At 36.4% G+C, this 72089-nt stretch overlaps 1 long non-coding RNA gene across 4 annotated transcripts; it reads left to right on the plus strand.

Moving 5' to 3' along the window:
- Positions 1–29675: 29675 nt before the first annotated feature.
- On the plus strand, positions 29676–47162 carry LOC127011663 (uncharacterized). 4 transcript variants are annotated; one of them, XR_007764864.1, is made up of 2 exons: positions 29676–30236; positions 46061–47162. It is a non-coding gene; the product is annotated as an uncharacterized LOC127011663 (long non-coding RNA). The 4 variants fall into 4 exon arrangements; XR_007764862.1 differs by lacking the exon at positions 29676–30236 and adding an exon at positions 34790–35459; XR_007764863.1 differs by lacking the exon at positions 29676–30236 and adding an exon at positions 40116–40801.
- Positions 47163–72089: the final 24927 nt, after the last annotated feature.

Consider the following 72089-nt stretch of genomic DNA (forward strand, 5'->3'; position numbering starts at 1 on the left):
CCAGATGGACTTCCTGGATGTGTGCTTAAGTTGTGTGCGTCAACAATTTGTAAACCGATTTTTAAACTTTTTAATTTGTCTATTTCATCATCAGTTTTTCCTTCTATCTGGAAGGACTCTTTTATTATTCCACTCCATAAAAAAGGTGCGAAGGCAGATGTCCAAAATTAAAGAGGTATTTCTAAATTGTCGGCAATTCCTAAAGTATGTGAACATATTATCACTTCTCATTTGCAACATTTATGTTCCTCGCTTATATCACCGTGTCAGCATGGTTTTGTTAAGCAAAGAATGACCACCACCAACCTTCTTGAATTATCATCTATTGTATTAAATGGGTTTAAGAAAACAATGCAGACTGACATTGTATATACAGATTTTAGTAAAGCCTTTGACTCCGTTAACCACTCACTTCTTTTATTTAAATTAGATCAGCTTGGGTTTCCTGGTAATCTATTATCTTGGATTTCATGTTACTTGAATGGTAGGACTCAGAGGGTTATACTGAAGAATGCTGTTTCAAAATTGATCTACGTGACATCTGGAGTGCCCCAGGGTAGACATTTGGGCCCTTTGCTGTTTACTTTGTTTATTAACGATCTTCCCTCAATCATAACACATTCTCGTGTACTAATTTATGCTGATGATGTTAAGCTTTGTTTATCATATAATGATATAGCGTCGGGATTTAGCTTAGAGTCGGGTATTGATTGTTTTCACAGATGGTGTGAGTACAACCTTTTAAATTTAAACTGCCTTAAATGCAACGTTAAGACTTTTTATACGGATACTCCTATGTTTATCAGTTACTTTCTTAAAAATACGCCACTTGACCGTATATATTCAGTTAACGATTTAGGTGTTCCTCTTGACCCTAAACTTAAATTTGACTGTCACATTATGTCCACTGTTAACAAAGCCATGAGTGTTTTTGGGTATATAATGACTTGGTCAAAAGAATTTGATGACCCTTATACGACCAAATTATTATTTACCTCCCTTGTCCGTCCTATTTTGGAATATTGTTCGTCGGTTTGGAGTCCACAATATCAAGTGCGCATCGACCGTATTGAGTCGGTAAAAAAATGCTCTTATTTGCCCTGCGTAGTTTGAACTGGGATCAAAACGTAAAGCTACCTTCCTATCAGGGTAGATTACAATTGCTTAATTTAACTACACTTGTAAATCGTAGAACAATGCTTGGTAATATTTTTATACAAAATCTTATAAGAGGTGACATTGATTCTGCAGATCTTTTAAACCGCCTAACATTCAATGTTCCTGTTAGACTAACACGAAATTATTATCCTCTAAATTTGCCACGATGTACATTACATTTTTGTCTGCATGAGCCCTTTTGCGTTCTATGTTATAACTATAATAAACTTTATCATTTAATTTGCATTTCAACATCTATCCCGGTATCAAAAACTAATATTTGAACTCATTTGCTTCATTCTTAGTTGTGCCTTTTATTTTCATTTGTGTCCCGTTCCTATTTGTTTTATGTATGTATCTTCCTCGCGAACTTACATTTTTTTCCAAATTGATGAAAGGGCCCCGCGCGCAACAAGCGTGTGCTTGGTGTCGTTGGGCCACTTGTTTGTACTGTTCGAAGTGCATCAACGTCCATATATGTTAATTATAATTTTTTTGCCATTTAGTTTCATGTAATTAAAAATTTGCTTTATTTGGTAGGTATATGAGAAAAGGAAAAACTTACCTAGTTCTTGTATGATTTTCAGGCCACACGCTAATTGGTCAACTGTGTGTCGCTGTAGTTTGATTTTTTCTTTCACTTAATACATTTTTATATGTTCAAGTTCGGCATGTAGTTTTACCGAATTGTTCCAATCTAATTTACTTCTGCTATTTAGTAGCTTCAGTAATTAAGCCCTTCTGGCTTTTAATCTTTTACCACACCACTGCGTTTAGCACACATCAGACTTTACTTACTGCGATTCCTTATTTTTCGTTGTCTGCTGCTAATACAATTGGGAATATAATTTTTGTCAATTTAAACAATTTTCAATTAAAAGTAATAAAAATGGGACGACTCTAACATATAGCTGTCAAAGAAACGGTCAGAGAAATAAATAAATTTTTTTTTTAATATGATTGGAGCCGGCAACAATCCTTAAAATTTTCACATGGTGTTACTAACTTTGATTATTTCTTATAAGTGCAAGGGTATACAAACTCCGGCTTGCCGCAGTTAGCTTCCTTTTTGTTTGGAATCTTTTTTCCAACTTTTTTTCGTCAACAGCATATTCCACGTTGGTTAAAAATTTGACTGTTATATTTTGTAGAGACTTGGATGGCCAACAATTTTTTAAATTAAAATTTGTTGTTATTTTTAAGAAATTAAAAAATTTTATTTAAAAAGAAGAGTTCTTAGAGGACATGAAATTAATCGAATAAAATAATTTTTTTTTTATTACACATGCATTTTATTTATTGGATCTTCTCTGAATTGAGACCAATAAGTATATAAAACTAAAAAGCTATCTGAAAGTCAAGATGACTGACCTGAGATTTAAGTACGGGTACGGTATGAAAGCCTGGCTAGGCTTTTGGCAAACTGGTTCGGATGAGAAGTTAGCTTGGTGTGGTAGGACGCTTTTTGTTTTGAGTGCCAAGATCTCTGTGGATGTTGTTGTTCCGAACATACCAAGGTGCCCCAGTGATAGTTCTCAGGATTTTTGATTGTGCTCCCTGGATTATTTTCTTAGCTTCGATATGTATCCGCCATGTAAGTCTTCTGTCTAGGTGAACGCCAAGGTACGTTACATCGTCAGCTTGTGGAAGTGGCGTGTAATACATAGCTAGCGGGGGACACTTTTGTCTGTTAAGAGTAAACGTTATGTGTTTACACTTTTGCGCATTTATTTTTATACGCCAGTCTGATGACGACTACCACGAGATGATCAGCTAGTAGTGCTGATGCCTGAATTGGGCATTTGGACCGACATATGATCGCGGTATCGTCTGCGAATGTAGAAGTAGGTAGCCGCTCGTTCGTGGGAATATCTGCGGTGTAAAGGATAAATAGAGTTGGACCAAGGGCGCTTTCTTGGAGAACTCCAGCCTCTTTAGTGTAATCGTCAGATGTTGTAGTGTTGCATCTCACGGCGAATTCGCTGTTGTACAGGTACGATTCAAGTACCCTGTGAGTGTTTTTCGGCAGAATATTTCTGATTTTATGCATAAGGCCATCAGGCCAGCCCGATCGAAAGCCTGTGCACTGACAAAGAATACCGCACTGCAGTATTCCCAATATTTGAATTCAGACCGTATTTCTGTTGTTGATCTGTTGACTTGCTCTATTGTTCCATGGCTTTCTCGAAAGCCAAATTGATGTGCCGGAATAAAATTGTGCTCTTTCAGATATGGGATTATGCGCGTCATAAAGCATTTTTTGAGCAGCTTAGACAGACATGAGAGTAAACTTATAGGTCATTATGAAGCTGGTATTTTTTTTTGGGAAGTAGCCAAGTCGTGTAATCCCGTTAAAGAGTTTACAAATGAATTCAACTGCACAGTTTGGGAGTTCAATTAGCATTTTGGTAGTTATTAGATCACCGCCTGGGTCCTTTTTTGATTTCAATTGCTCGCTGATGCCTTTTTCAACTTCGGATGGTTGAAACAGAATTGGCTCCGTCTTAGTTTCAATTCGAATTGACGGCGACGGTAGTGCGAATGAATTTGTTGCAGGGTTTGGCTGAAAGACATTTCGAAGGTGTAAAGCATTTAGATTTGGGTGGGCCCTTGCCAGGGGATGCTGATGCTGGTGTGTGAAAGTTTCTAAATTTACTGGCGTTGTGCTTTTACTTTTTCGTGCATTTCGAAGGTGTAAAGCAAATGTACAAGCTCTGTCTTTGTCGCTTCTGGCCCAGCTGCCTAAAAGTCTCTTATGGGAATTACTGTTTCGGCCGGCACACTTCGATTTGGGTGGGCCCTCCACAAGGGATGCTCGGTGATGGTGGGTGAAAGTTTTCGCGTTATGCCTTTACTTCTTCGTGTCTTAGGGCCCTGGTAAGACTGCGACCAGCTTCCTTAAGACTTTGTTTTGAGGATGGCGATCTGCTGTTCGATTTCAAGGTTAGTTTTGTGTTGGTGTATGTGCCCATCCCTCCTTTGCGGTGTAAAGACTTTGGCTGCTGCGATGAGTACAGACTCCAGTGCTTTGGCATAGCAGTCGATGTCCTCCTTGATGTTGAGCTGTGGAGTTAGTTCAACGTGGGAACTTACGTTCTTACTTCAGCAAGTTGGTTCGATGCAACGTCAGCCTGCACGGGTGCTCGATTAATTCCGAGCTTTGAAGAAGAGTTGTAAGCAATGATGAGTGGTCCGATGATAGATCCAAAAGCGATTTTGCAGTTATTAGATTGCGAGAAGTATTTTTTGTCAAAATCAATTAAATCAGGTAGTTTTCTAGGATCTGTAGGCCAGTATGTAGGGCTGCCTGGTGAAACGTAATCCAGTTTGTTGCTTATTTTGATGAGTGCATTATATAGTTGCATTCCTTTGGGGGTCTCAATGCGGGATTCCCAGTGTGTGAGCTTGGCGTTGTAATCTCCTGCTGCTATGAATCGCTCTCCAAGTGAATGGTAGAAGTCCATGAATTGGCCTTCGGAGACTGTAAAACAGGGTGGGTAATGAACAGCGGCAATGGCAAGATTGCAGTTGCCCAACTGTAATTTTTTCGATGTAGCTGGCAAATAATTTTTTGTAAGCCTTTGGTGAAAGTGGTATTTGATGCGGTATCTTATTAAGATGTCGGTTCCACCATGTGCTTTACCATCTGGATGACCGGTGCTGTAGAACGTGTATCCCCGCATTTAAAAGTTTTATTTGCTGGTGAGATGCGTTTCTGCCAGCAACATAACGTCGATGTAGTTTTCGTTTAAAAATTGAGTTATTTCAGATTTATGCCGTGAAACACCGTTGGCGTTCTACAGAGTTATTCGAAAACTAGGCATAGTTTATTTGGACTGCTGAGCTGCAAGCATTTGTAACAAGATGTTTTGGTTTTGTATAAGGGTTTGCATGGTGGTTGTGTTGTTGCTCGATTGTTGCGATTGAAATCTAGACCTAGACGAAGAACGTTCAGCTTAATGGCGGTCTCTCGGCCGAGTACTAAGTACCAATTATTTCATTAAATTGTTCAGAAGCATATCCTCGAAATTGTTTCTGTGAATGTGATGTAACGTTGAAGACTGTTGTAGGCTCTTTTTTAATCCTTGTCCAATCCGGTTGATTAATAAGGTAGTATTTTGATCTAGAGTCAATAATTAGAGCAATTTCGTGACCCCCATTTGGCAGCTTATGAGTTCTTCTACTTCGTCTTAGAACAATTCGCACATTCCTTCTTCCGTTTGGGATCAGTGCTCTCATCTTCCACACATCGAATATAATTTCGGCGTCTCTTCATATTTTCGTGTTTCGATTGAGCATATTGTTTTGTTCGGCATTGTCGTGCAAAATGACCTATCTTGGACCAATTTTTACATTTAGCTGCAAGGGCCGGACAAGAGGAATCGCTATTTGCATTGCCCATTCGAACACATCTCAAACACTCCAAAGTCGGCTTTGTTTACCGAGCAGTAATTTTATTAATTGAATCGCTAGTGGTAGTCTTCGTCAGCACGGCTTCGAGGAACAAATAAATAAACATTATTTGTTCCTCGACCTGCCAAGCTTCAATAACATCGCCCAAGGAGTATTCCTTACTTAAAAGTTTCTTCTTTAGTTTTAGTGGCGCCCACGAAGATAGGCCGAAGGAAAATGTATAAATTTGTTGTCTTAGTCGTAAAATAAACTTAAAGACTCCAGAGGTGGTATACGTCGAAATATATGCCTTCCAAACAAAGAACTTTGTTTCGGTGAAACGTAGGCATTTAGTTTCTCGACCAAAACAGTAAAGACGTCAATTTCCTGGTCTTTGTTATCTTTTACCAGTGCACCCGGTAACGAGAACGCGATAACATGCAATTGTACCCCACCAGCATGTGCTCGTTAAGCGCGGGGCCCTTTTATCACTTTGGGCAAAAAGCAAATAGAGACGGGACATTAATGAAAATAAAAGGCACAACTAAGAATGAAGCAAATGAGTTAAAATATTAGTTTTTATTACTGGAATAGATGCTGAAATGCAAATTAATTGATAAAGTTTATTATAGTTATTACATAGAACGCAAAAGGGCTCATGCAGACAAAAATTTGATTTACATCGTGGCAAATTTAGAGGATAATAATTTCGTGTTAGTCTAACAGGAACATTGAATGTTAGGCGGTTTAAAAGATCTGCAGAATCAATGTCACCTCTTATAAGATTTTGTATAAAAATATTACCAAGCATTGTTCTACGATTTACAAGTGTAGTTAAATTAAGCAATTGTAATCTACCCTGATAGGAAGGTAGCTTTACGTTTGATCCCAGCTCAAACTACGCAGGGCAAATAAGAGCATTTTTTTACCGACTCAATACGGTCGATGTGCACTTGATATTGTGGACTTCAAACCGACGAACAATATTCCAAAATAGGACGGACAAGGGATAAATAATAATTTGGTCGTATAAGGGTCATCAAATTCCTTTGACCAACGCTTTTCAAACCCAAGAACACTCATGGCTTTGTTAACAGTGGACATAATGCGGCAGTCAAATTTAAGTTTAGGGTCAAGAAGAACACCTAAATCGTTAACTGAATATATACGGACCAGTGGCGTATTTTTAAGAAAGTAACTGATAACGCTGCATTTAAGGGAGTTCAAATTTAAAAGTTTGTACTCACACCATCCATGAAAACAATCAATGTCCGACTGTAAGTTAAATCCCGTCTCTGTATCATTATATGATAAACAAAGCTCAACATCATCGGCATACATTAGTACTCGAGAATGTGTTATGATTGATGGAAGATCGTTTATAAACAAAGTAAACAGCAAGGGGCCCAAATGACTACCCTGAGGCACTCCAGATGTCACGTAGATCAATTTTTAAAGAGCAATTTTGAATATAACCCTCTGAGTCCTACCATTCAAGTAACATGAAATCCAAGATAATAAATTACCAGGAAACCCAAGCTTATCTAATTTAAATAAAAGAAGTGAGTGGTTAACGGAGTCAAAGGCTTTACTAAAATCTGTATATACAATGTCAGTCTGCATTTATTTCTTAAACCCATTTATTACAATAGATGAAAATTTAAGAAGGTTGGTGGTGGTCGATCTTCGCTTAACAAAACCATGCTGACACGGTGATATAAGCGAGGAACATAAATGTTGCAAATGAGAAGTGATAATACGTTCAAATACTTTAGGAATTGCCGACAATTTAGAAATACCTCTATAATTTTGGACATCTGCCCTCGCACCTTTTTTATGGAGTGGAATAATAAAAGAGTCCTTCCAGATCGTTCGTTGAGTTTATTCACATTTACGAATACATCTAATTTTAGTTGGAGAAACGAAAGGAGAGATGGTATCAGAGCAGGGGAGGCAAATTATCAGTTCCATAGTTGGGTGATATCGGTCTTCAGGTACAACAAGAGCGACAATTCTGCATACTGTGGTTTCAGACGGGTCTGAAACAAACACAAGATCTAGTTGTCTACTTAAGGAATTCTTTTATAAAGCTTACTTGCTGTAACGGTAATTCTAAAAGGCCATCCACAAAATCATAGGCGGATAAAGGCATAACGACACATTAGTCAGTAGGAGGAGACCAAGAAATATCAGGTAGATTAAAGTCACTTAAAACGAAGAAGGGATAAAACAGATTTTATTTCAGAGAGATGGTGCTCATAAATTACTAGGTCAGAGCCAGGTGGAATATAAGAACATATAACAAAAACAGATAAAGATTTCAAGGAAACTTTCACACTTAGAAATTAAATTTCATCGGGAATATGAATGAGAATTCTTTCAGATGTTAGGCTAGAGGTAACGGCAATCAGACCACCGCCCGCTAAGTGAGTTGCGATCGGTCCTATAAGTATTAAAGTTATTAGACAGAACTTCATAGTCGAATATCTTTGGTTTCAGCCAAGTTCCCGTGAAAGCTAAAATATCTTCAGTCAATGCAGAGGAGTCAGCATAAAGCTTGGGTAGCTTTATATTTAGTGCCCTAACATTTTGATAAGCCAAAATTAATCTTTTTAGTTTCTTGGCATAGACGAGGGCCTGTTATTGGGGTGAATCAAGAAACAAATAATTGCTTCCTTTGTGGAACAACTGAAAGCAGCAGTCTAAACCTCACTAGGCTGAGATCCAGGAACGGTACCTACTGTACCTATAGGAACGGTCGGCACCGATTTTTTTGACTTAGCCAGTATAGAAGCTTTTATTCCGGAAACATGGGTTTTACTCGATCTAGCTGTATCCTGTGCGTATGGCGTTGGTTTGCTTACCCTTGTGTCGACAGGAACTGCTGCTACCAAGTTCGGATTTGGGTTGGATCCACGGCGGTTAAGCTGATCAAGAAACAAATAATTGCTTCCTTTGTGGAACAACTGAAAGCAGCAGTCTAAATCTCACTTGGCTGAGATCCAGGAACGGTACCTACTGTACCTATAGGAACGGTCGGCACCGATTTTTTTGACTTAGCCAGTATAGAAGCTTTTATTCCGGAAACATGGGTTTTACTCGATCTAGCTGTATCCATACGCACAGTTGGTTTGCTTACCCTTGTGTCGACAGGAACTCCTGCTACCAAGTTCGGATTTGGGTTGGATCCACGGCGGTTAAGCTGGCTTTTTTGCGTTTAGGCGACTCGGTTAATAATTTTTTATTATTAAACTGGGCACAGACGGTATTAAGCCCCTCATTGAGTTGCCTAATGCCATCCGAGATATGCAGTAGGCTGTCTTGAGTCTGCTTCATAAAGCCGCTCATCTCAACCACCATTTCCTTGCAGGACCCACATGACCACATAAGACCAGAGTTAACATAAATAAAATCTTGTACTCTGCCGGTGAATCCTGCACATTTGACGTGCATCATCGCATCGCAGAGCCAACAAAAAATAAAGGGGTCTTTCGTTGAAGACGCACGTGTACAGTTTTCCTTGGAACAGACAAGGGCCATTATAGAAAAACAAAAGGAAAAATGAAATGAAATAAGAATATCAAAAATACCTCAAAGTAAATTTGGCACTGGGATCAAGTTCAAAAATCATAAAGGCACAAAAAACAAAAAAATAAGAGCACGAGATCGCGAAAATTTATCAAAACGTAAGAGAGCACGAGAGAAAAAATATTCCATCGACTGTGCGTGGCTTGTGCGACACTAACAACTTTCAGCACGAACAAGCACAATGTAAATCAAGCAAGACAGTGAGAGAGAGAGATAAAGTAGAGCGAGGGAGATTGAGAGGGAGTAACAGTGTTTTAGCAAGTTTAGACAGCGTAAGTTACACAAAAAAAAGCTACGAGATTAAACAAATCTAATAGAAATGTTAAAATAACTATCAACACGTACCCGTTTACTGAGAGATCTATTTAAAATTACTAGCGCAGTTGTTAGGCTAAACTTTGTAAATAAATACACACAAAACACTCTCACAAAATCAATGCAAAAGACAAAAACTCGGAGCACAAAAGTAAAAACAGCTATTCACAAGCGACGCTAAATCGATATTTGACTTGACATTTTTCCTTTTAGTTGTATAGCTAAGTGACTGTATAGGTTCCGAATAACCAGATGAGGCAAATTCGTTCACCTTTACTCCAGAGTCATAAATAGATTTTCTTTTCAGAAAGGTTAACGGTTGATATAAGCCCCTGTTTATTGCTTAACCCTTGTTTACGTCAATGTTGTCACACAAAAATGTACCATCGGTGGCAGTAATTGCAAATCGATCGAGGTTTTTTGACTTCCCGTCGATTACGTCTACTCCCATGGCCACATTCTGTTCTTGGTATTAACTGCGTTAATCTTTTGTTACATATCCATTCTTATAAGTCCCTATTAGAAATCATGCAAATGGAATACAAACATATCGAATTTTCTGTTTTTCTTAATATAATGGACATTTGGTACTGTTTTAATTGGAATAGTGGTATTAAGTTTCAGTTGATCATTTTCGGGAAATATCAAGGGAACTATAAAAGACATAACTGACCCACTATCTATTAAGAATTTTAATTTTAGTGAGCTAACTTGGGTTATATATCCTGTTTGGGCCCCACTCTGTCCCAAAAATTGGACTCTTTGACTTATTATTCTCTTGTTTTTCCTGTTGCTTCTTTTCCTTATTTTATCTAGAAGTACATCTAGTGCTATGGTATCTTGATCTACCGGATGATTACTGCACTGGCATAATTGCCGGGACTTCTCTACTCCTGCCCCTGGAATTACTGTGTTCCGTATTCCGTCCAGAGTAGCGGTTGTTTCTGTTATTACAATTGGAGTATCATCTTATTTCGTCTCTCCTACTATTTCTGTCATTATTTTATAATCTATAGTAATATTGAGAGTATCTTTCGCTAGACTGATAATAATTACGTTGACTTACGTTACTCTAATATCCCTCATGACCATTAACAAGAGATAATTTTTTTTTTAGCTCGAGCTAGGTGCTCAGCGTCACCTTTTGTTATAAGAATTGCTGCTAAGGATATAATAATTAATGCCAACGGATGACTTAACGTCTCACTAAATTGACTGTGCATTGACGGGACGAGGCGGTCACAAAGAGTCAGCCGAGCCAACTATGCTAACTGCTACCATCATCAAAAACCGAGGACCTACTGTAGAACATAACTCATATCAGTAAAATTTCGTGTTCCAAGTAGTATATAAGCAAGTACCAAATTAAGAATAAATCAGTTATCGATGCACTCATAACTTCGCGGTTTTACGTCCTACGTCTGGGAATAGGCTTCGTAAAACATCTCAACGATAGCTCAAACCTCAGCGCAGTGCCCGCATCGCCTCTACGTCCACCGTCGTGACGCGATCTTCCAGCGACAAGGCGCTCACTATAACACCTCTGTCCCGCGGCGTGACTAGAAGTGCCTACTTCGGTTAAGCATTATTAGTCTGTGCTCTAACACAAGAAATCTGCGCCTTGCCGTCTCAAAAGATAAGCCTAGAACACTTGGGTCCCTTTTAAGTGGCAGCTTCACCTCAAAGCGACCCAACGAAAGCTATTAAACGGTGCGCTCAAAGTGTTGCTCGAAAGCGACTTATTCAGTTATATAGGCAGCCTTTGATCTATCTGTGACTTGAACCAATTCCCAGAACCAATAGGGAACTAATATTTTCATGGACACTAACGCTGCTCTATTTCATCCCTGTTGAGTATTCTTTCCCGAAACAATACATGCTAGCAAAGTTTTTTTAATTGATGGATGTTCGGATCCCAACTATATTTGGCCTACGCCGGTTATTTATTTCACTTTTGTGGGCTTGCATAATCGGGGGTCAGCCAACTCAATGTTTGCTGGAATACTCCATTGAGCAACCGAATTCAAAACACAAAAATCGCTTGCAAAGCTATGATAATTTACTCGAAAATTAATAGAGAATATACTTGTACAATCAAATCATTCTTTCCAACAATGGTGATATTTAGAAGCGATTATTCCATTTTACACGAGGGTCAATTATTTCTCCGTAGACGCTGTGCTAAATTCTCGGCCATAAAATTGATTTCCGAACCAGAATCTAAAAGAGCTCGTGCCAACTAAAACTTTCCAAATCTATCCCGTGCCTTTACTACGGCAGTAGCAAGAATGACTTCATCACTACTCGCAACATGGCATGACTGTGCTTGATTAGGATAATTAAAGGCTACTGGCTTCAGTTCCTGAGAGTGCCCTTGCGACACTAAGCTCGAAACTGTTTGTTGCTGATCGACCTCGCATCTGTCAAGAAGCGTATTATAGCATGTCATGGATTAAGGCAATCGATACATAAACGGTTGTGTTTGGCAAAAACGAATCTTTCAATCACAGGAAGAGCGGTGAAAGCTTGACAACTGACTAAGCTGTGATTTGTCGCTAAGCAATATCGACATTTTGACGCAGTCCAACGATCTGATTTTGAACGACGATTTCGAAGACCCTTTATTCATACTTTGTGTTGCCTTGCCCTTGCTTTTAGTTGCTGATATTGCCGATTCAAATGAACTGCATAGTCGAACCAAAGTTATGTTCTTCCCTTTCAGAAAACCATGGCAAAGAAGAAGTGAAGACCACCGCATTAACCACCCAGGAAGCGTGCTTATTGTCACCAATCGAAGCTTTGGCTCAACGCATCTCGTCCTGGACAAAGGTGATAAGCGTTGTAGCTTACGCCTTACGATTCATCCAAAAGACCAAGGCAATTAATCTCTAACGCTGACAAATGAAAAGATGCTCACCTTTGAGGAGATTCAGGCTGCTCGCATTCTCTGCCTGAAAGAGGCTCAGAGATGTTTGATGGAGGACCGCAAACTACTGATAGAAAATAAGCAATTTCACAGCCGCTCACAGTTGGTGAAGTTTTCACCGATTATCTGCAAAGATGGCCTTTTTCGAGTTGGTGAACGACTGGACAACTCACAATTACCAGCTGAGGCAAAACACCTCATACTGCTTCCAAAGTCGAACCGCATTACAAAAATGATTTTGGCTTGTAGCATCAGCCATACATTTGGAACTAGCCAACCATCTTAGCACAGACACATTCCTGGCTTGTCTTCGGCGTTTTATGTCCCTTCGAGGAAAGTGCTCACAGATCTTCAGCGATAATGGGACAAACTTTGTTGGTGCCAAACGGACTTTGGATGAGATGCAGAAACTTTTATTTTCGCAGGAGCATCAACGCAATATAACACAATCGTTGTCAAATTATGGAATCAAGTGAAATTTCAAACCTCCCTATTCGCAACATTGGGAAGGAAAGAGGGAGTCATCAGTACGCTCCGTAAAATTGCATCTGCATCGTATCGTGGGAAAAACTATTCTAACCTTTGAACAAATGCAAGCTCTGACTGCTCAGATCAGTGCTGTGATGAACTCGCGATCGCTATGCTACACACCTGACACTGATCTCACCTACTTGTCTCCAGCCCATTTTTTAATTGGACGCCCATTCACAACTGTTCCAGAGGGAGACCTGACTCATTTACCGATCAATCGCCTGGACTATTGGCAGCACTTGCAATCAATGTACCAAAGGTTTTGAAAGCGCTCGCGGCAAGAGTATTTGTCATCCCTAGGGCAACGTCAAAAGTGGAGCAACAAGGAAAGTAACATCGCAGTAGATAACGTAACCCTCGTGAAGGACTCAAATGTCCCTCCAACAGAGTGGATATTAGCCCGTTTGTTGGAAGCCCATCCTGGATCAGAAGGACTTGTACGCGCCGTAAAACTTAAGACATCAACTGAAAAATTGACCCGGCCCATCACCCGGTCAAAGTTAGCTGTAATGCCTAGTTCTGAAACCTTGTTTCAGGGCGGCCCGGGATGTTGATACACGCTTTGCAGTTTTATTTGAATTTGAATCTTATTATTCTCCCAGTATATGAAATACTAACTTTACCATTTTTTATATATTTTGGTGCTGCGTCACCACTTAGATACTTTTTAGGGCTTAGTATTAAGACTTTAACTGAACGCGTTGGACATGAAGAAAATTAAATAATTATTACACTCTACTTACACCATATATGTATGTATATTTTCTAACTGACGTTTAACTGAACATAGCTAAGTTGTTCTTTGGGATCAATCTATAGGTACCCAATACACTAATACATATTAGTTGAAAGAGATAAAATAAAGATTTAGAATTCGTTTGAGAGTTGTAAATGCACTGAAGGTCGTAATAAGAAAAGAGAGAAAATACGAGAAGCCCCTCCTGCGCCAATACCATTGTTTTGCAATTTAAAGTTTACATTGATCAAAACATTACTGACCTACATTTCATTGCCTGATTCTGACGTCATTGTGGGCGCCACAGTTTTGGGCAATTTGTGGGAGTTAGAATGGGCTTGGCACATTTTTGTTAGGTCGGTCGGTAGGTATTGATGAGACAAACACAATTCAGTTGAAATTTTGATCATATCATAATAACTGTAGCGTAAAATATACCTTTTTTGCAAGATACTTAAATATATGGCTGAAGCGGAATAAATGAGAATGTTTTCGAAAATGTATTAGAAGCTTTTTTGTTTGATACTTATATCACACCAAGAAATCAAAAACAGAGTTTTTATTGGATACTCCATTTGCCCAAATTCTAAACACTACAAAAAAACGAGAGACGGCTATCATTTCTCGAAAAGAAAAGTCCGTGCTAAGCAAATTTATCGTTTTCAAAACTTAATTAAATGATAGAACATTCAGTCTGTCAATATTGTATATTTTATAAAGAGTTGTAATCTATGTATTCTTATGAACTATTTATTTCTTATGTTTATATTATCTCTTGATCCGAACTTGATCACTTGATCTCACTTATGACCAGTTTTATATTTTAATAAATCTGATTTCCTATTTATAAATACTCGTTTTTTTATACACCCTACTCCTAGAGTTAAAAGGTATACAAGATTCGTCGGAAAGTATGTATGTATGTATGTGATTGTTGTAATGTATGCCAATATGCATTCTTATCACATAACATATGTATTGAGAGGCAACAATTTGTTAGCCGAAGTCACAACACTTATGCCAATAATACACATAGGGTATTGCCTTTGTCACTCAGCGACAGCGTGCCAAGTGCCCACAAACTTTTCAAGTGCAAACGTAATATTAACTGCACTCTTAGCATACCGCTCTTAGAGCCGAGTCATCATGGTTCCCATACTGACCGCTTATATACATAAGTGCATGCAAAACTCTCTCTCTCTCTCTCTGCCCGTTTTACATATTGTTACTTTACTTATATATAAAATATATAAAACGGCTACTCTGCCGCTGCACCGACAGCTAGAAAGCCGTAGGCTAAGAGAACCAAAATTCATTCGAATAAAGACGAATAAAGCAACCACAACCGATGGGCTAGTTAATTTAAAATGCGATTGGACCAAAGCTTACATGGCGATCGTGACAAGTGTGACGAGGAGCAGCGAAGAGGCAACTGGACTTACTAACATTCTACATCTGAAGTGTTTGGCAACAAGGCGACAGGAGGAAATAAAACAAAAAGTCTGAGTGAGTAGAGTGTGAGTAATGGTACGTGGAGGTCAGAAAATTAAAATTAATAAAAGAATAGCGCACATCAAGTGGCTGCTAGTTGAACAGTCAACACCGCCTGCATGGACAACGGCTCAAAAACTTTATAATGAGCTTGAATTTTTAAAAGAAACCCTCAAAAATAGAGTACCACAAGTCACAACTCACTCAGCAAATAAAATAAAAGTTATAAATCAAAAACTCATAGCAAAAACAAATACTCCCAAGCCACTGCCGAAAAGACCAGAAGTCTGCCCGACGGACTGCCCCGGACCTCTCTACTTTACAACAATTACGCATGAATAAAGCCGAAGACCAGTGCGAGGACCGGCACCGGCCTCGGCCCCGCCTAAGCCAATAGGGTCCGGAAATCAGCAGCAGATCAACAAGCGAGAGGGGCAACCCGCCAATTTCGCCTGCGAAGGAGCCGAAATTTGTATACCCTTGCAGTAAAAAGAAATAATCAACTTTTGTAACACCATGTGAAATTTTTAATGATTGTTGCTAACTTCAGTGATATTATAAAAACCATCATTTCATTCTTTCTTTTTTTTTAAGTTTATAAGTTAACTTAGTCCAATTTTTATTAAATTGAATTCGAAATTGTATTCCCAATATTATAAGATAATATGTCAAAAAGCCCCAAAGCTATAACTTGTTTCATATTATTTTTCCACCCATTTTCCGATTGTTCCTATGACACCTATACGATATAGACGTCCGATTTTGAACAAATTTAATTCGAAATTCAGAACTAATTAAAAAGTGTGATTTCCAAACTTAGAACGCTATATAATAGAAAACACCAAAGATATAACGATATATAAAAGATGACGAGGCGGTCACAAAGAGTCAGCCGAGCCAACTATGCTAACTGCTACCATCATCAAAAACCGCTGACCTACTGTAGAACATAACTCATATCAGTAAAATTTCGTGTTCCAAGTAGTATATAAGCAAGTACCAAATTAAGAATAAATCAGTTATCGATGCACTCATAACTTCGCGGTTTTACGTCCTACGTCTGGGAATAGGCTTCGTAACACATCTCAACGATAGCTCAAACCTCAGCGCAGTGCCCGCATCGCCTCTACGTCCACCGTCGTGACGCGATCTTCCAGCGACAAGGCGCTCACTATAACACCTCTGTCCCGCGGCGTGACTAGAAGTGCCTACTTCGGTTAAGCATTATTAGTCTGTGCTCTAACACAAGAAATCTGCGCCTTGCCGTCTCAAAAGATAAGCCTAGAACACTTGGGTCCCTTTTAAGTGGCAGCTTCACCTCAAAGCGACCCAACGAAAGCTATTAAACGGTGCGCTCAAAGTGTTGCTCGAAAGCGACTTATTCAGTTATATAGGCAGCCTTTGATCTATCTGTGACTTGAACCAATTCCCAGAACCAATAGGGAACTAATATTTTCATGGACACTAACGCTGCTCTATTTCATCCCTGTTGAGTATTCTTTCCCGAAACAATACATGCTAGCAAAGTTTTTTTAATTGATGGATGTTCGGATCCCAACTATATTTGGCCTACGCCGGTTATTTATTTCACTTTTGTGGGCTTGCATAATCGGGGGTCAGCCAACTCAATGTTTGCTGGAATACTCCATTGAGCAACCGAATTCAAAACACAAAAATCGCTTGCAAAGCTATGATAATTTACTCGAAAATTAATAGAGAATATACTTGTACAATCAAATCATTCTTTCCAACAATGGTGGTATTTAGAAGCGATTATTCCATTTTACACGAGGGTCAATTATTTCTCCGTAGACGCTGTGCTAAATTCTCGGCCATAAAATTGATTTCCGAACCAGAATCTAAAAGAGCTCGTGCCAACTAAAACTTTCCAAATCTATCCCGTGCCTTTACTACGGCAGTAGCAAGAATGACTTCATCACTACTCGCAACATGGCATGACTGTGCTTGATTAGGATAATTAAAGGCTACTGGCTTCAGTTCCTGAGAGTGCCCTTGCGACACTAAGCTCGAAACTGTTTGTTGCTGATCGACCTCGCATCTGTCAAGAAGCGTATTATAGCATGTCATGGATTAAGGCAATCGATACATAAACGGTTGTGTTTGGCAAAAACGAATCTTTCAATCACAGGAAGAGCGGTGAAAGCTTGACAACTGACTAAGCTGTGATTTGTCGCTAAGCAATATCGACATTTTGACGCAGTCCAACGATCTGATTTTGAACGACGATTTCGAAGACCCTTTATTCATACTTTGTGTTGCCTTGCCCTTGCTTTTAGTTGCTGATATTGCCGATTCAAATGAACTGCATAGTCGAACCAAAGTTATGTTCTTCCCTTTCAGAAAACCATGGCAAAGAAGAAGTGAAGACCACCGCATTAACCACCCAGGAAGCGTGCTTATTGTCACCAATCGAAGCTTTGGCTCAACGCATCTCGTCCTGGACAAAGGTGATAAGCGTTGTAGCTTACGCCTTACGATTCATCCAAAAGACCAAGGCAATTAATCTCTAACGCTGACAAATGAAAAGATGCTCACCTTTGAGGAGATTCAGGCTGCTCGCATTCTCTGCCTGAAAGAGGCTCAGAGATGTTTGATGGAGGACCGCAAACTACTGATAGAAAATAAGCAATTTCACAGCCGCTCACAGTTGGTGAAGTTTTCACCGATTATCTGCAAAGATGGCCTTTTTCGAGTTGGTGAACGACTGGACAACTCACAATTACCAGCTGAGGCAAAACACCTCATACTGCTTCCAAAGTCGAACCGCATTACAAAAATGATTTTGGCTTGTAGCATCAGCCATACATTTGGAACTAGCCAACCATCTTAGCACAGACACATTCCTGGCTTGTCTTCGGCGTTTTATGTCCCTTCGAGGAAAGTGCTCACAGATCTTCAGCGATAATGGGACAAACTTTGTTGGTGCCAAACGGACTTTGGATGAGATGCAGAAACTTTTATTTTCGCAGGAGCATCAACGCAATATAACACAATCGTTGTCAAATTATGGAATCAAGTGAAATTTCAAACCTCCCTATTCGCAACATTGGGAAGGAAAGAGGGAGTCATCAGTACGCTCCGTAAAATTGCATCTGCATCGTATCGTGGGAAAAACTATTCTAACCTTTGAACAAATGCAAGCTCTGACTGCTCAGATCAGTGCTGTGATGAACTCGCGATCGCTATGCTACACACCTGACACTGATCTCACCTACTTGTCTCCAGCCCATTTTTTAATTGGACGCCCATTCACAACTGTTCCAGAGGGAGACCTGACTCATTTACCGATCAATCGCCTGGAATATTGGCAGCACTTGCAATCAATGTACCAAAGGTTTTGAAAGCGCTCGCGGCAAGAGTATTTGTCATCCCTAGGGCAACGTCAAAAGTGGAGCAACAAGGAAAGTAACATCGCAGTAGATAACGTAACCCTCGTGAAGGACTCAAATGTCCCTCCAACAGAGTGGATATTAGCCCGTTTGTTGGAAGCCCATCCTGGATCAGAAGGACTTGTACGCGCCGTAAAACTTAAGACATCAACTGAAAAATTGACCCGGCCCATCACCCGGTCAAAGTTAGCTGTAATGCCTAGTTCTGAAACCTTGTTTCAGGGCGGCCCGGGATGTTTATACACGCTTTGCAGTTTTATTTGATTTTGAATCTATCGCTTGCAAAGCTATGATAATTTACTCGAAAATTAATAGAGAATATACTTGTACAATCAAATCATTCTTTCCAAAAATGGTGATATTTGGAAGCGATTATTCCATTTTACACGAGGGTCAATTATTTCTCCGTAGACGCTGTGCTAAATTCTCGGCCAACTAAAACTTTCCAAATCTATCCCGTGCCTTTACTACGGCAGTAGCAAGAATGACTTCATCACTACTCGCAACATGGCATGACTGTGCTTGATTAGGATAATTAAAGGCTACTGGCTTCAGTTCCTGAGAGTGCCCTTGCGACACTAAGCTCGAAACTGTTTGTTGCTGATCGACCTCGCATCTGTCAAGAAGCGTATTATAGCATGTCATGGATTAAGGCAATCGATACATAAACGGTTGTGTTTGGCAAAAACGAATCTTTCAATCACAGGAAGAGCGGTGAAAGCTTGACAACTGACTAAGCTGTGATTTGTCGCTAAGCAATATCGACATTTTGACGCAGTCCAACGATCTGATTTTGAACGACGATTTCGAAGACCCTTTATTCATACTTTGTGTTGCCTTGCCCTTGCTTTTAGTTGCTGATATTGCCGATTCAAATGAACTGCATAGTCGAACCAAAGTTATGTTCTTCCCTTTCAGAAAACCATGGCAAAGAAGAAGTGAAGACCACCGCATTAACCACCCAGGAAGCGTGCTTATTGTCACCAATCGAAGCTTTGGCTCAACGCATCTCGTCCTGGACAAAGGTGATAAGCGTTGTAGCTTACGCCTTACGATTCATCCAAAAGACCAAGGCAATTAATCTCTAACGCTGACAAATGAAAAGATGCTCACCTTTGAGGAGATTCAGGCTGCTCGCATTCTCTGCCTGAAAGAGGCTCAGAGATGTTTGATGGAGGACCGCAAACTACTGATAGAAAATAAGCAATTTCACAGCCGCTCACAGTTGGTGAAGTTTTCACCGATTATCTGCAAAGATGGCCTTTTTCGAGTTGGTGAACGACTGGACAACTCACAATTACCAGCTGAGGCAAAACACCTTATACTGCTTCCAAAGTCGAACCGCATTACAAAAATGATTTTGGCTTGTAGCATCAGCCATACATTTGGAACTAGCCAACCATCTTAGCACAGACACATTCCTGGCTTGTCTTCGGCGTTTTATGTCCCTTCGAGGAAAGTGCTCACAGATCTTCAGCGATAATGGGACAAACTTTGTTGGTGCCAAACGGACTTTGGATGAGATGCAGAAACTTTTATTTTCGCAGGAGCATCAACGCAATATAACACAATCGTTGTCAAATTATGGAATCAAGTGAAATTTCAAACCTCCCTATTCGCAACATTGGGAAGGAAAGAGGGAGTCATCAGTACGCTCCGTAAAATTGCATCTGCATCGTATCGTGGGAAAAACTATTCTAACCTTTGAACAAATGCAAGCTCTGACTGCTCAGATCAGTGCTGTGATGAACTCGCGATCGCTATGCTACACACCTGACACTGATCTCACCTACTTGTCTCCAGCCCATTTTTTAATTGGACGCCCATTCACAACTGTTCCAGAGGGAGACCTGACTCATTTACCGATCAATCGCCTGGACTATTGGCAGCACTTGCAATCAATGTACCAAAGGTTTTAAAAGCGCTCGCGGCAAGAGTATTTGTCATCCCTAGGGCAACGTCAAAAGTGGAGCAACAAGGAAAGTAACATCGCAGTAGATAACGTAACCCTCGTGAAGGACTCAAATGTCCCTCCAACAGAGTGGATATTAGCCCGTTTGTTGGAAGCCCATCCTGGATCAGAAGGACTTGTACGCGCCGTAAAACTTAAGACATCAACTGAAAAATTGACCCGGCCCATCACCCGGTCAAAGTTAGCTGTAATGCCTAGTTCTGAAACCTTGTTTCAGGGCGGCCCGGGATGTTTATACACGCTTTGCAGTTTTATTTGATTTTGAATCTTATTATTCTCCCAGTATATGAAATACTAACTTTACCATTTTTTTATATATTTTGGTGCTGCGTCACCAATTAGATACTTTTTAGGGCTTAGTATTAAGACTTTAACTGAACGCGTCGGACATGAAGAAAATTAAATAATGAATACACTCCACTTACACCATATATGTATGTATATTTTCTAACTGACGTTTAACTGAACATAGCTAAGTTGTTCTTTGGGATCAATCTATAGGTACCCAATACACTAATACATATTAGTTGAAAGAGATGAAATAAAGATTTAGAATTCGTTTGAGAGTTGTAAATGCACTGAAGGTCGTAATAAGAAAAGAGAGAAAATACGAGAAGCCCCTCCTGCGCCAATACCATTGTTTTGCAATTTAAAGTTTACATTGATCAAAACATTACTGGCCTACTTTTCATTGCCTGATTCTGACGTCATTGTGGCCGCCACAGTTTTGGGCAATTTGTGGGAGTTAGAATGGGCTTGGCTTATTTTTGTTAGGTCGGTCGGTAGGTATTGATGAGACAAACACAATTCAGTTGAAATTTTGATCATATCATAATAACTGTAGCGTAAAATATACCTTTTTTGCAAGATACTTAAATATATGGCTGAAGCGGAATAAATGAGAATGTTTTCGAAAATGTATTAGAAGCTTTTTTGTTTGATACTTATATCACACCAAGAAATCCAAAACAGAGTTTTTATTGGATACTCCATTTGCCCAAATTCTGAACACTACAAAAAAACGAAAGACGGCTATCATTTCTCGAAAAGAAAAGTCCGTGCTAAGCAAATTTATCGTTTTCAAAACTTAATTAAATCATAGAACATTCAGTCTGTCAATATGGTATATTTTATAAAGAGTTGTAATCTATGTATTCTTATGAACTATTTGTTTCATATGTTTATATTATCTCTTGATCCGAACTTGATCACTTGATCTCACTTATGACCAGATTTATTTTTTAATAAATCTGATTTCCTATTTATAAATACTCGTTTTTTTATACACCCTACTCCTAGAGTTAAAAGGTATACAAGATTCGTCGGAAAGTATGTATGTATGTATGTGATTGTTGTAATGTATGCCAATATGCATTCTTATCACATAACATATGTATTGAGAGGCAACAATTTGTTAGCCGAAGTCACAACACTTATGCCAATAATACACATAGGGTATTGCCTTTGTCACTCAGCGACAGCGTGCCCAGTGCCCACAAACTTTTCAAGTGCAAACGTAATATTAACTGCACTCTTAGCATACCGCTCTTAGAGCCGAGTCAGCCATACCCATACTGACCGCTCATATACATAAGTGCATGCATAACTCTCTCTCTCTCTGCCCGTTTTACATATTGTTACTTTACTTATATATAAAATATATAAAACGGCTACTCTACCGCTGCACCGACAGCTAGAAAGCCGTAGGCTAAGAGAACCAAAATTCATTCGAATAAAGGCGATAAAAAGCAACCACAGCCGATGGGCTAGTTAATTTAAAAAGTGATTGGACCAAAGCTTACATGGCGATCGTGACAAGTGTGACGAGGAGCAGCGAAGAGGCAACTGGACTTACATCTGAAGAGTTTGGCAACAAGGCGACAGGAGGAAATAAAAAAAAGTCTGAGTGAGTAGAGTGGGAGTAATGGTACGTGGAGGTCAGAAAATTAAAATTAATAAAAGAATTGCGCACATCAAGTGGCTGCTAGTTGCACAGTCAACACCGCCTGCATGGACGACGGCTCAAAAACTTTATAATAAGCTTGAATTTTTAAAAGAAACCCTCAAAAATAGAGTACCACAAGTCACAACTCACTCAGCAAAAACAAATACTCCAAAGCCACTGCCGAAAAGACCAGAAGTCTGCCCGACGGACTGCCCCGGACCTCTCTACTTTACAACAATTACGCATGAATAAAGCCGAAGACCAGTGCGAAGACCAGCACCGGCCTCGGCCCCGCCTAAGCCAATAGTCCGGACATCAGCAGAAGATCAACAAGCGAGAGGGGCAACCCGCCAGTTTCACCTGCGAAGGAGCCGAAATTTGTATACCCTTGCAGTAAAAAGAAATAATCAACTTTTGTAACACCATGTGAAATTTTTAATGATTGTTGCTAACTTCAGTGATATTATAAAAACCATCATTTCATTCTTTCTTTTTCAGACCGTTTTTTTGACGTTAATATGTTAAATTAGTCCGATTTTTATTAAATTGAATTCGAAATTGTATTCCGAATATTATAAGATAATATGTCAAAAAGCCCCAAAGCTATAACTTGTTTCATATTATTTTTCCACCCATTTTCCGATTGTTCCTATAACACCTATACGATATAGACGTCCGATTTTGATCAAATTTAATTCAAAGATTTCAGTAGAAGAAATCAGCAATTATATCAACCCCTGTTAGTGTATACGAGTTTGAAATTCTTTATATAGACACATTTAACTGTCATGCCTCACCATTGTTTCACTGCACTGTAACACAAAAAGAAATAGCATTAATGACCATTCCGGGTGAGCAGTTAGATCAAGAAAAGACGAGAATCCAGTCTTAGGCAGAGCAATTGTTATGACGGTATTTAAGTAATAATTTATATCCATAACATAATGGAACGGAAAGAATTTTCAAAAGAATTATCAAACATTAAAGCAGATGACTATTGCATAATAAAAACAAATCTAAAATGTGATGCCAGAAACCAAGTCGGAAATGAATAAACTATATCAGAAGTCATTTCCGGACTAAAAAGTAATGTCAAAGGCGAAACTATAGAAGTACTATTACCCAAAATGATGAATCTACATGAACGAAACAAAACTGCCAACCAATCACGTCAGATGTTGAGCAGATGACTAAAGCTCTAGAAAGTGCGAACATAACGGACGGCCTAACCCTTGAGCTAGCCAGAAGTTATTCTACACAGTCTGCAGTTAAGGCAATGACAAAGAATTGCGCAATTGATAAGGTAAAACTCTTCAAGCAGGCTGGCACCTTCAACACCATGAATTATGCCATATCCAAGGTTTGTAAATAGTTGCACGGAAGCAACTGGACAACCAAATCCTGTCCTTTATTATAAAAATTATCCTCAGCCTGGTGGAAACCGCGGAAGTGAAAATTTCAGAAGTAACTTTTATGGTTGTAATAATAATTACAACAACTATACAGAGGAAACAATGAAGGACGTGGTAGCTCAAATCAAGGCCACAATAGCAATAACACCAATAACCATGTGATAGTAGCCCAAATTTCACAGCTCTCAAGCTTATGCACCAAATACAGTGATACATTCGAATTGAACACAGAACCAATCAGTACAAATAATTTCTACAAACAGAAACTGAGATTAAAGGATGATGAACCAGTATACGTCAAAAATTATAGAAGCCCACACAGTCAGGACGAGCTACAGGGCAAGGCGGAAAATTGATCACAGACGGAATAGTCGAATCTGAATATAATAGCCCATTATTACTTGTCCCCAAAAAAACATCTCCCGCTTCAAATTCAAAGAATTGGAGATAAGTGATTGACTATCGTCAAATGAACAAAAAATTATTGACCGATAAATTTCTACTTTCTACAATTGATGACATTTTGAATCAACAAGATATTTTTCGTGTCTTGACCTTATGTCAGGATTCCACCAAAATGAACTCGGAAAAAGTTCACGAGATATGTCAGTTTCAACGAGCAATGGCTCGTTGTTTTTAAGATATGCAGGGAATACAACCTACGTTTACATCCAGAAAAATGTTCATTTTTTATGCATGAGGTGACTTTTCTTGGTCATAAATGCACAGATGAAGGAATACTTCTAGATGACAAGAAATATGACGTCATCATGAATTACCCAGTGCCGCACAATGCGGACAGCGCTAGACGTTTTGTAGCTTTTCCAATTATTATAGACGATTCATTGAAAACTTCCCGGCAATAACAAGACTATGCAAAAAGAATGTTCCTCTTAAAACGGACAGTTGAATAACGCATTCCAATATTAAAAAAACATAGTAATGGAACCAACATTGTTACAATATCCCTATTTTACTAAAGAATTCTGTATAATTACAGATACAATCAAACAAGCATGAGGAACGGTTTTAACTCAATACCATGATGGACTTGCTAATGCTTCTAGATCATTCACTAAAGGAGAAAGTAATAAGTGGTCTACTGTGCGGGAACTATCTACAATACACTTGGCAATATTACATTTTAGGCCATAAATATATGGAAAACATTTCATAATAAAAACAGACCACAGACCTTTTATATAATAATCAATCCCAGTTCTAAACTGACACGTATGAGGTCCGAATTAGAAGAATATGATTTCTCAGTTGAATACTTAAAGGGAAAAGACAACTATGTAGCTGATGCGCTATCAAGAATAACCATTAAAGACCTACAAATAATAACTGACAATATCAATAAAGTCACCAAAAGATATCACAATAGACAGAAAATCCGCGCGGAAAATAAAGAAAAAGAATTGCCTACGCAATCTTTAGATACAGCTTCTAGGCCCAACGTATATGAACCCGTAAACAATGACAAAGTACGTAAAGTAGTGACATTGCATGTAAAAGATATGCTATGTTTATTTCAACATGGCAGAAAAATTACAGCAAGATACGATGTTAGAGATTTATATACCAATGGAATCCAAGACTTATGTATGCATAAAATCAGCCAACTCAAAGTGGCACCGTGGGAAAATACCTTTGAATATACTTCAATAGATAATTTCAAATTAATGGCCAATAAAATATTGAAAACATTAAGAGTAGCGCTACTCATTCCGGTGACCCTAATAGATAAGCAAAAAGATAAAGAAGCCATTCTGTCTAACTTCCATAACGCTCCCATACAAGAAGGTCAAAATGGCATTTCAAAAACTTTAGCAAAAATAAAAAAAAAATTATTTTTTGAAGAATATGACTCGTGACATCACTGAGTATATACGAAAATGTCAAAAATGCCAGAAAGCTAAAATACGTAAACATAGTAACACCCCACTAACAATAACAGACACACCCATACATGCTTTCGACAGATTGATAGTGGACATTATTGGTCCACTACCAAAATCAGAAAATATCAACGAGTATGCAGTCACATTAATATGTAACTTAACTATGTGTTTAGTTGCCATACCTGTTACAAATAAGAATGCTAATACTGTCCCTAAAGCAATATTTGAATCTTTTATCCTGAAGTACGGTCCAATGAAGACGTTCATTACGTACATGGGAACAGAATACAAGAATTCAATTATAGACAATTTGTGCAAATATTTAAATATTAAGAATATTACATGTACAGCACACCACCACTAGTCAGTTGAAACAATAGAAAGAAGTCATAGAACTTTTAATGAATACATACGATCTTTTATCTCAGTTGATAAAACTGATTGGGCGTATGGCTTCAATATTTAGTTTTTTGTTTCAACACCAACCCCTCTATGGCACATAATTATTGTCCGTATGAGTTAGTACTTAGTAAAACAAGTAATTTAATAAAACAATTAAAGAACATAGATAGCAACAAAATATAATTTAGATGATTATGCTAAAGAAAGTAAATATAGTTATAAATAGGATAATAATAGAAGAGTATAAGAATAAAAATAAGGTATTATATGATCAAAAAGCATTATATAGTTTGCTTTTTGATCATATATTACCTTATTTTTATTCTTATGCTCTTCTATCATTATCCTTTATCATTATCATTTATCAGTAGGATATAAAGTATTATTAAGAAAGGAAACAGGTCATAAGTTAAATTATAAATATACTGGTCAGTATAAAGTAACGGAAATAGGAGATATAAATAATGTTATAATAGTTAATGACAAAAACGAAAAACAGATAGTTCTTAAGAATAGATTAAAGCTTTTTATTTCATAATCACACTTAGTATGGCCATACATAGATAATAACATGTATACGAGTACATGAATATATTTGATACATAAATATTTTTGATCATTTCAATTTATTAACGTTATTAAGTACAAAAAAATTATGTCAATAATATATCGACATCGACATTGACAGCGTGCCAAGAGCCCACAACCATTTCAAGTGCAAACGTAATATGAACTGCACTCTTAGCATACCGCGCTTAGAGTCAAGTCAGCATGGTTTCCATACTGACCGCTTATATACACATGTAAATACATAACTCTCTCTCTCTTTCTCCCGTTTTACATAACATATAAAATATATAAAACGGCTGCTCTGCCGCTGCGCCGACAGCTAGCAAGCCTTAGGCTAAGACAACCAAAATTCATTCGAATAAAGACGAATAAAGCTACCACAACCTACCAAAGCTTACATGGCGATCGTGACAAGTGTGACGAGGAGCAGGGAAGAGGCAACTGGACTTACTAACATTCTACATCTGAAGTGTTTGGCAACAAGGCGACAGGAGGAAATAAAACAAAAAGTCTGAGTGAGTAGAGTGTGAGTAATGGTACGTGGAGGTCAGAAAATTAAAATTAATAAAAGAATAGCGCACATCAAGTGGCTGCTAGTTGCACAGTAAACACCGAATCAACAAGATATTTTTCGTGTCTTGACCTTATGTCAGGATTCCACCAAAATGAACTCGGAAAAAGTTCACGAGATATGTCAGTTTCAACGAGCAATGGCTCGTTGTTTTTAAGATATGCAGGGAATACAACCTAAGTTTACATCCAGAAAAATGTTCATTTTTTATGCATGAGGTGACTTTTCTTGGTCATAAATGCACAGATGAAGGAATACTTCTAGATGACAAGAAATATGACGTCATCATGTATTACCCAGTGCCGCACAATGCGGACAGCGCTAGACGTTTTGTAGCTTTTCCAATTATTATAGACGATTCATTGAAAACTTCCCGGCAATAACAAGACTATGCAAAAAGAATGTTCCTCTTAAAACGGACAGTTGAATAACGCATTCCAATATTAAAAAAACATAGTAATGGAACCAACATTGTTACAATATCCCTATTTTACTAAAGAATTCTGTATAATTACAGATACAATCAAACAAGCATGAGGAACGGTTTTAACTCAATACCATGATGGACTTGCTAATGCTTCTAGATCATTCACTAAAGGAGAAAGTAATAAGTGGTCTACTGTGCGGGAACTATCTACAATACACTTGGCAATATTACATTTTAGGCCATAAATATATGGAAAACATTTCATAATAAAAACAGACCACAGACCTTTTATATAATAATCAATCCCAGTTCTAAACTGACACGTATGAGGTCCGAATTAGAAGAATATGATTTCTCAGTTGAATACTTAAAGGGAAAAGACAACTATGTAGCTGATGCGTTATCAAGAATAACCATTAAAGACCTACAAATAATAACTGACAATATCAATAAAGTCACCAAAAGATATCACAATAGACAGAAAATCCGCGCGGAAAATAAAGAAAAAGAATTGCCTATGCAATCTTTAGATACAGCTTCTAGGCCCAACGTATATGAACCCGTAAACAATGACAAAGTACGTAAAGTAGTGACATTGCATGTAAAAGATATGCTATGTTTATTTCAACATGGCAGAAAAATTACAGCAAGATACGATGTTAGAGATTTATATACCAATGGAATCCAAGACTTATGTATGCATAAAATCAGCCAACTCAAAGTGGCACCGTGGGAAAAAACCTTTGAATATACTTCAATAGATAATTTCAAATTAATGGCCAATAAAATATTGAAAACATTAAGAGTAGCGCTACTCATTCCGGCGACCCTAATAGATAAGCAAAAAGATAAAGAAGCCATTCTGTCTAACTTCCATAACGCTCCCATACAAGAAGGTCAAAATGGCATTTCAAAAACTTTAGCAAAAATAAAAAAAAAATTATTTTTTGAAGAATATGACTCGTGACATCACTGAGTATATACGAAAATGTCAAAAATGCCAGAAAGCTAAAATACGTAAACATAGTAACACCCCACTAACAATAACAGACACACCCATACATGCTTTCGACAGATTGATAGTGGACATTATTGGTCCACTACCAAAATCAGAAAATATCAACGAGTATGCAGTCACATTAATATGTAACTTAACTATGTGTTTAGTTGCCATACCTGTTACAAATAAGAATGCTAATACTGTCCCTAAAGCAATATTTGAATCTTTTATCCTGAAGTACGGTCCAATGAAGACGTTCATTACGTACATGGGAACAGAATACAAGAATTCAATTATAGACAATTTGTGCAAATATTTAAATATTAAGAATATTACATGTACAGCACACCACCACTAGTCAGTTGAAACAATAGAAAGAAGTCATAGAACTTTTAATGAATACATACGATCTTTTATATCAGTTGATAAAACTGATTGGGCGTATGGCTTCAATATTTAGTTTTTTGTTTCAACACCAACCCCTCTATGGCACATAATTATTGTCCGTATGAGTTAGTACTTAGTAAAACAAGTAATTTAATAAAACAATTAAAGAACATAGATAGCATAGAAACAAAATATAATTTAGATGATTATGCTAAAGAAAGTAAATATAGATATAAATAGGATAATAATAGAAGAGTATAAGAATAAAAATAAGTTACTATATGATCAAAAAGCATTATATAGTTTGCTTTTTGATCATATATTACCTTATTTTTATTCTTATGCTCTTCTATCATTATCCTTTATCATTATCATTTATCAGTAGGATATAAAGTATTATTAAGAAAGGAAACAGGTCATAAGTTAAATTATAAATATACTGGTCAGTATAAAGTAACGGAAATAGGAGATATAAATAATGTTATAATAGTTAATGACAAAAACGAAAAACAGATAGTTCTTAAGAATAGATTAAAGCTTTTTATTTCATAATCACACTTAGTATGGCCATACATAGATAATAACATGTATACGAGTACATGAATATATTTGATACATAAATATTTTTGATCATTTCAATTTATTAACGTTATTAAGTACAAAAAAATTATGTCAATAATATATCGACATCGACATTGACAGCGTGCCAAGAGCCCACAACCATTTCAAGTGCAAACGTAATATGAACTGCACTCTTAGCATACCGCGCTTAGAGTCAAGTCAGCATGGTTTCCATACTGACCGCTTATATACACATGTAAATACATAACTCTCTCTCTCTTTCTCCCGTTTTACATAACATATAAAATATATAAAACGGCTGCTCTGCCGCTGCGCCGACAGCTAGCAAGCCTTAGGCTAAGACAACCAAAATTCATTCGAATAAAGACGAATAAAGCTACCACAACCTACCAAAGCTTACATGGCGATCGTGACAAGTGTGACGAGGAGCAGGGAAGAGGCAACTGGACTTACTAACATTCTACATCTGAAGTGTTTGGCAACAAGGCGACAGGAGGAAATAAAACAAAAAGTCTGAGTGAGTAGAGTGTGAGTAATGGTACGTGGAGGTCAGAAAATTAAAATTAATAAAAGAATAGCGCACATCAAGTGGCTGCTAGTTGCACAGTAAACACCGCCTGCATGGACGACGGCTCAAAAACTTTATAATGAGCTTGAATTTTTAAAAGAAACCCTCAAAAATAGAGTACCACAAGTCACAACTTACTCAGCAAATAAAATAAAAGTTATAAATCAAAAACTCATAGCAAAAACAAATACTCCCAAGCCACTGCCGAAAAGACCAGAAGTGTGCCCGACGGACTGCCCCGGACCTCTCTACTTTAGGTCCGGGGCCGAAATTTGTATACCCTTGCAGTAAAAAGAAATAATCAACTTTTGTAACACCATGTGAAATTTTTAATGATTGTTGCTAACTTCAGTGATATTATAAAAACCATCATTTCATTCTTTTTTTTTTCAGACCGTTTTTTTTACGTATATATGTTAACTTAGTCCGATTTTTATTAAAATGAATTCGAAATTGTATTCCCAATATTATAAGATAATATGTCAAAAAGCCCCAAAGCTATAATTTGTTTCATATTATTTTTCCACCCATTTTCCGATTGTTCCTATGACACCTATACGATATAGACGGCCGATTTTGATCAAATTTAATTCAGAATTCAGAACTAATTAAAAAATGTGATTTCCAAACTTAGAACGCTATATAATAGAAAACACCAAAGATATAATTTTTTTTTATTTTTTCCACGATAGTTCCTATGGAAGCTATAAGATATAGTTGTCCGATCCGGCTGGTTCTGACTTATGTACTACCTGCAATACAAAGAAGTATTTTGGAAAAGTTTCAGCCCAATTGACTCGTCTAGTGAAGCTGATCAAGAATATATATACTTTATGGGGTCAGAAAAGTCTCGTTCAGTGAAATCATTATACCATCTGCAAGGGTATAAAAAAAGAACAAAGCGCACAAACAATATATATTTATGATAAAAAATATAAAAAAATTTTATTTAATAAGCAACGACAAGGAAATGAAATAAAATAAAGTAAATCTAAAACAATATATATACATATATGTATATTCAAGTATGGATACACAAATAGCCATAAGCAAAATATATATTGGGGACCCAGATTTCAGTAGAAGAAATCAGCAATTATATCAACCCCTGTTAGTGTATACGAGTTTGAAATCATTTATATAGACACATTTAACTGTCATGCCTCACCATTGTTTCATTGCACTGCAACCCAAAAAGAAATAGCATTAACGACCATTCCGGGTGAGCAGTTAGATCAAGAAAAGACGAGAATCCAATCTTAGGCAGAGCAATTGTTATGACGGTATTTAAGAAATAATTCATATCCATAACATAATGGAACGGAATGAATTTTCAAAAGAATTATCAAACATTAAAGCAGATGACTATTGCATAATAAAAACAAATCTAAAAGGTGATGCCAGAAACCAAGTCGGAAATGAATAAACTATATCAGAAGTCATTTCCGGACTAAAAAGTAATGTCAAAGGCGAAACTATAGAAGTACTATTAGCCAAAATGATGAATCTACACGAACGAATCAAAACTGCCAACCAATCACGTCAGATGTTGAGCAGATGACTAAAGCTCTAGAAAGTGCGAACATAACGGACGGCCTAACCCTTGAGCTAGCCAGAAGTTATTCTACACAGTCTGCAGTTAAGGCAATGACAAAGAATTGCGCAATTGATAAGGTAAAACTCTTCAAGCAGGCTGACACCTTCAACACCATGAATTATGCCATATCCAAGGTTTGTAAATAGTTGCACGGAAGCAACTGGACCACCAAATCCTGTCCTTTATTATAAAAATTATCCTCAGCCTGGTGGAAACCGCGGACGGGAAAATTTCAGAAGTAACTTTTATGGTCGTAATAATAATTACAACAACTATACAGAGGAAACAATGAAGGACGTGGTAGCTCAAATCAAGGCCACAATAGCAATAGCACCAATAACCATGTGATAGTAGCCCAAATTTCACAGCTCTCAAGCTTATGCACCAAATACAGTGATACATTCGAATTGAACACAGAACCAATCAGTACAAATAATTTCTACAAACAGAAACTGAGATTAAAGGATGATGAACCAGTATACGTCAAAAATTATAGAAGCCCACACAGTCAGGACGAGATACAGGGCAAGGCGGAAAATTGATCACAGACGGAATAGTCGAATCTGAATATAATAGCCCATTATTACTTGTCCCCAAAAAAACATCTCCCGCTTCAAATTCAAAGAATTGGAGATAAGTGATTGACTATCGTCAAATGAACAAAAAATTATTGACCGATAAATTTCTACTTTCTACAATTGATGACATTTTGGATCAACAAGATATTTTTCGTGCCTTGACCTTATGTCAGGATTCCACCAAAATGAACTCGGAAAAAGTTCACGAGATATGTCAGTTTCAACGAGCAATGGCTCGTTGTTTTTAAGATATGCAGGGAATACAACCTACGTTTACATCCAGAAAAATGTTCATTTTTTATGCATGAGGTGACTTTTCTTGGTCATAAATGCACAGATGAAGGAATACTTCTAGATGACAAGAAATATGACGTCATCATGAATTACCCAGTGCCGCACAATGCGGACAGCGCTAGACGTTTTGTAGCTTTTCCAATTATTATAGACGATTCATTGAAAACTTCCCGGCAATAACAAGACTATGCAAAAAGAATGTTCCTCTTAAAACGGACAGTTGAATAACGCATTCCAATATTAAAAAAACATAGTAATGGAACCAACATTGTTACAATATCCCTATTTTACTAAAGAATTCTGTATAATTACAGATACAATCAAACAAGCATGAGGAACGGTTTTAACTCAATACCATGATGGACTTGCTAATGCTTCTAGATCATTCACTAAAGGAGAAAGTAATAAGTGGTCTACTGTGCGGGAACTATCTACAATACACTTGGCAATATTACATTTTAGGCCATAAATATATGGAAAACATTTCATAATAAAAACAGACCACAGACCTTTTATATAATAATCAATCCCAGTTCTAAACTGACACGTATGAGGTCCGAATTAGAAGAATATGATTTCTCAGTTGAATACTTAAAGGGAAAAGACAACTATGTAGCTGATGCGTTATCAAGAATAACCATTAAAGACCTACAAATAATAACTGACAATATCAATAAAGTCACCAAAAGATATCACAATAGACAGAAAATCCGCGCGGAAAATAAAGGAAAAGAATTGCCTATGCAATCTTTAGATACAGCTTCTAGGCCCAACGTATATGAACCCGTAAACAATGACAAAGTACGTAAAGTAGTGACATTGCATGTAAAAGATATGCTATGTTTATTTCAACATGGCAAAAAAATTACAGCAAGATACGATGTTAGAGATTTATATACCAATGGAATCCAAGACTTATGTATGCATAAAATCAGCCAACTCAAAGTGGCACCGTGGGAAAATACCTTTGAATATACTTCAATAGATAATTTCAAATTAATGGCCAATAAAATATTGAAAACATTAAGAGTAGCGCTACTCATTCCGGCGACCCTAATAAATAAGCAAAAAGATAAAGAAGCCATTCTGTCTAACTTCCATAACGCTCCCATACAAGAAGGTCAAAATGGCATTTCAAAAACTTTAGCAAAAATAAAAAAAAAATTATTTTTTGAAGAATGACTCGTGACATCACTGAGTATATACGAAAATGTCAAAAATGCCAGAAAGCTAAAATACGTAAACATAGTAACACCCCACTAACAATAACAGACACACCCATACATGCTTTCGACAGATTGATAGTGGACATTATTGGTCCACTACCAAAATCAGAAAATATCAACGAGTATGCAGTCACATTAATATGTAACTTAACTATGTGTTTAGTTGCCATACCTGTTACAAATAAGAATGCTAATACTGTCCCTAAAGCAATATTTGAATCTTTTATCCTGAAGTACGGTCCAATGAAGACGTTCATTACGTACATGGGAACAGAATACAAGAATTCAATTATAGACAATTTGTGCAAATATTTAAATATTAAGAATATTACATGTACAGCACACCACCACTAGTCAGTTGAAACAATAGAAAGAAGTCATAGAACTTTTAATGAATACATACGATCTTTTATATCAGTTGATAAAACTGATTGGGCGTATGGCTTCAATATTTAGTTTTTTGTTTCAACACCAACCCCTCTATGGCACATAATTATTGTCCGTATGAGTTAGTACTTAGTAAAACAAGAAATTTAATAAAACAATTAAAGAACATAGATAGCAACAAAATATAATTTAGATGATTATGCTAAAGAAAGTAAATATAGTTATAAATAGGATTATAATAGAAGAGTATAAGAATAAAAATAAGGTACTATATGATCAAAAAGCATTATATAGTTTGCTTTTTGATCATATATTACCTTATTTTTATTCTTATGCTCTTCTATCATTATCCTTTATCATTATCATTTATCAGTAGGATATAAAGTATTATTAAGAAAGGAAATAGGTCATAAGTTAAATTATAAATATACTGGTCAGTATAAAGTAACGGAAATAGGAGATATAAATAATGTTATAATAGTTAATGACAAAAACGAAAAACAGATAGTTCTTAAGGATAGATTAAAGCTTTTTATTTCATAATCACACTTAGTATGGCCATACATAGATAATAACATGTATACGAGTACATGAATATATTTGATACATAAATATTTTTGATCATTTCAATTTATTAACGTTATTAAGTACAAAAAAATTATGTCAATAATATATCGACATCGACATTGACAGCGTGCCAAGAGCCCACAACCATTTCAAGTGCAAACGTAATATGAACTGCACTCTTAGCATACCGCGCTTAGAGTCAAGTCAGCATGGTTTCCATACTGACCGCTTATATACACATGTAAATACATAACTCTCTCTCTCTTTCTCCCGTTTTACATAACATATAAAATATATAAAACGGCTGCTCTGCCGCTGCGCCGACAGCTAGCAAGCCTTAGGCTAAGACAACCAAAATTCATTCGAATAAAGACGAATAAAGCTACCACAACCTACCAAAGCTTACATGGCGATCGTGACAAGTGTGACGAGGAGCAGGGAAGAGGCAACTGGACTTACTAACATTCTACATCTGAAGTGTTTGGCAACAAGGCGACAGGAGGAAATAAAACAAAAAGTCTGAGTGAGTGACTGTGAGTAATGGTACGTGGAGGTCAGAAAATTAAAATGAATAAAAGAATAGGGCACATCAAGTGGCTGCTAGTTGCACAGTCAACACCGCCTGCATGGACGACGGCTCAAAAACTTTATAATGAGTTTGAATTTTTAAAAGAAACCCTCAAAAATAGAGTACCACAAGTCACAACTCACTCAGCAAATAAAATAAAAGTTATAAATCAAAAACTCATAGCAAAAACAAATATTCCCAAGCCACTGCCGAAAAGACCAGAAGTCTGCCCGACGGACTGCCCCGGACCTCTCTACTTTACAACAATTACGCATGAATAAAGCCGAAGACCGGTGCGAAGACCGGCACCGTCCCCGGCCCCGCCTAAGCCAATAGGGTCCGGAAATCAGCAGCAGATCAACAAGCGAGAGGGGCAACCCGCCAGTTTCACCTGCGAAGGAGCCGAAATTTGTATACCCTTGCAGTAAAAAGAAATAATCAACTTTTGTAACACCATGTGAAATTTTTAATGATATTATAAAAACCATCATTTCATTCTTTCTTTTTCAGACCGTTTTTTTTGACGTTTATAAGTTAACTTAGTCCAATTTTTATAAAATGGAATTCGAAATTGTATTCCCAATATTATAAGATAATTTGTCAAAAAGCCCCAAAGCTATAAATTGTTTCATATTATTTTTCCACCCATTTTCCGATTGTTCCTATGACACCTATACGATATAGACGTCCGATTTTGATCAAATTTAATTCAAAATTCAGAACTAATTAAAAAATGTGATTTCCAAACTTAGAACGCTATATAATAGAAAACACCAAAGATATAATTTTTTTTTATTTTTTCCACGATAGTTCCTATGGAAGCTATAAGATATAGTTGTCCGATCCGGCTGGTTCTGACTTATGTACTACCTGCAATACAAAGAAGTATTTTGGAAAAGTTTCAGCCCAATTGACTCGTCTAGTGAAGCTGATCAAGAATATATATACTTTATGGGGTCAGAAAAGTCTCCTTCAGTGAAATCATAATACCATCTGCAAGTGTATAAAAAGAGAACAAAGCGCACAAACAATATATATTTATGATAAAAAATATAAAAAAATTGTATTTAATAAGCAACGACAAGAAAATGAAATAAAATAAAGTAAATTTAAAAAAATATATATACATATATGTATATTCAAGTATGGATACACAAAGAGCCATAAGCAAAATATATATTGGGGACCCAGATTTCAGTAGAAGAAATCAGCAATTATATCAACCCCTGTTAGTGTATACGTGTTTGAAATTCTTTATATAGACACATTTAACTGTCATGCCCCACCATTGTTTCACTGCACTGCAACCCAAAAAGAAATAGCATTAACGACCATTCCGGGTGAGCAGTTAGATCAAGAAAAGACGAGAATCCAATCTTAGGCAGAGCAATTGTTATGACGGTATTTAAGAAATAATTCATATCCATAACATAATGGAACGGAATGAATTTTCAAAAGAATTATCAAACATTAAAGCAGATGACTATTGCATAATAAAAACAAATCTAAAAGGTGATGCCAGAAACCAAGTCGGAAATGAATAAACTATATCAGAAGTCATTTCCGGACTAAAAAGTAATGTCAAAGGCGAAACTATAGAAGTACTATTAGCCAAAATGATGAATCTACACGAACGAAACAAAACTGCCAACCAATCACGTCAGATGTTGAGCAGATGACTAAAGCTCTAGAAAGTGCGAACATAACGGACGGCCTAACCCTTGAGCTAGCCAGAAGTTATTCTACACAGTCTGCAGTTAAGGCAATGACAAAGAATTGCGCAATTGATAAGGTAAAACTCTTCAAGCAGGCTGGCACCTTCAACACCATGAATTATGCCATATCCAAGGTTTGTAAATAGTTGCACGGAAGCAACTGGACAACCAAATCCTGTCCTTTATTATAAAAATTATCCTCAGCCTGGTGGAAAACGCGGACGTGAAAATTTCAGAAGTAACTTTTATGGTTGTAATAATAATTACAACAACTATACAGAGGAAACAATGAAGGACGTGGTAGCTCAAATCAAGGCCACAATAGCAATAAGACCAATAACCATGTGATAGTAGCCCAAATTTCACAGCTCTCAAGCTTATGCACCAAATACAGTGATACATTCGAATTGAACACAGAACCAATCAGTACAAATAATTTCTACAAACAGAAACTGAGATTAAAGGATGATGAACCAGTATACGTCAAAAATTATAGAAGCCCACACTGTCAGGACGAGATACAGGGCAAGGCGGAAAATTGATCACAGACGGAATAGTCGAATCTGAATATAATAGCCCATTATTACTTGTCCCCAAAAAAACATCTCCCGCTTCAAATTCAAAGAATTGGAGATAAGTGATTGACTATCGTCAAATGAACAAAAAATTATTGACCGATAAATTTCTACTTTCTACAATTGATGACATTTTGGATCAACAAGATATTTTTCGTGTCTTGACCTTATGTCAGGATTCCACCAAAATGAACTCGAAAAAAGTTCACGAGATATGTCAGTTTCAACGAGCAATGGCTCGTTGTTTTTAAGATATGCAGGGAATACAACCTAAGTTTACATCCAGAAAAATGTTCATTTTTTATGCATGAGGTGACTTTTCTTGGTCATAAATGCACAGATGAAGGAATACTTCTAGATGACAAGAAATATGACGTCATCATGAATTACCCAGTGCCGCACAATGCGGACAGCGCTAGACGTTTTGTAGCTTTTCCAATTATTATAGACGATTCATTGAAAACTTCCCGGCAATAACAAGACTATGCAAAAAGAATGTTCCTCTTTAAACGGACAGTTGAATAACGCATTCCAATATTAAAAAAACATAGTAATGGAACCAACATTGTTACAATATCCCTATTTTACTAAAGAATTCTGTATAATTACAGATACAATCAAACAAGCATGAGGAACGGTTTTAACTCAATACCATGATGGACTTGCTAATGCTTCTAGATCATTCACTAAAGGAGAAAGTAATAAGTGGTCTACTGTGCGGGAACTATCTACAATACACTTGGCAATATTACATTTTAGGCCATAAATATATGGAAAACATTTCATAATAAAAACAGACCACAGACCTTTTATATAATAATCAATCCCAGTTCTAAACTGACACGTATGAGGTCCGAATTAGAAGAATATGATTTCTCAGTTGAATACTTAAAGGGAAAAGACAACTATGTAGCTGATGCGTTATCAAGAATAACCATTAAAGACCTACAAATAATAACTGACAATATCAATAAAGTCACCAAAAGATATCACAATAGACAGAAAATCCGCGCGGAAAATAAAGAAAAAGAATTGCCTATGCAATCTTTAGATACAGCTTCTAGGCCCAACGTATATGAACCCGTAAACAATGACAAAGTACGTAAAGTAGTGACATTGCATGTAAAAGATATGCTATGTTTATTTCAACATGGCAGAAAAATTACAGCAAGATACGATGTTAGAGATTTATATACCAATGGAATCCAAGACTTATGTATGCATAAAATCAGCCAACTCAAAGTGGCACCGTGGGAAAATACCTTTGAATATACTTCAATAGATAATTTCAAATTAATGGCCAATAAAATATTGAAAACATTAAGAGTAGCGCTACTCATTCCGGCGACCCTAATAGATAAGCAAAAAGATAAAGAAGCCATTCTGTCTAACTTCCATAACGCTCCCATACAAGAAGGTCAAAATGGCATTTCAAAAACTTTAGCAAAAATAAAAAAAAAATTATTTTTTGAAGAATATGACTCGTGACATCACTGAGTATATACGAAAATGTCAAAAATGCCAGAAAGCTAAAATACGTAAACATAGTAACACCCCACTAACAATAACAGACACACCCATACATGCTTTCGACAGATTGATAGTGGACATTATTGGTCCACTACCAAAATCAGAAAATATCAACGAGTATGCAGTCACATTAATATGTAACTTAACTATGTGTTTAGTTGCCATACCTGTTACAAATAAGAATGCTAATACTGTCCCTAAAGCAATATTTGAATCTTTTATCCTGAAGTACGGTCCAATGAAGACGTTCATTACGTACATGGGAACAGAATACAAGAATTCAATTATAGACAATTTGTGCAAATATTTAAATATTAAGAATATTACATGTACAGCACACCACCACTAGTCAGTTGAAACAATAGAAAGAAGTCATAGAACTTTTAATGAATACATACGATCTTTTATATCAGTTGATAAAACTGATTGGGCGTATGGCTTCAATATTTAGTTTTTTGTTTCAACACCAACCCCTCTATGGCACATAATTATTGTCCGTATGAGTTAGTACTTAGTAAAACAAGTAATTTAATAAAACAATTAAAGAACATAGATAGCATAGAAACAAAATATAATTTAGATGATTATGCTAAAGAAAGTAAATATAGATATAAATAGGATAATAATAGAAGAGTATAAGAATAAAAATAAGGTACTATATGATCAAAAAGCATTATATAGTTTGCTTTTTGATCATATATTACCTTATTTTTATTCTTATGCTCTTCTATCATTATCCTTTATCATTATCATTTATCAGTAGGATATAAAGTATTATTAAGAAAGGAAACAGGTCATAAGTTAAATTATAAATATACTGGTCAGTATAAAGTAACGGAAATAGGAGATATAAATAATGTTATAATAGTTAATGACAAAAACGAAAAACAGATAGTTCTTAAGGATAGATTAAAGCTTTTTATTTCATAATCACACTTAGTATGGCCATACATAGATAATAACATGTATACGAGTACATGAATATATTTGATACATAAATATTTTTGATCATTCCAATTTATTAACGTTATTAAGTACAAAAAAATTATGTCAATAATATATCGACATCGACATTGACAGCGTGCCAAGAGCCCACAACCATTTCAAGTGCAAACGTAATATGAACTGCACTCTTAGCATACCGCGCTTAGAGTCAAGTCAGCATGGTTTCCATACTGACCGCTTATATACACATGTAAATACATAACTCTCTCTCTCTTTCTCCCGTTTTACATAACATATAAAATATATAAAACGGCTGCTCTGCCGCTGCGCCGACAGCTAGCAAGCCTTAGGCTAAGACAACCAAAATTCATTCGAATAAAGACGAATAAAGCTACCACAACCTACCAAAGCTTACATGGCGATCGTGACAAGTGTGACGAGGAGCAGGGAAGAGGCAACTGGACTTACTAACATTCTACATCTGAAGTGTTTGGCAACAAGGCGACAGGAGGAAATAAAACAAAAAGTCTGAGTGAGTAGAGTGTAAGTAATGGTACGTGGAGGTCAGAAAATTAAAATGAATAAAAGAATAGCGCACATCAAGTGGCTGCTAGTTGCACAGTAAACACCGCCTGCATGGACGACGGCTCAAAAACTTTATAATGAGCTTGAATTTTTAAAAGAAACCCTCAAAAATAGAGTACCACAAGTCACAACTCACTCAGCAAATAAAATAAAAGTTATAAATCAAAAACTCATAGCAAAAACAAATACTCCCAAGCCACTGCCGAAAAGACCAGAAGTCTGCCCGACGGACTGCCCCGGACCTCTCTACTTTACAACAATTACGCATGAATAAAGCCGAAGACCGGTGCGAAGACCGGCACCGTCCCCGGCCCCGCCTAAGCCAATAGGGTCCGGACATCAGCAGCAGATCAACAAGCGAGAGGGGCAACCCGCCAGTTTCACCTCCGAAGGAGCCGAAATTTGTATACCCTTGCAGTAAAAAGAAATAATCAACTTTTGTAACACCATGTGAAATTTTTAATGATATTATAAAAACCATCATTTCATTCTTTCTTTTTCAGACCGTTTTTTTTTGACGTTTATAAGTTAACTTAGTCCAATTTATATAAAATTGAATTCGAAATTGTATTCCTAATATTATAAGATAATATGTCAAAAAGCCCCAAAGCTATAACTTGTTTCATATTATTTTTCCACCCATTTTCCGATTGTTCCTATGACACCTATACGATATAGACGTCCGATTTTGATCAAATTTAATTTAAAATTCAGAACTAATTAAAAAATGTGATTTCCAAACTTAGAACGCTATATAATAGAAAACACCAAAGATATAATTTTTTTTTATTTTTTCCACGATAGTTCCTATGGAAGCTATAAGATATAGTTGTCCGATCCGGCTGGTTCTGACTTATGTACTACCTGCAATACAAAGAAGTATTTTGGAAAAGTTTCAGCCCAATTGACTCGTCTAGTGAAGCTGATCAAGAATATATATACTTTATGGGGTCAGAAAAGTCTCCTTCAGTGAAATCATAATACCATCTGCAAGTGTATAAAAAGAGAACAAAGCGCACAAACAATATATATTTATGATAAAAAATATACAAAAATTGTATTTAATAAGCAACGACAAGAAAATGAAATAAAATAAAGTAAATTTAAAAAAATATATATACATATATGTATATTCAAGTATGGATACACAAAGAGCCATAAGCAAAATATATATTGGGGACCCAGATTTCAGTAGAAGAAATCAGCAATTATATCAACCCCTGTTAGTGTATACGAGTTTGAAATTCTTTATATAGACACATTTAACTGTCATGCCTCACCATTGTTTCACTGCACTGCAACCCAAAAAGAAATAGCATTAACGACCATTCCGGGTGAGCAGTTAGTTCAAGAAAAGACGAGAATCCAATCTTAGGCAGAGCAATTGTTATGACGGTATTTAAGAAATAATTCATATCCATAACATAATGGAACGGAATGAATTTTCAAAAGAATTATCAAACATTAAAGCAGATGACTATTGCATAATAAAAACAAATCTAAAAGGTGATGCCAGAAACCAAGTCGGAAATGAATAAACTATATCAGAAGTCATTTCCGGACTAAAAAGTAATGTCAAAGGCGAAACTATAGAAGTACTATTAGCCAAAATGATGAATCTACACGAACGAAACAAAACTGCCAACCAATCACGTCAGATGTTGAGCAGATGACTAAAGCTCTAGAAAGTGCGTACATAACGGACGGCCTAACCCTTGAGCTAGCCAGAAGTTATTCTACACAGTCTGCAGTTAAGGCAATGACAAAGAATTGCGCAATTGATAAGGTAAAACTCTTCAAGCAGGCTGGCACCTTCAACACCATGAATTATGCCATATCCAAGGTTTGTAAATAGTTGCACGGAAGCAACTGGACAACCAAATCCTGTCCTTTATTATAAAAATTATCCTCAGCCTGGTGGAAACCGCGGACGTGAAAATTTCAGAAGTAACTTTTATGGTTGTAATAATAATTACAACAACTATACAGAGGAAACAATGAAGGACGTGGTAGCTCAAATCAAGGCCACAATAGCAATAAGACCAATAACCATGTGATAGTAGCCCAAATTTCACAGCTCTCAAGCTTATGCACCAAATACAGTGATACATTCGAATTGAACACAGAACCAATCAGTACAAATAATTTCTACAAACAGAAACTGAGATTAAAGGATGATGAACCAGTATACGTCAAAAATTATAGAAGCCCACACAGTCAGGACGAGATACAGGGCAAGGCGGAAAATTGATCACAGACGGAATAGTAGAATCTGAATATAATAGCCCATTATTACTTGTCCCCAAAAAAACATCTCCCGCTTCAAATTCAAAGAATTGGAGATTAGTGATTGACTATCGTCAAATAAACAAAAAATTATTGACCGATAAATTTCTACTTTCTACAATTGATGACATTTTGGATCAACAAGATATTTTTCGTGTCTTGACCTTATGTCAGGATTCCACCAAAATGAACTCGGAAAAAGTTCACGAGATATGTCAGTTTCAACGAGCAATGGCTCGTTGTTTTTAAGATATGCAGGGAATACAACCTAAGTTTACATCCAGAAAAATGTTCATTTTTTATGCATGAGGTGACTTTTCTTGGTCATAAATGCACAGATGAAGGAATACTTCTAGATGACAAGAAATATGACGTCATCATGAATTACCCAGTGCCGCACAATGCGGACAGCGCTAGACGTTTTGTAGCTTTTCCAATTATTATAGACGATTCATTGAAAACTTCCCGGCAATAACAAGACTATGCAAAAAGAATGTTCCTCTTAAAACGGACAGTTGAATAACGCATTCCAATATTAAAAAAACATAGTAATGGAACCAACATTGTTACAATATCCCTATTTTACTAAAGAATTCTGTATAATTACAGATACAATCAAACAAGCATGAGGAACGGTTTTAACTCAATACCATGATGGACTTGCTAATGCTTCTAGATCATTCACTAAAGGAGAAAGTAATAAGTGGTCTTCTGTGCGGGAACTATCTACAATACACTTGGCAATATTACATTTTAGGCCATAAATATATGGAAAACATTTCATAATAAAAACAGACCTACATATAATAACTGACAATATCAATAAAGTCACCAAAAGATATCACAATAGACAGAAAATCCGCGCGGAAAATAAAGAAAAAGAATTGCCTACGCAATCTTTAGATACAGCTTCTAGGCCCAACGTATATGAACCCGTAAACAATGACAAAGTACGTAAAGTAGTGACATTGCATGTAAAAGATATGCTATGTTTATTTCAACATGGCAGAAAAATTACAGCAAGATACGATGTTAGAGATTTATATACCAATGGAATCCAAGACTTATGTATGCATAAAATCAGCCAACTCAAAGTGGCACCGTGGGAAAATACCTTTGAATATACTTCAATAGATAATTTCAAATTAATGGACAATAAAATATTGAAAACATTAAGAGTAGCGCTACTCATTCCGGCGACCCTAATAGATAAGCAAAAAGATAAAGAAGCCATTCTGTCTAACTTCCATAACGCTCCCATACAAGAAGGTCAAAATGGCATTTCAAAAACTTTAGCAAAAATAAAAAAAAAATTATTTTTTGAAGAATATGACTCGTGATATCACTGAGTATATACGAAAATGTCAAAAATGCCAGAAAGCTAAAATACGTAAACATAGTAACACCCCACTAACAATAACAGACACACCCATACATGCTTTCGACAGATTGATAGTGGACATTATTGGTCCACTACCAAAATCAGAAAATATCAACGAGTATGCAGTCACATTAATATGTAACTTAACTATGTGTTTAGTTGCCATACCTGTTACAAATAAGAATGCTAATACTGTCCCTAAAGCAATATTTGAATCTTTTATCCTGAAGTACGGTCCAATGAAGACGTTCATTACGTACATGGGAACAGAATACAAGAATTCAATTATAGACAATTTGTGCAAATATTTAAATATTAAGAATATTACATGTACAGCACACCACCACTAGTCAGTTGAAACAATAGAAAGAAGTCATAGAACTTTTAATGAATACATACGATCTTTTATATCAGTTGATAAAACTGATTGGGCGTATGGCTTCAATATTTAGTTTTTTGTTTCAACACCAACCCCTCTATGGCACATAATTATTGTCCGTATGAGTTAGTACTTAGTAAAACAAGTAATTTAATAAAACAATTAAAGAACATAGATAGCATAGAAACAAAATATAATTTAGATGATTATGCTAAAGAAAGTAAATATAGATATAAATAGGATAATAATAGAAGAGTATAAGAATAAAAATAAGGTACTATATGATCAAAAAGCATTATATAGTTTGCTTTTTGATCATATATTACCTTATTTTTATTCTTATGCTCTTCTATCATTATCCTTTATCATTATCATTTATCAGTAGGATATAAAGTATTATTAAGAAACGAAACAGGTCATAAGTTAAATTATAAATATACTGGTCAGTATAAAGTAACGGAAATAGGAGATATAAATAATGTTATAATAGTTAATGACAAAAACGAAAAACAGATAGTTCTTAAGGATAGATTAAAGCTTTTTATTTCATAATCACACTTAGTATGGCCATACATAGATAATAACATGTATACGAGTACATGAATATATTTGATACATAAATATTTTTGATCATTTCAATTTATTAACGTTATTAAGTACAAAAAAATTATGTCAATAATATATCGACATCGACATTGACAGCGTGCCAAGAGCCCACAACCATTTCAAGTGCAAACGTAATATGAACTGCACTCTTAGCATACCGCGCTTAGAGTCAAGTCAGCATGGTTTCCATACTGACCGCTTATATACACATGTAAATACATAACTCTCTCTCTCTTTCTCCCGTTTTACATAACATATAAAATATATAAAACGGCTGCTCTGCCGCTGCGCCGACAGCTAGCAAGCCTTAGGCTAAGACAACCAAAATTCATTCGAATAAAGACGAATAAAGCTACCACAACCTACCAAAGCTTACATGGCGATCGTGACAAGTGTGACGAGGAGCAGGGAAGAGGCAACTGGACTTACTAACATTCTACATCTGAAGTGTTTGGCAACAAGGCGACAGGAGGAAATAAAACAAAAAGTCTGAGTGAGTAGAGTGTAAGTAATGGTACGTGGAGGTCAGAAAATTAAAATGAATAAAAGAATAGCGCACATCAAGTGGCTGCTAGTTGCACAGTAAACACCGCCTGCATGGACGACGGCTCAAAAACTTTATAATGAGCTTGAATTTTTAAAAGAAACCCTCAAAAATAGAGTACCACAAGTCACAACTCACTCAGCAAATAAAATAAAAGTTATAAATCAAAAACTCATAGCAAAAACAAATACTCCCAAGCCACTGCCGAAAAGACCAGAAGTCTGCCCGACGGACTGCCCCGGACCTCTCTACTTTACAACAATTACGCATGAATAAAGCCGAAGACCGGTGCGAAGACCGGCACCGTCCCCGGCCCCGCCTAAGCCAATAGGGTCCGGACATCAGCAGCAGATCAACAAGCGAGAGGGGCAACCCGCCAGTTTCACCTCCGAAGGAGCCGAAATTTGTATACCCTTGCAGTAAAAAGAAATAATCAACTTTTGTAACACCATGTGAAATTTTTAATGATATTATAAAAACCATCATTTCATTCTTTCTTTTTCAGACCGTTTTTTTTGACGTTTATAAGTTAACTTAGTCCAATTTTTATAAAATTGAATTCGAAATTGTATTCCCAATATTATAAGATAATATGTCAAAAAGCCCCAAAGCTATAACTTGTTTCATATTATTTTTCCACCCATTTTCCGATTGTTCCTATGACACCTATACGATATAGACGTCCGATTTTGATCAAATTTAATTCAAAATTCAGAACTAATTAAAAAATGTGATTTCCAAACTTAGAACGCTATATAATAGAAAACACCAAAGATATAATTTTTTTTATTTTTTCCACGATAGTTCCTATGGAAGCTATAAGATATAGTTGTCCGATCCGGCTGGTTCTGACTTATGTACTACCTGCAATACAAAGAAGTATTTTGGAAAAGTTTTAGCCCAATTGACTCGTCTAGTGAAGCTGATCAAGAATATATATACTTTATGGGGTCAGAAAAGTCTCCTTCAGTGAAATCATTATACCATCTGCAAGGGTATAAAAAGAGAACAAAGCGCACAAACAATATATATTTATGATAAAAAATATAAAAATATTTTATTTAATAAGCAACGACAAGGAAATGAAATAAAATAAAGTAAATCTAAAACAATATATATACATATATGTATATTCAAGTATGGATACACAAAGAGCCATAAGCAAAATATATATTGGGGACCCAGATTTCAGTAGAAGAAATCAGCAATTATATCAATCCCAGTTAGTGTATACGAGTTTGAAATTCTTTATTTAGACACATTTAACTGTCATGCCTCACCATTGTTTCACTGCACTGCAACCCAAAAAGAAATAGCATTAACGACCATTCCGGGTGAGCAGTTAGATCAAGAAAAGACGAGAACCCAATCTTAGGCAGGGCAATCAATTGTTATGACGGTATTTAAGAAATAATTCATATCCATAACATAATGGAACGGAATGAATTTTCAAAAGAATTATCAAACATTAAAGCAGATGACTATTGCATAATAAAAACAAATCTAAAAGGTGATGCCAGAAACCAAGTCGGAAATGAATAAACTATATCAGAAGTCATTTCCGGACTAAAAAGTAATGTCAAATGCGAAACTATAGAAGTACTATTAGCCAAAATGATGAATCTACACGAACGAAACAAAACTGCCAACCAATCACGTCAGATGTTGAGCAGATGACTAAAGCTCTAGAAAGTGCGTACATAACGGACGGCCTAACCCTTGAGGTAGCCAGAAGTTATTCTACACAGTCTGCAGTTAAGGCAATGACAAAGAATTGCGCAATTGATAAGGTAAAACTCTTCAAGCAGGCTGGCACCTTCAACACCATGAATTATGCCATATCCAAGGTTTGTAAATAGTTGCACGGAAGCAACTGGACAACCAAATCCTGTCCTTTATTATAAAAATTATCCTCAGCCTGGTGGAAACCGCGGACGTGAAAATTTCAGAAGTAACTTTTATGGTCGTAATAATAATTACAACAACTACACAGAGGAAACAATGAAGGACGTGGTAGCTCAAATCAAGGCCACCAATAACCATGTGATAGTAGCCCAAATTTCACAGCTCTCAAGCTTATGCACCAAATACAGTGATACATTCGAATTGAACACAGAACCAATCAGTACAAATAATTTCTACAAACAGAAACTGAGATTAAAGGATGATGAACCAGTATACGTCAAAAATTATAGAAGCCCACACAGTCAGGACGAGATACAGGGCAAGGCGGAAAATTGATCACAGACGGAATAGTCGAATCTGAATATAATAGCCCATTATTACTTGTCCCCAAAAAATCATCTCCCGCTTCAAATTCAAAGAATTGGAGATTAGTGATTGACTATCGTCAAATAAACAAAAAATTATTGACCGATAAATTTCTACTTTCTACAATTGATGACATTTTGGATCAACAAGATATTTTTCGTGACTTGACCTTATGTCAGGATTCCACCAAAATGAACTCGGAAAAAGTTCACGAGATATGTCAGTTTCAACGAGCAATGGCTCGTTGTTTTTAAGATATGCAGGGAATACAACCTAAGTTTACATCCAGAAAAATGTTCATTTTTTATGCATGAGGTGACTTTTCTTGGTCATAAATGCACAGATGAAGGAATACTTCTAGATGACAAGAAATATGACGTCATCATGAATTACCCAGTGCCGCACAATGCGGACAGCGCTAGACGTTTTGTAGCTTTTCCAATTATTATAGACGATTCATTGAAAACTTCCCGGCAATAACAAGACTATGCAAAAAGAATGTTCCTCTTAAAACGGACAGTTGAATAACGCATTCCAATATTAAAAAAACATAGTAATGGAACCAACATTGTTACAATATCCCTATTTTACTAAAGAATTCTGTATAATTACAGATACAATCAAACAAGCATGAGGAACGGTTTTAACTCAATACCATGATGGACTTGCTAATGCTTCTAGATCATTCACTAAAGGAGAAAGTAATAAGTGGTCTACTGTGCGGGAACTATCTACAATACACTTGGCAATATTACATTTTAGGCCATAAATATATGGAAAACATTTCATAATAAAAACAGACCACAGACCTTTTATATAATAATCAATCCCAGTTCTAAACTGACACGTATGAGGTCCGAATTAGAAGAATATGATTTCTCAGTTGAATACTTAAAGGGAAAAGACAACTATGTAGCTGATGCGCTATCAAGAATAACCATTAAAGACCTACAAATAATAACTGACAATATCAATAAAGTCACCAAAAGATATCACAATAGACAGAAAATCCGCGCGGAAAATAAAGAAAAAGAATTGCCTACGCAATCTTTAGATACAGCTTCTAGGCCCAACGTATATGAACCCGTAAACAATGACAAAGTACGTAAAGTAGTGACATTGCATGTAAAAGATATGCTATGTTTATTTCAACATGGCAGAAAAATTACAGCAAGATACGATGTTAGAGATTTATATACCAATGGAATCCAAGACTTATGTCCATTTTTCCAAAGGCTTGAACTGCAAGCCGGTATGCATAAAATCAGCCAACTCAAAGCGGCACCGTGGGAAAATACCTTTGAATGTACTTCAATAGATAATTTCAAATTAATGGCCAATAAAATATTGAAAACATTAAAAGTAGCGCTACTCATTCCGGCGACCCTAATAGATAAACAAAAAGATAAAGAAGCCATTCTGTCTAACTTCCATGACGCTCCCATACAAGAAGGTCAAAATGGCATTTCAAAAACTTTAGCAAAAATCAAAAAAAATTATTTTTTTGAAGAATATGACTCGTGACATCACTGAGTATATACAAAAATGTCAAAAACGCCAGAATGCTAAAATACGTAAACATAGTAACACCCCACTAACAATAACAGACACACCCATACATGCTTTCGACAGATTGATAGTGGACATTATTGGTCCACTACCAAAATCAGAAAATATCAACGAGTATGCAGTCACATTAATATGTAACTTAACTATGTGTTTAGTTGCCATACCTGTTACAAATAAGAATGCTAATACTGTCCCTAAAGCAATATTTGAATCTTTTATCCTGAAGTACGGTCCAATGAAGACGTTCATTACGTACATGGGAACAGAATACAAGAATTCAATTATAGACAATTTGTGCAAATATTTAAATATTAAGAATATTACATGTACAGCACACCACCACTAGTCAGTTGAAACAATAGAAAGAAGTCATAGAACTTTTAATGAATACATACGATCTTTTATATCAGTTGATAAAACTGATTGGGCGTATGGCTTCAATATTTAGTTTTTTGTTTCAACACCAACCCCTCTATGGCACATAATTATTGTCCGTATGAGTTAGTACTTAGTAAAACAAGAAATTTAATAAAACAATTAAAGAACATAGATAGCAACAAAATATAATTTAGATGATTATGCTAAAGAAAGTAAATATAGTTATAAATAGGATTATAATAGAAGAGTATAAGAATAAAAATAAGGTACTATATGATCAAAAAGCATTATATAGTTTGCTTTTTGATCATATATTACCTTATTTTTATTCTTATGCTCTTCTATCATTATCCTTTATCATTATCATTTATCAGTAGGATATAAAGTATTATTAAGAAAGGAAATAGGTCATAAGTTAAATTATAAATATACTGGTCAGTATAAAGTAACGGAAATAGGAGATATAAATAATGTTATAATAGTTAATGACAAAAACGAAAAACAGATAGTTCTTAAGGATAGATTAAAGCTTTTTATTTCATAATCACACTTAGTATGGCCATACATAGATAATAACATGTATACGAGTACATGAATATATTTGATACATAAATATTTTTGATCATTTCAATTTATTAACGTTATTAAGTACAAAAAAATTATGTCAATAATATATCGACATCGACATTGACAGCGTGCCAAGAGCCCACAACCATTTCAAGTGCAAACGTAATATGAACTGCACTCTTAGCATACCGCGCTTAGAGTCAAGTCAGCATGGTTCCCATACTGACCGCTTATATACACATGTAAATACATAACTCTCTCTCTCTTTCTCCCGTTTTACATAACATATAAAATATATAAAACGGCTTCTCTGCCGCTGCGCCGACAGCTAGCAAGCCTTAGGCTAAGACAACCAAAATTCATTCGAATAAAGACGAATAAAGCAACCACAACCGATGGGCTACTTAATTTAAAATGCGATTGGACCAAAGCTTACATGGCGATCGTGACAAGTGTGACGAGGAGCAGCGAAGAGGCAACTGGACTTACTAACATTCTACATCTGAAGTGTTTGGCAACAAGGCGACAGGAGGAAATAAAACAAAAAGTCTGAGTGAGTAGAGTGTGAGTAATGGTACGTGGAGGTCAGAAAATGTCCTTACCCAGTTCTTACCATAAGCTTAGCCCATTTACCAGCAGACTTTCCATGCCTGTACTTTAACATTGGTGCGAGTGGGGGGTCGACTAGCGCACGCGGATCTAGAACCAAGTGCGAAATTCCCAATATTAATACCTAAAGTGCATCGTTTTATCAAATTGTACATCGAACACCTGCACTATGCTATTTGCCATGCAGGAACACGAGCACTAGTCGTCCTGTTTCGGCAGACAAGGATCACACTTCTACGTCATTTTTCCTCTGTCTAAGCAGATTTATTGTACGGCGCGGCAAGCTCAAATGGCTGTACTGTGACAATGCAACCAATTTTGTTGGTTCCGCACGGCTGCACGGCTGGAGATGTCCTCCGATGTACACAGCACACTAAGAAGCCGCCGTCAAGTCCGCCAAACACCTTTCTTGACGTCCGTCGGAAACGCCTTGCTGAGAGACGAGGTAATCCAAATGATTTTGGCTGAAGCGGAAGCAGTGCTTAACTCGCATCTGCTAATAGCTGACAGCAGCAACCCCAACGACAGAGAGACAATCAGTCCAGCCCATTTTCTGGTAGGCACTACGCTCGCTGCTTTACACCCAGGATCGGCACCTCCTCATCCGAATCACGACATAACTCACCTTCAACTTTGGCAGCTTATATCAGCCTTCATCATTTTGGCGAGGCTGGTGCCGTGACTATATAGCGGGGCTGCAGCAAAGGGTTAAGTGGACAAGGAAATCGGCCAACCTTCTACTAGAAACCATTGTCGTCATCAATGAGAACAATTCTTGGAATTCTTGCACAATTTACACAGATGACGGTTTTGAATAAAAATTTCGCGGAGTTGCAAATTTATTCCTTATATGGTAATTTTAATAATTGATAGCCATAAGATACTGGAAAGACATGTATAATATATAAAATTAAACAATTAAAAATGAGATTTCGCCAAATCATACAAATCTTTAACGCGAAATCGGACCCAAAAATACTATAAACAAGCATGAAAAAATATTAGTAAATCGCTTTGATTCTAATATATACACAGAATAATCGATTGTATACAAGTCATTGGTCAGACTACGATCAGATTTAATTACTAGAAATGAAAGGTACAACTCAACTTTTTTGGTACCAACTATCCCTAACACACCCTAAACAGTTTAACTAGAGACAAATCGTAATTAGCAAATTATCCATCTGTCAACCCAGTAGAGGCAGAAGATTCTGATACGCCCGAAATAAATGAGAAAGATTTTAAAAACGCACAAGAGCTAGCTTTAAAGAACAAAAACCCATCATAAAGGCACATGAAATCGTTACCCAACGGACATATGTTTTAAATATATCTAACCATCCCGGAATTCACCGGACTAAGATCAAAACAAGAGAGAGTCGATGTCATAGACATAGACATATTAGATACCAGTTTATACATTTATTATATTTTATACTCAAACTGCTTGCTTTGGCAAACAATTTTGTTAATCAATGCACGAAGAGTTGTATTCGCTCCGTAAAATCGATATTGCGAAAAACTTTTCTCCGGGATCAACTTTTTCGCCCAAGTACCAAAATTGCCATATTCTTACCCCTACAACTGCGTTAAAACTCGAAATTTCGAAAAACTATTTAAATGAAGATTTTTTTTGTTCGATGAAAATCAGACTTTTAGTACACGGGTGGCAGGCTTCGAAGTAAACCGAAGAACAGTAATCTGCATTAAGATGGAGAAGGGAGGTAAATAATGTTTTGGTAGTGTATGGATCATCAAATTCTTTACACCACTCTTTATGAATATAAAATGAGAATAGTTTACAGAGTCTGAAGCTTTCAATCTAAATCTTAAAACGAAGTCTTATATATTTATTAAAATTAATTCGAGAAGTATAGTAATGGTCGATCTTCACTTAATATAACGATGCTGAGTCGTTGAAATCAGAGAAAAGCGCAACCAGGTAACCAGAAAAGTATTTTAAAATACTTGAATTCTATCATTTATTGATTAAAGTCGTTCTGTTTCGCTTTTTTTTTTAACTTTTCCTATTTCTCAAAAGCAGCTTTAACGATTTCGGGATGAGCCTTTCACTGTATACCCGTGGATATTATCTGACGTTTTACATGAAACACATTGTTGTAAAAGTTCCGTTTTAAATTTTTTTCAACAAAAGTGGCTACACATACTTGCTCAGAACCTATAACACTGCCTGAGCGTTAAACTTTGCGTATCCATGCAGTTTAGGGTATATGTTCCACATAAGAAACTTGAATATGAAAGTATATAAATTATAAATTAATTACGAGGTAAAAATATAGTGATCATCACACCGAAGGAAAACAAAATTTGTGATATATATATACTCGTATATCAAATGTTGATATCAGAACTTTTGTTTTCCTTAGGTGTGATCATCACTATATATATATATATATTTGTACATACGAAACTTGAATACTGTTTATTTTATATGTATATGTCGGAGATAAGTTAGATTTAATTTCAAGTACCATATTTGCTGGTTAATCGTGGGTTAAGTGTATAGTCTAAGAGTAAATAAATAAGCATTGCAAATGAAGAGAGACTAGCTTTGTGAATGAGAGCGCGGTGGAGAAAGAGAGTAAAGCCCTGCTGAGCGTGGCGCAATGATGGAAAGGAGGAAGAGGAGAGGGAAGGCAATCAAGAATAGCCCTCGGAAGTGAACAGACGTACAAAAGATCATTGCGACTCGCTGCGCGTTGTGAAAGATGAGATGACAGAGGAAAACGATGGCCCTTTCCCGACATCAGAAGTGGGATCACCGACTTTACAAGATAACTCGGAAAATAGCTGGCGCAGGCTATTAGAATCACAAAATAGAGTGATAACTAAACTACTAAAAGGAACGCCGCAGCCTGACACGCGCGCCGCATCCGCGATGTTACCGACATTCAACCCCGAAGCTGCAGAAGCCGACGCGGCAGCATGGTGCAAAACGGCGGATATGATTCTAAGTGAACATCCACAAGAAGGTGCATCCTTGGTGATGACATCTAAGCAAATCGCTGCTCACTACCGCAGTGGCTGTCGCAAATTTGTTTTCCTGGAATGAGCTGGTCGCAATTCCAAGAATTGTTCATGGAACGCTACGAATGCAAATGAATGCCTCTCGGTGTATTCCAGTCGACTAATTACATCATTATTGACCAAGTGGAAATCAATGACCCATGAGGAGATTGCCATATCTCTAGTCTTGGCTCATGCATCCCAAATTGACCCTAGACTGCAGCGTGTAGCGTTCACCACAAACATAAAAACGCATGCTGAACTGCAAACACCACAAGGCGCACACGATCAGCAGAAATGTAGCCGATTAGATGCTATAATTGCGGGAAACTTGGACATAAGGCAATGGAATGTCCCAAGAGGAGAACAGACGAGCGAAACGAGACTAGGCCAGGACATAGCAACAACAGAACAACAATGAGAGAGAGATCAACAGTAACTTGTTTCAAGTGTGGCGGCGTTGGACATATCGCATCAGTGTGTACGAGGGAAACAGCAACAGCGAGCCGAAGCAGCACAGAAAGAAGAGTAGACATGTGCGCAGTACATCAGTCTAACGGGACGGAAATTCAATTTGGTGAGAAGTTTCCATTTTTCTTTGATTCGGGATCAGAATGCTCTTTGGTAAAAGAAACAGTCGGCGCGAAGCTGGCTGGTAAAAGAATCCATAACATGGCTGTTTTGAAAGGCATAGGCGACAACGTTGTCAAGAGCAATATGCAAATTCTGTCCACCATAAAAGTCTCTGAATTTATTTTGAATTATTATTTCACGTAAATAATAATTGCCTTAAATATGAGATTTTTATGCAGAAGAGAGCGTAGTACTCTGATTTGTGTGTGAGAAGCCTGCTAAAATGATGTTTTGATGATAATTGAATTGATAACCAGAGGATTGAGCTTGAGCGGAAGAGAGCGTACACTCTAAAACATGTAAAAGAGAAGAAAGTTATCCCGCTAAGCTAATCTCTGATGGACATCCAAGTGGTTGGGTTTGAACGGAAGAGAGCTTGTACTCTAGAGAATTTGAGAAGTGTTATCCCGTCAAACTAACGCTTGAAGGCACAAGAGGTGCAATTAAATTTGTTTTAAAGAATAATTGAATATTGTAATCGTAGCAATAAGATGAGTAATATAGGATATTAATAATGATGTGTTATTATAAGTCTTGTACTATGCAGAGCAACACGAGGACGTGTTATAGTCAGGAAGGCCGTGTCGGAGATAAGTTAGATTTTATTTCAAGTACAAAAGATCATTGCGACTCGCTGCGCGTTGTGAAAGACGAGATGACAGAGGAAAGCGATGGCCAATTCCCGACATATACGTATTTACTGTTACTGTTATATTTATATGTATATAAAGAATATGAATTATGTGATTGATTTTTAACACAAGAACTTCTGATATTAAATAAAAATACCTCTGAACGAAGTTAAAATATTTTGACGATCACAGCTAAGGAAAACAAAAGTTCTGATATCAACATTTGTGACGAAAATCTATATTAGGTGACGAAAATGTTTTATACGATCTACTGAACAAATACATTTTCTTAATTTTTCGTCACGCTTTATGAAAACTTTAGCAACGTGCCGAATGTAAAAAAATTAAGAAAATTTATTTATTTAGTAGATCGTATAAAACATTTTCGACACAGAAGTTGGTATCAGAACTTTTGATTGTTGAAGGTGCGATCGTCACTTTATTTTATTTTATTTTATTATTTTAAGAGGTGTTTATGTTTGATATCAGAAGTTTTTATTTTATATTTAAACAAATTATGTTAGAAAAGGGGTACATTTCAAAATACCTTTCTAATAATACGTAGCTTTCTTTGGTCAAAAGTTATTAGTGTGCAAAATGTAGCTATTTATACCTGTTTTCTCGCCAAACTTGCTAGTTTTTCAAAAGTGCAAGAAATAATGTTTCTGATAATGAGGTGTTTAACATCGTCTAGAATTTTCAGGCCTTTAATATTCCGTTTTGGTACAAACTGGCAATCTAAAAAACTAAATACAATTTTCAATTTGAGAGGACCCAAAAAATCTTATTTTGCCTATTATTTTTGGACAGAGCATCCGATTTTTACAAATGAGGTAATAGGTATTGATGAGACAAATACGTTTTAGCAAAAAAAAATTTTCTAGCATGACAATTGTGGCCACCACAGTTGTGGGCGGTTAGTGGGCGTGGCACATTTTTTTGTGTCAATCGATAGGTAGATGAGACAAATATGTAGGAGGAAGGGTTTCCGACCCCATAAAGTATATATATTCTAGATCAGAATAACTAGCCGAGTCGATATAGCCGTCTGTCCGTCAGTCTGCCAGTCCGTCTGTCCGTATGAACGCTGAGATCTCGGAAACTATAAGAGCTAACTAAATTTGGCACGTTGATTTCTGAGCTTCTTGCACACCGCAAATTTATTTCAGCAAAGTGTCACGCCCACTTTACCTCCCTCAATACGCGAAAAGATGTAGCGCCTACATTTTTTTATGTTTGAAAAAATGAGATGTATTTGCCCCATCATTAAGCATATACCCCTTATTCGAAACATTTAGCTTTTGAATTAAACAGAAATTTTGTCATACACAAAAAAAAAAATGCGTCAAGATCAATTTGATATGCGCATGGTAAGTTTGTGTTTTTTCGACAAATATCAATTTTACCATGAAATAATGTCAAATTGATACCAAAAAATGTAATTTTCACGAATTCTCTCTTTTTGAATATTGCTTGACATCGAAAAAGAAAGGATAGAACAATATCGCGGCGTTAATTACGTGAGTGGAAGCGAGATAGACCTATTCAAAATTCGACTTGGCTAACTTCAAACATGTTGTCTCGCTTGCACTAACATGGTTTTCATGGGTTTTGAACTTAACGCCAGCGGATAACGTTGTGCGATAGACCAGCTGCTAAGGTGTCTGTCTCTGATGCTGAAGGTCCCAGGTTCAAGTACGCTCCAAAGCAGAGTATGCTTTAAGTGTTTAAGAATAATATGTAAAATGTCCTTACAATTGTTATAACAAAGCTGCATTTAAATGATTTCAGATTTCAATAAAAAAAAATAAAAATAAATTATCACGGGGAGGACTCCAACCACTCAGGCCTGTGTATCAAAAACAAAGCGTTAGCCCCCTGAGCCAACGCTTGATCGTGACAAAAAAGCTTTGTCAAAGCTTTTTTCTAGAAAAAAGTGATACCGCTAATGTAAAAATGATATTACCGAAATATCGTTTTTAACATTTCGATCATATCAAATTGATATGTGACATATCAGGGCCGAATTGATACTGGATTTCATCAAATTGACCATCATATCATATCAATGGAGATCAATAAATACTTACCCTAATAAATATATAGCTGTAATAATGCCAGCTATGACAAAGCTTATAACAATTAAGGATAAAATAATACTTCGCCAATTGTGACCCTCATCTAAATCAATATACTGATCTTTTTGGTTGGGGTCTTGAACCTGCAAAGTTTCATCCGGTGGCAGTCTCCAAGAACCACCTCGATCTGAAGTCACATTAGTATGCATTTCTTTAATGAAGTGACAGCGTCAAGTCGATGTATAACAGAATAGTTATTGCCACAGACAGCTTCTGTAATTAAGATAGTTTTATATAATAATTAATATCGCATATCAACAGATTTATTTCTTTATCGCCATAAGTGTACTAAAAAACCTGTAAGAAGTACAAAATCAAATTTTAAAAATAAGATGATATGAATAGACAAATTGAAAAGGTTCACCTATAAAGCAGCGATTCAAATTACTATTATACTAGTTGAAATTTGAAAATATTTTCAAAATTTTGTCTTTTCATTGTTTTTTCTGCCGGTTTTTGTACATGCACAGGTATGTGCCGGTTTTGTAAGCCCCTTGCCACGGTGAAAACACGGTTAATCTATTCTACTAGTCCTTATGGATCGATTCTAAAAATTAACTTTGGAAACCTTACGGAAGCCCATAATAGAACGGATTCTCTCAATGCACGAGCATCGGGACAACCAACAATTACAATGTTTATACGATAGGAATCACGATTTCTTAAAAGCGCGATATAAAAATAAACCCTGTTTATACGACACATATCATTTCGTGATTTGCTTTCAGTAGAGGTGCCAGACGTGTAAATTTTAGCATTTTAGTCTGGTCACACTTTTACAAAATGTAAGCAAACCAAACAACGCGATGGATAAACTAAAATTTTTCATTTACAATCGGAAAATTAGAACGGAAAAATTAAATTCCAAAGGTACTGAGTGCTTTTTGGGCACTAATGCAAGAGCCAAAGAGCGTTGTCACCTGGTCTGCATAGCGTTAGGTTGGTTGCGCACCACAAATTCACGCTTTCAGGCTGAAATCATATACTGTGTTTATACGATGCCGAACTCACGCTATTATTTCACGCTTTCAGCCGATTCGTGTGTGTATAAACGCCATTCGTGAATTCGGCAACACACGAAAATTGACTATGATTTAAGCCTGAAAGCGTGAATTTGTGGTGCGCGTAAGGGCTCGATAAAACCGAAGAAGAGATTTCTGTGACATCCCCTATTGTGTCTGTTTCTGGTTGATATGACGATTTCGTGACATGCACATCTTATCTCAGCGCCGATCAGCGTCTACAACCCCTCGTAATATTAACAGGTTAATGGACCGTCCTTCTGCATTCTGCATTCTGCACTTCATATTTCAGCCCGGACGCAAATCCAGCAGAAACAACCGCTGGTTTCCGTGCCCAAAACACTTGCAACAGCCTTCCTTCTGATCGGGAATGCGGGCTTATTTGCTGTCTGGGTTGGGAAGTATTGGATTGTGTCCGCTGGGTTGTGTTGTGTTTGGTGCCTGTCCGTGCCTGCTGCTGCAATCCAGAACCTGCAGTCCAGTCCACTTTCCTTATGAGCGCTAGAGTTCTCCTTACTGCTGTATCCATGAGATCATTTTAGGCCCTGCGTCCTTATAATGTAGTTTGGAACGATTGGATAGTTAATGTCAAAATAATACAAAAACCGTTAAGTTTTGTTTTCGGAAGACATATACGGAAGTAAATTAAAATGAGACGTAATCTTACTAACTATGTAGTTAGTTGTTAGTTTTTTAAAAATCTGAAACCTCTCGAACACCCTGCAAGGGTATAGAAACGTCGGCTTGCTGAAGATATATTCCTTCCTTGTTTTAAAAATCTATAATAAAATGGAATCCAATTCGTTTTTGCTGTAATACTCATATATGAGTAAAAATCTACGAAGCGTGCCGTCACTGTTTCGAAGGTCCGATTTTCATCAAACTTTTTAGCTTTTCCAGTTCACAACGTCAAAGCAAAATCTTCGTTTCAACGCTTTTGCGAAATTTTTAGTTTAACCAGAGTTATAGGGGTCAGAATATGGCACTTTTGGAACAGTTTCTATACCCTTTCAGAGGGTATAATGATTTCAGTCAGAAGTTTGCAACGCAGTGAAGGAGACGTTTCCGTATTCTTGATCAGCGTCACAAGACTAGTCGATCTAGCCATGCCAGTCTGTCCGTCCGTCTGTCCGTCCGTTTCTACGCAAACTAGTCTCTCAGTGTTAAAGCTATCGGGATGAAACTTTCCCAAAAGTCTTCTTTCTATTGCAGGTAGTATATAAGTCCAAACCAGCCGGGTCGGACAACTATATCTTATAGCTACCATAGAAACTATCGGGGAAAATATTTTAAAAAAATATATCTTTCGTGTTTTTTAACATATATCTTTCTAACTTAAAACTTCCTACAATTGGAAATAACATTTTTTATTTGGTTTTGAATTTCGAATTAAATTTTATCAAAATCGGACGACTATATCATATAGCTGGCATAGGAACGATCGGAAACGTAGTCGGAAAATATGAAATAAAAATTATATCTTTGGTGTTCTTCATAATTATAAGCTTAAAAATAACATTTTTTTATTAATTCTGAATTTTGAATAAAATTTTATTTAAATCGGACGACTATATCATATAGCTGTCATAGGAACGATCGTATAATTGGTGGGAAATAATGTGAAACAAATTATAGCTTTAAGGCTTTTTAACATATTTTCTTATAATATTGGGAATATATTTTTTTTATTTTTAAGAATTTTGAATTCAATTTAATAAAATTATTGATTATTTTTTATAACTGCAAGAGTATACAAACTTCTGCTTGACGAAGTTAACTTCCTTTCTTGTTTATACATAAACTGAAAAAGCCGCGCATGCAAAGTTCTTAAGACGATTGAAACGATTGTAACGCTGTATGCGTTTCATAAAATCGATAAAACCTTTGTCTGGCTCTCTTTTTTTTAAATTTTTTTTGTAACGAAAAACAAATTTTTTAAATGCTTTTTAACTGTAAAGCTGGTAAAGAACACTAAAAAATTAAATATTAAAAAAATTCTTAACTTTTCTTTTAGAAAAAATATTAAATATTTTTAAAATTTTTGTTTTAAAAGCCATAATAATTCTTACTTTATTGTTAAAAACATCATTTAGATATTCTTAACCATTTCAAAGGTATAGAATAATGACTGAGTGCAAATTATTCAAAAAAGTGCCTAAAATGCCATATTCTGACCCCTATAACTCCGGGTAAACTGAAAATTTCGCAAAACCGTTCAAACGAAGATTTTGTTTTGTCGTTGTGAGCTGGAAAAGCAAAAAGTTCGATGTAAATCAGACCTTCGGAACCGGGGTGGCACACTTCGCAGATTTTTCAAAACAGACCTCAGACCCTTAACGTATTTACTTCATTACGACTTTACAGTCGAGGGAGAAAAAAGAAGATTTGTCTATAAAAACTCTTGACGTTTTTAAGCCCAACATATAAAAAGTCATTTGTAATGACGAAGTACGGAAAGTAGTGGCCTTGCATACAAGATGAGTTCCAAAGTAAACAGGACTTAAAAAAAAAAGACACAACAAATAGTAAGATGAGATGAATACTCACAGTCGACTTTGAAATTAAAAAAAAATGGGAATATTGTCACTACTAGAAAAGAACATCCTAACATAAATTACTAATGAGGATATTTTTATGTCATTCAATAGCTCAAAAAGTATTCTATTTTTGATAACGTTTCAGAGGGTATAATGATTTGAGTCAGAAGTTTGCAAGGCAGTGAAGGAGACGTTTCCGTCCCCATAGTGTATATACAAGGTGAGTTCCAAAGTAAACAGGACTTTTAAAAAAAAAGACAGAATAAATAGTTTTTTTCTGCAAATCAATTTATTTTATTCCAAAAAGTCTCCTTCTGCTTTAATACAGCTTTCCTTTTATCGGCAAATGCATTTTTCTGAAATGTAGAAATCGCACGGTGCCGTATAAGGTGCATACGGGGAGTGGTTGATGGTTAAAATGTGATTTTTGGTCACATAGTCGGACACAAGTGTCGATCGATGAGACGGCGCATTTAATGCAGGCTCTTTGTTCGAAGCTCATTTTCGCACCGATGATAAAAACTTACTGACACTTAAGACGCAATAACCTCACTTCCAATAGATGAAATGTCATGAAATCGATAAACGATAGCAGATTCTAACTCAGTTAGATGGCGCCACTAGAGTGCGCTTGATTAAAAAAGTCCTGTTTACTTTGTAACTCTCCTTATATAACGAAAAATCAATGTATCTTTAAACATGAAAAAAGTGACAGCAAGAATTGATGTTGACGGTGAAGAACCAATACAAGGAGGTTATGCAGGCATAGCCAAAACTATAAATAAAATAAGAAATTGCTATGGGAGAAATATGACTTGTAAATGTTATGCCTAAAATCAAAAACGAGAAGTATAATTAAAGTTGCTTTTATCACAGCAGATACACCAATTAACGCTTTTGATAGAGTGATAGTGGAAACTATCGGTCCGTTACCACAAACAGATAATAGGAAAGAATATGTAGTCACTTTAATATGTGATCTGACGAAATATTTAGTAGCCGTCCCAGTTGCTAATAAAAACGCAGCCACTATTCCAAAAGCTATATTTGAATATTTTATTCTGAAGACGGTGCAAAGAATGCGTTCATTACGGACATGGGAACAGAATAAACAAACAGAAATTTCAGTTATAAATGAACTGTGCAAATACTTAAAAATCGACAATATAACGTTACAGCACATCACTACTAGGCAGTTGGATCAGTAGAAAGAAGCCATATTTGTTTCACATTACTTTCCCACCAATTTTCCGCTCCTTACTATGACAGCTAAATGATATAGTCGTCCGATTTTGATAAAATTAAATTAAAAATTCAGAACTAATTTAAAAAGTTTATTGACAACCCTACTACCGAGTAGGCTATATGCTCAAAAACATCAAAGATATAATTATTTCAAATTATTTTTCCACCAATTTTTTTATCGTTCCTTAATGATACAGTAGTCGTTAAAATTAAATTCAAAATTCATAACTAATTAAAAAATGTTATTTCCAAGCCTTGGAGGTAAAATGTTAAAAAGATCAAAGACCTACTTTTTCTATTTTTTTCCAATTATTCCTATGGGAGCTGTAAGATATAGTTGTCCGATCAAGCTGGTTCCGACTTATATATTACCTGCAAAAGAAAGAAGACTAATGGAAAAGCTTCAGCCCGTTAGCTTTAAAACTGAGAGACTAGTTTGCGACAGACGGAAGGGAATACGTAAAAAAGGACAGACGGACATGGCTAGATCGATTGCTGTGGCTAGTGATGCTGATCAAGAATACATATGGGGTCGAAAACGTCTCCTTCATTACGTTGAAAACTTCTGACTCCAAGGGTATAAAAATAAAACAGCCCATGAGCTAGATCCCGTTTACATATGACCATTTGAAGTCAGAGAAATTAAACATAGTAAAAATATGACAAAAATGCAAGGGTATAACAAGAAAGAAAGTTAATTTCGGTAAGCCAAAGTTTGTATACCCTTGCAATTATAAGAAATAATCAACTTTAGTGACACCATGTAATATTTTTAAGAATTTTTGCTGATATCAGTGATTTATTAAAAATATTATTTGATTCATTTTATAGACCATTGTTCAACATCTATATGTTAGACTATTTCGATTTTTATTAAATTGAATTCAAAATTCTTGAATACATAAAAAATTATATTCCCAATATATGTCAAAAAGCCCCAAAGCTACAATTTGTTGCATATCATTTTCTACCAATTTTCCGATTTCTTTAAACGATATAAAGTAGCTAGGGGCGACACTATAAGTTTAATGTTAGTAGGTGACGCAAGGATGCGGTGGGTGGCGCTATAGATGTGCTTGCGAAAAAATTGATTTCCTTTTCTATATCCTTTTATCTGAGTAACTGGTATCTAATATGTCTATGTCTATGACATCGACTCTCACTTGTTATGATCTTATTTCTTTGGCGGCTCGTTCTTCAAATTCCGTATGTTAAATTGATCAATAACAGAGCTGGTATGAAACGATGACAATTCAATTTTAGTCCGTTGAATTCCGGGATGGTTAGATATATTTTAAACATATGTCCGTTGGGTAACGATTTCATGTGCCTTTATGATGGGTTTTTGTTCTTTAAAGCTAGCTCTTGTGCATTTTTAAAATCTTTCTCATTTATTTCGGGCGTATCAGAATCTTCTGCCTCTACTGGGTTGACAGATGGATAATTTGCTAATTACGATTTGTCTATAGTTTAACTGTTTAGTGTGTGTTAGGGATAGTTGGTACCAAAAAAGTTGAGTTGTACCTTTCATTTCTAGTGATTAAATTTGATCGTAGTCTGACCAGTGATTTGTATACAATCGATTTTTCTGGGTATATATTAGAATCAAAGCGATTTACTAATATTTTTCATGCTTGTTTACAGTATTTTTGGGTCCGATTTCGCGTTAAAGATTTGTATGATTTGGCGAAATCTCATTTTTAATTGTTTAATTTTATATATTATACATGTCTTTCCAGTATCTTATGGCTATCAATTATTAAAATTATTTTTTTTATAAGACTACCACATAAATTTGCAACTCTGCGAAATTTTTATTCAAAACCGTCATCTGTGTAAATTGTGCAAGAATTCTAAGAATTGTTCTCATTGATGACGACAATGGTTCCTAGTAGAAGGTTAACCGATTCCTTTGTCCACTTAACCCTTTGCTGCAGCCCCGCTGTATAGTCACGGCACCAGCCTCGCCAAAATGGTGAAGGCTGATATAAGCTGCCAAAGTTGAAGGTGAGTTATGTCGTGATTCGGATGAGGAGGTGCCGATCCTGGGTGTAAAGCAGCGAGCGTAGTGCCTACCAGAAAATGGGCTTGACTGATTGTCTCTCTGTCGTTGGGGTTGCTGCTGTCAGCTATTAGCAGATGCGAGTTAAGCACTGCTTCCGCTTCAGCCAAGATCATTTGGATTACCTCGTCTCTCAGCAAGGCGTTTCCGACGGACGTCAAGAAAGGTGTTTGGCGGACTTGACGGCGGCTTCCCATAGGCCTCCAATATAAGGCTACCGGGGCGGCATAAAGACGAGCTCACGTTCTTAGTGTGCTGTGTACATCGGAGGACATCTCCTGAAGCAGCCGTGCGGAACCAACAAAATTGGTTGCATTGTCACAGTACAGCCATTTGAGCTTGCCGCGCCGTACAATAAATCTGCTTAGGCAGAGATAAATCTGCTTAGACGTAGAAGTGTGATCCTTGTCTGCCGAAACAGGACGACTAGTGCTCGTGTTCCTGCATGGCAAATAGCATAGTGCAGGTGTTCGATGTACAATTTGATAAAACGATGCACTTTAGGTATTATTATTGGGAATTTCGCACTTGGTTCTAGATCCGCGTGCGCTAGTCGACCGCCCACTCGCACCAATGTTAAAGTACAGGTATCGAAAGTCTGCTGGTAAATGGGCTAAGCTTATGGTAAGAACTGGGTAAGGACAAATTTGTCTTAAATTTATTGAATTCGTCTGCACACGATTCACGCTGAACACCCTGCGCGACATAAGAGAACGAAAAACTGGTGTGGACGTTGTCGTTCCACAATTTCCAGGTCCTGCCGTGAACAAAACAAAAGATAAATGTTTTAATTCTTATCACCTTGACATAAGAAGAATTTTTAACTACTTATAGCAGTGAATGATCTGAGATGACAGCAACCGTATGGGCGATTACTGGCGGTTCTATGTAAGTTTGTTTTCGAGGGACGTGTAAGTCAAGTGCTGAATTACTGCCCAATGAGTCGAGTCCATGGACAAAAACTTAGGGCCTTCAAATCAAAGCGTCGTATCGAGATCTTTGACAGTAGTTCCTCGAGAGGGTTGGTCCGCTGGCTTGAAGTTAGTCGGGACGTGTCGCCAGACTGCAGTTGGAGCCAGTGAATAGCCAAAATCCTATTTGCGTCGAATGTTTTAACCAAAAGAGAACAATTTCAGAATCCGACCACAAATTAACCTCTTCGACGCGGTAAAGATTAAGTGTCTGCACATCACTCCATAACTTCGCAAAGAGATGAGCCGCACAGAGTTCTTGTCTTGGAATACCAAGTCTATTCATTGGTGCTACCCACCTTACTGAGTTCCGACATACCGAGGCATGTAAAACGTTTTTAACTTTGTAAAAAATAATGACACCTTTTTCCAACAATGCAGTACGTCGGCGCGTATTTTGTCATCCTATCCAATTTGTAGCGACCAGAGTTTATGAATTAATATCTTTGCAAAGGTGACGATTGTGCAAATGAGTCCTAACGGATCGAATAGCCACGCCTTCCTCGTTTTAAAAATCTATAATAAAATGAAATTCCATTCGTTTTTGCTGTAATACTCATACATAGTAAAAATCTACGAAGTGTGCCGTCCCTGTTTCGAAGGTCCGATTTTCATCGAACTTTTTAGCTTTTCCAGTTCACAATGACAAAGCAAAAAATGCGAAATTTGTAGTTTAACCGGAGTTATAGGGGTCAGAATACGGCACTTTTGGAACAGCTTTTATACCCTTTCAGAGGGTATAATGATTTTAGTCAGAAGTTTGCAACGCAGTGAAGGAGACGTTTCCGACCACATAAAGTATATACATTCTTGATCAGCGTCACAAGACGAGTCGATCTAGCCATGTCAGTCTGTCCGTCCGTCCGTTTCTACGCAAACTAGTCTCTCAGTTTTAAAGCTATCGGGATGAAACTTTCCTTCTATTGCAGGTCAATATAAGTCGAAACCAGCCGGATCGGACAACTATATCTTATAGCTCCCCTAGGAACTATCGGGGAAAAAAATTTTTAAAAATATATATATTTCTTGTTTTTTAACATATAAATTTCTAAGCTTGGATATAACATTTTTAAATTAGTTCTAAATTTCTAATTAAATTTTATTAAAATCGGGCGACTATATCATATAGCTCCCATAGGAACAATCGGAAAATTAGAGGTAAAATAATATTGAAAAATTATATCTTCGGTGTTTTTTAACTTATAACCTCCAACGCTTGGAAATAACATTATTTATTCGTTTTTGAATTTCGAATTAAATTTTATCAAAATCGGACGACTATATCATATAGCTGGCATAGGAACGATCGGAAAAGTAGTCGGAGAACATGAAATAAAAATTATATCTTTGGTGTTTTTTAGCTTATAAGGTTATATATAAGCTTAAAAATAACATTTCTTAATTAGTTCTGAATTTCGAATTAAATTTTATTAAAATCGGACGATTATATCATATAGCTGTCATAGGAACGATCGGATAATTGGTGGGAAATAATGTGAAACAAATTATAGCTTTAAGGTTTTTTAACATATTATCTTATAATATTGGGAATATAATTTTTTATATTTTTAAGAATAAAGAAAAAGCCGCGCATAGTATCCAAAGTTCTTAGGACGATTGAAACGATTGTAACGCTGTATGCGTTTCATCAAATCGATCGAGGCGAAAAAAAAATTTTTCAAATGCTTTTTAACTGTAAAGCTGGTAAAGAACACTAAAAAATTAAATATTAAAAAAATTCTTAACTTTTCTTTTAGAAAAAATATTAAATATTTTTAAAATTTTTGTTTTAAAAGCCATAATAATTCTTAGTTTATTGTTAAAAACATCATTTAGATATTTTTAACCATTTCAAAAGTATAGAATAATGACCCCTATAACTCCGATAAAACTGAAAATTTCGCAAAACCGTTCAAACGAAGATTTTGTTTTGTCGTTGTGAGCTGGAAAAGCAAAAATTTCGATGAAAATCAGACCTTCGGAACCGGGGTGGCACACTTCGCAGATTTTTGTAAAACAGACCACAGACCATTAACGTATTTACTTCATTACGACTTTACAGTCGAGAGAGAAAAAAGAAGATTTGTCTATAAAAGCTCTTGACGTTTTTAAGCCCAACATATAAAACGTCATTTGTAATGACGAAGTACGGAAAGTAGTGGCCTTGCATACAAGATGAGTTCCAAAGTAAACAGGACTTAAAAAAAAGACACAACAAATAGTAAGATGAGGTGAATACTCACAGTCGACTTTGAAATTTAAAAAAAATGAGAATATTGTCACTACTAGAAAAGAATATCCTAACATAAATTACTAATGAGGATATTTTTATGTCATTCAATAGCTTAAAAAGTATTCTATTTTTGATAACGTTTCAGAGGGTATAATGCTTTGAGTCAGAAGTTTGCAAGGCAGTGAAGGAGACGTTTCCGTCCCCATAGTGTATATACAAGGTGAGTTCCAAAGTAAACAGGACTTTAAAAAAAAAGACGGAACAAATAGTTTTTTTCTGCAAATCAATTTATTTTATTCCAAAAAGTCTCCTTCTGCTTTAATACAGCTTTCCTTTTATCGGAAAATGCATTTTTCTGAAATGTAGAAGTCGCACGGTGCCATATAAGGTGCATACGGGGAGTGGTTGATGGTTAAAATGTGATTTTTGGTCACATAGTCGGACACAAGTGTCGATCGATGAGACGGCGCATTTAATGCAGGCTCTTTGTTCGAAGCTCATTTTCGCACCGATGACAAAAACTTACTGACACTTAAAACGCAATAACCTCACTTCCAATAGATGAAATGTCATGAAATCGATAAACGATAGCAGATTCTAACTCAGTTAGATGGCGCCACTAGAGTGCGCTTGATTAAAAAAGTTCTGTTTACTTTGTAACTCACCTTATATAACGAAAAATCAATGTATCTTTAAACATGAAAAAAGTGATAGCAAGAATTGATGTTGACGGTGAAGAACCAATACAAGGAGGTTATGCAGGCATAGCCAAAACTATAAATAAAATAAGAAATTGCTATGGGAGAAATATGACTTGTAAATGTTATGCCTAAAATCAAAAACGAGAAGTATAATTAAAGTTGCTTTTATCACAGCAGATACACCAATTAATTAAAAAATGTTATTTCCAAGCCTAAGAGGTTAAATGTCAAAAAGATCAAAATAAAAATATAACAAAAATGCAAGGGTATAACAAGAAAGAAAGTTAATTTCGATAAGCCGAAGTTTGTATACCCTTGCAATTATAAGAAATAATCAACTTTAGTGACACCATGTAATATTTTTGAGAATTTTTGCTGACATCAGTGATTTACTAAAAATATTATTTGATTCATTTTTTAGAACATTTTTCAATATGTTAGACTAGTTCGATTTTTATTAAATTGAATTCAAAATTCTTGAATACATAAAAAATTATATTCCCAATGGTGGGTGGCGCTATAGATGTGCTTGCGAAATAAATTGATTTCTTTTTCTATATCCTTTTATCTGAGTAACTGGTATCAAATATGTCTATGTCTATGACATCGACGCTCTCTTGTTTTGATCTTATTTCTTTGGCGGCTCGTTCTTCAAATTTTCCGTATGTTAAATTGATCAATAACAGAGCTGGTATGAAACGATGACGATTCAATTTTAGTCCGTTGAATTCCGGGATGGTTAGATATATTTTAAACGTATGTCCGTTGAGTAACGATTTCATGTGCCTTTATGATGAGTTTTTGTTCTTTAAAGCTAGCTCTTGTGCGTTTTTAAAATCTTTCTCATTTATTTCGGGCGTATCAGAATCTTCTGCCTCTACTGGGTTGACAGATGGATAATTTGCTAATTACGATTTGTCTCTAGTTAAACTGTTTAGGGTGTGTTAGGGATAGTTGGTACCAAAAAAGTTGAGTTGTACTTTTCATTTCTAGTTAAATTTGATTGTAGTCTGACCAATGACTTGTATACAATCGATTATTCTGTGTATATATTAGAATCAAAGCCATTTACTAATATTTTTTCATGCTTGTTTATAGTATTTTTGGGTCCGATTTCGCGTTAAAGATTTGTATGATTTGGAGAAATCACATTTTTAATTGTTTAATTTTATATATTATACATGTCTTTCCAGTATCTTATGGCTATCAATTATTAAAATTACCATATAAGGAATTAATTTGCAACTCCGCGAAATTTTTATTCAAAACCGTCATCTGTGTAGATTGTGCAAGAATTCCAAGAATTGTTCTCATTGATGACGACAATGGTTCCTAGTAGAAGGTTGGCCGATTCCTTTGTCCACTTAACCCTTTGCTGCAGCCCCGCTATATAGTCACGGCACCAGCCTCGCCAAAATGATGAAGGCTGTTATAAGCTGCCAAAGTTGAAGGTGAGTTATGTCGTGATTCGGATGAGGAGGTGCCGATCCTGGGTGTAAAGCAGCGAGCGTAGTGCCTACCAGAAAATGGGCTGGAGTGATTGTCTCTCCGTCGTTGGGGTTGCTGCTGTCAGCTATTAGCAGATGCGAGTTAAGCACTGCTTCCGCTTCAGCCAAGATCATTTGGATTACCTCGTCTCTCAGCAAGGCGTTTCCGACGGACGTTAAGAAAGGTGTTTGGCGGACTTGACGGCGGCTTCCCATAGGCTTCCAAAATAAGGCTACCGGGGCGGCATAAAGACGAGCTCACGTTCTTAGTGTGCTGTGTACATCGGAGGACATCTCCTGAAGCAGCCGTGCGGAAACAAAAAAATTGGTTGCATTGTCACAGTACAGCCATTTGAGCTTGTCGCGCCGTACAATAAATCTGCTTAGGCAGAGGAAAAATGACGTAGAAGTGTGATCCTTGTCTGCCGAAACAGGACAACTAGTGCTCGTGTTCCAGCATGGCAAATAGCATAGTGCAGGTGTTCGATGTACAATTTGATAAAACGATGCACTTTAGGTATTAATATTGGGAGTTTCGCATTTGGTTCTAGATCCGCGTGCGCTAGTCGATCGCCCACTCGCACCAATGTTAATGTACAGGTATCGAAAGACTTTTTGTAAATGGGCTAAGCTTATGGTAAGAACTGGGTAAGGACGTGGTCGTTCCACAATTTCCAGGTCCTGTCGTGAACAAAACAAAAGATAAATGTTTTAATTCTTATCATCTTGACATAAGAAGAAGAATTTTTAACTACTTGTAGCAGTGAATGATCTGAGATGACAGCAACCGTATGGGCGATTACTGGCGGTTCTATGTAAGTTTGTTTTCGAGGGACGTGTAAGTCAAGTGCTGAATTACTACTGAGTCGAGTCCATGGACAAAAACTTAGGGCCTTCAAATCAAAGCGTCATATCGAGACCAGATCAGACAGTAGTTCCTCGAGAGGGTTGGTCCGCTGGCTTGAAGTTAGTCGGGACGTATCGTCAGACTGCAGTTGGAGCCAGTGAATAGCCAAAATCCTATTCGCGTCGAATGTTTTAACCAAAAGAGAACAATTTCAGAATCCGACCACAAATTATCCTTCGACGCGGTAAAGATTAATTGTCTTCACTCCATAACTTCGCTAAGAGGTGAGCCGCACAGAGTTCTTGTCTTGGAATACCAAGTCTATTCATTGGTGCTACCCACCTTACTGAGTTCCGACATACCGAGGGATGTAAAACGTTTTTAACTTTGTAAAACATAATGACACCTTCTTCCAACAATGCAGTACGTCGGCGCGTATTTTGTCATCCTATCCAATTTGTAGCGACCAAAGTTTATGAATTAATATCTTTGCAAGGGTGACGATTGTGCAAATGAGTCCTAACGGATCGAATAGCCACGCCTTCCTCGTTTTAAAAATCTATAATAAAATGGAATCCCATTCGTTTTTGCTGTAATACTCATATAGGAGTAAAAATGTACGAAGCGTCCCGTCCCTGTTTCGAAGGTCCAATTTTCATCGAACTTTTTAGCTTTTCCAGTTCACAACGACAAAGCAAAATCTTCGTTTCAACGGTTCTGCGAAAATTATTAGTTTAACCGGAGTTATAGGGGTCAGAATATGGCACTTTTGGAACAGTTTTTATACCCTTTCAGAGGGTATAATAATTTTAGTCAGAAGTTTGCAACGCAGTGAAGGAGACGTTTCCGACCACATAAAGTATATACATTCTTGATCAGCGTCACAAGACGAGTCGATCTAGCCATGTCAGTCTGTCCGTCCGTCTGTCCGTCCGTTTCTACGCAAACTAGTCTCTCAGTTTTAAAGCTATCGGGATGAAACTTTCCTTCTATTGCAGGTCAATATAAGTCGAAACCAGCCGGATCGGACAACTATATCTTATAGCTCCCCTAGGAACTATCGGGGAAAAAAATTTTTAAAAATATATATATTTCTTGTTTTTTAAC

Source organism: Drosophila biarmipes, unplaced genomic scaffold (assembly GCF_025231255.1).
Source record: "Drosophila biarmipes strain raj3 unplaced genomic scaffold, RU_DBia_V1.1 ptg000005l, whole genome shotgun sequence".
Classification (NCBI taxonomy): Eukaryota; Metazoa; Arthropoda; class Insecta; order Diptera; family Drosophilidae; genus Drosophila; species Drosophila biarmipes.